The sequence below is a fragment of the Camelus ferus genome, chromosome 7 (assembly GCF_009834535.1).
Source record: "Camelus ferus isolate YT-003-E chromosome 7, BCGSAC_Cfer_1.0, whole genome shotgun sequence".
NCBI classification, from domain to species: domain Eukaryota; kingdom Metazoa; phylum Chordata; class Mammalia; order Artiodactyla; family Camelidae; genus Camelus; species Camelus ferus.
This window is the reverse complement of record NC_045702.1, coordinates 5,853,246-5,912,089: the sequence shown is the minus strand read 5'-3', so window position 1 is coordinate 5,912,089 and position 58,844 is coordinate 5,853,246. Positions and strand designations below refer to the sequence as shown.

The 58,844-nt window shown below is 46.0% G+C and overlaps 3 protein-coding genes, 1 non-coding gene and 1 pseudogene across 11 annotated transcripts; 3 read left to right on the top strand and 2 right to left on the bottom strand.

Moving 5' to 3' along the window:
* Positions 1-1,401: 1,401 nt before the first annotated feature.
* On the top strand, positions 1,402-8,950 carry LOC116664787 (zinc finger and SCAN domain-containing protein 2-like). Of its 8 annotated transcripts, none has more exons than XM_032483174.1 (3): positions 1,402-1,545; positions 5,767-6,668; positions 8,225-8,950. In XM_032483174.1, exon 2 carries the CDS (start codon positions 5,795-5,797, stop codon positions 6,404-6,406), a length of 612 nt encoding a protein of 203 aa, XP_032339065.1. In that variant the 5' UTR covers positions 1,402-1,545; positions 5,767-5,794; the 3' UTR covers positions 6,407-6,668; positions 8,225-8,950. The 8 variants fall into 8 exon arrangements, with proteins under 8 accessions (XP_032339065.1, XP_032339069.1, XP_032339068.1 ...); XM_032483178.1 differs by having other exon boundaries at positions 1,415-1,437; XM_032483177.1 differs by lacking the exon at positions 1,402-1,545 and adding an exon at positions 3,169-3,469.
* A 14,246-nt stretch (positions 8,951-23,196) lies between these two features.
* Positions 23,197-37,015, top strand: GIMAP8 (GTPase, IMAP family member 8). The gene is given in 6 exon segments (XM_014564642.2): positions 23,197-23,469; positions 25,903-26,563; positions 29,973-30,018; positions 32,238-32,368; positions 32,370-32,853; positions 34,973-37,015. Coding segments are annotated over 6 exon segments (2,079 nt in total). The 5' UTR covers positions 23,197-23,398; the 3' UTR covers positions 35,659-37,015.
* A 1,277-nt stretch (positions 37,016-38,292) lies between these two features.
* LOC116665084 lies at positions 38,293-40,156 on the bottom strand (annotated as a pseudogene).
* A 6,560-nt stretch (positions 40,157-46,716) lies between these two features.
* Positions 46,717-46,823, top strand: LOC116665140. The gene has a single exon (XR_004321703.1). It is a non-coding gene; the product is annotated as a U6 spliceosomal RNA (small nuclear RNA).
* Positions 46,824-52,909: 6,086 nt separating this feature from the next.
* LOC102507905 (GTPase IMAP family member 1) lies at positions 52,910-58,059 on the bottom strand. Its single transcript, XM_032483166.1, is given in 4 exon segments — positions 52,910-53,945; positions 53,947-54,161; positions 55,165-55,213; positions 57,954-58,059. Coding segments are annotated over 3 exon segments (912 nt in total). The 5' UTR covers positions 55,208-55,213; positions 57,954-58,059; the 3' UTR covers positions 52,910-53,291.
* Positions 58,060-58,844: the final 785 nt, after the last annotated feature.

Genomic DNA, 58,844 nt, shown 5'->3' with positions numbered 1-58,844 from the left:
ACCTGAGTTTTTAATTTTCTTTGATTCCAATTAATTTAAATTTAAAGAGCCACATGTGACTGTTGGACAGTATAGCCCTAGGAATAATGCTCCTGTTGAGAGGAAGCAGAAATATTGTCTCTCATCCTCTCCCCTCACCCAAATCCAGAAAGAGCTTTTGTTGTTGTTGTTGGGAATAGTGGATAGAGTCAGTTGTGGGGCTAAATTCTGGCTTTGCCATGTAAGCTGTGGGACCTTGGGCAGGTAAGCTATATAAAGCATGTCGTATAGTACCTGGCGCACACAGCAAGTGCTCAATAAATGATAGCTATTGCTGTTATTTTAATAAACTCTATGTGTGGCTACTTGCACAGCATTTGTAGAAATGGAAGTTGTATGATGGAAAGAGAAGAAAAGGGTTTTCCTCAAACAGAGCTCAGTTGCCATAAGAAATTAACTAGTGTCCAGCACACTGCCAGTTTAGGGGCTGAATTGATGTCCTAGGTCACATCTTGGGTTTTAATTTCAAGGAAAAGAACTTTGGAGCAGGTGAGATTTTGTGCCTAGAGCCCATCTCCATCTGGGTCTCTGCACTGCCTCCCAGCCCTCAAAGCTGTGGCTGAGGCTGTAGCTTACATGCAACCCCTCATTCCTGACATGAGGTCAGCACACAGGCTCTAGGGTGTAATTTGCAAATGTGCATTCATTCATTTAGCAGACTTTGAGGGCCTGTTATATGCGGAGCACTTGGGATACAGAGATACTGAAAACAGTCCCTATACTTTGAAACTCACAACCTGATGGGAAAACAAAGGTGAGCTAAATTGTGATTTGAATTCGGCATAGTTGCCTTGGAGAGGAAGATTAGGGATCACTGTCCAATCTGGGGTGTGGGAGGAGCTAGTAGGGGGCGGCAAGTTTGCCCAGCTGAGTGCAGAAGCCCCAGGGATGCGGATGGAGGAGGGGGAGGATAACCAGGCTGGTCTCTGCGAGGCAGCACATGGGTCCACGGGAGCCCATGGGGATCATTTGTCCAGCTGGTGTGCCCAGGGTTGGGGAGGGAATACAGGGCGCTGGACAGGACTAGGCTGAGCTAGACATGCCTCTACCGAGAAGGGGACCACGGGCCAGCTGTTCTCCAGGAGCCCCGGCTGTGAGCAGCCCACGCCTTTGTTAGGGTCCACAGTCCAGATGTCACATGAGCCTTGTGGAGTGGTGGGGATCGCCAGGCCAGTCCTCGGCCCCGCCTGTACTAAGAAGCATGGTCACGTTTGCAGAATGTTTCCCTACTGTCTTTCTATTGTGCTCACCAAAGCATGTGCAAACAGCAGGGGGAGCTGCGTGCGGGGGTGTACGTGTATGAAACCAGAGAAACGAAATGACTCAGCAGAAATCAGGCAGAAGCAGAGCAGAGGACGGACACCTCCCGGAGCCCTTGGCATTCCGCCTGAGGTTTAGGTGATATTGTCTGCCTCCCGCCCCCTCTCCCCAGCTGTGCTCCTTTCCTTTCTATCTTGGCACAGCTTCCCTAGAAAATGCTGCTGAAAATATGGATGATATCCTCAGGTATATTATTGATTTTGCTTTTGAGAAAATCTGGTCACTTATGAAGTGTCCTCATTTCTCCTGCAGCCTGACAGGTGACAGGCTGCAAAAGGTGACAACTTTTGCAACAGGGGCTGGAGAGCCAGGAGGTGTGGCTGTTCTATGAACAAAGCTCCAGGGGCCTGGGTGGAGTGTGGGTGTGGATTATCAATGGTTAGGGGGCTCTTTTGTCAATATGGTGGGAACTTGACACTTGGCCCTGGGGTCAGCATCTATCCTGGTGGAGTCATTTCTTTGGGCTTTCCAGAATCCCCCAATTACCTCTATTTGAAATACCAATCTCCTTGGGCTGTCTCTCTCATGAAACTCCACATACCTCAGTGAGGTGCTACAGGAGAAGCATGGATGGTGTTAGGGGTGGGGGTGGGTCCTCAGGAGGCTGAGTGTGACCCAGGGTGGACCTGCTGGGATGAGCTGGTCCACGGAGTGAGCTGTGAAAGCTAGTAGGCTTGACCTTCAGGTCTGGTATCAGGAGTAAGGGATTGGTTTTACTCCTAAGTGAATCCCATGGATTCTTCATTTCCTAGGCTCTGAAAGGCACCCTGGGCACCTGCAGGGTTGCAGGGGTCACCTCATGAGGCTGGGAGGCTTCTGTCTCCCAGAGCCCCTCATCAAGGGTAGCATCACCCTCACAGCTACATCCATTGTCTGCTCTAAGAAGCCCAGTCTGGACCTTTTGGAAATCCAGCTGCTTCACCCACCTGGCAGCTGCAGAGGGGCCATGGAGGAAAAGGCTAGCTGATGTTCCTCTGGTACTTTTAATTAAAAAAAATCACTTTCCCTCTCAGCCTGTTTCTTTACCTATAATATGTAAATTGGGAGGCACTTTCTCACTCTGGATGAGATTATTACTTCTGATCCCAGTCTGCACACCCTGTTTCCCAGTAGAGGTACCAGAGTGATGCCAGGGGACAGTGAGCTGGGTCCTGGGCCTACTTTCCACCTGGGCTCAGCCACTTAGAGCTGTGGGTCTTGGGGGGATGCCGCTCTGTGTTTCAATTTTATTTACTTTCCCATCTATAAAATGGGATAGTAACACCTGTGTAACTTAGAAGCACATGGTTATTGGAAGGCTCCCACGAGATAATATGGGAAGGGGCTTTGTAATAAGAGAAGTAATGTACAAGGAAGGAGTATTACTAAATAACATTTGGAAACTGGAATTCAGCCCAGCCAGGTCCTCACCAGCTGCTCCCCCTTAGTGTTATAAGTGGCTCTTTCATAGGACATCTTTGGCTGGACTGTAATGTGCTCACTTCTGAGGAGGAGGGTATAGTTTTCTCTTCTATTTCCCTAGTCATCCTAATGGCATAACCCAGGCTTCACCAAAGCCCGCCTATCGGTGTGGCGAAGCCATCGGCTTGGGTAGTTCTGATTCTGCTCCTTTGACTGCCATCTCCCATCGATAAAACCCCTGCTCAGAAAGGCCCCGCAGGTTGCGTTCCTGCATTCACCCCTTTTTCTTTTGCAAAGAAAGGCTTTGTATCTCCAGCGCCCCCAGACCCTGTTTTCTAGGCGCCGGGGATCAGTCTGTGGCTTGACTAGGGTAGTCCTACCGTAGGATGAGGGAGGTGAGGATGAGGATCTAACTGCTGAATCGGGGCCTCAGGGAATCCTGAAACGGGAATGGCTGGGGCAGGGGGCCCTGGTGGAGTCGGGGTGACCCGCCGGGCGGGGCGTTCGGCCCCCAGCTGGGCCCCCGCCGGGCCCCCGCCTGGTTCGCTCTCTTGCCCATGCAAGCTCAGTGCTCGCAGCCCTCCTCGTTCCGCCAGCCAGGTTGTTGGCGAGTTAGACCTCCCAGCCTCACGGGGCTGCTGTGAGGCTGCGGCGACGTTGGCGACTGCGGCGCTGCGGCGGCGACGGAGGGCTGGGGAGGCGGCGCCAAGTGAGTCCCGGGCCGGGCCGGGGCTGGGGCCGCGGCGGGAGATTACCGTATTTATCGAGGCCAGTGCTGGACCCTTGGGGGCGGGTCACTGCGGGCGCGCTACCGTATTTGCCTGGAGCCGCGCAGGCCCTTTCCGGGAGTAGGGAGCATCAAGACTTAGTTACGTATTTATCCAGGGTTGCATGGTTCCCCCGGGGCGCTGCGGGAGTGGGAGGGTGGATTGCATTAATTCCCTACAGGAGCCGGGGCTTGCACTGGAATGAAGTGGGTTGCTGCAGCTGGGTGGGAGGCCTACATATTTTCCTGAGGGTGGGGCTGCGACGCAGAGTTTACCATATTTCTCCGGGGTCGCTCCGGTCCCAGGAGTTGGCAAGGTTGTGCTCGGAGGTCGGCTGGGTGGGGGTCAGCTCTTTTGATTTAAGCCGCTGTTTGACTAGAACAGCGGTGCGGGAGGCTGGCCGTCTTTATCGGGGTTGGGGAGAAGGGGCTCGGGAGGCGCTGCGGAGAGTTACCGTATTTGCGTTGGGCAGAGCAGACTCTAGAGGAAAGAGCCACTGCTGGAGGCCGGAGGAACAGGGGCGCAGCCTGAGCTGTGAGTGTGGGATGGGATAGAGGAACTTGGGGGAGAGAAGGGGGCCATGGCTTGGACCCTCTCGGCGGGCGGGGCTTTGGTCAGGGGTGTAGCTAGGAGAGTGGGGGAAGCCGCCCAGAGACAAGGCCAGGCTGAGATTGGCCAAGAGGACTGTGATGATCTGTCTTTGCAGATGTCCGTGCAGCTGCCTGGGGAAAGACTTGTGGGTGGGGTCTATTGCAAGTAGTACTTGTCCCCTTTCCCAGGGTGAGTGGTGTTCTGTCCTGGCCTGAGGGTAGGGGGAGATGGGGGAGGGGTATCTCTGGGACCCCACTCTGCAGATAGGTCCACTGAGGTTGTGATAAGCAGTGAGATCTGGAAGTGTGGAGAAGGCCTGCATGGATGTCCAGGGGAACCGCCAGCAAGCTTCCCTGATGAAGGTGGGGAATGCAGGGCAGTGGCCAGCTCAGCCCGGAGGAGCAGGCCTCACTGCTCTGGAGGAGAGGAGCCTGGGTTTTTTGGAGTCATGAAGGGTGGTGGCCGCTGACAGTGCCTTACAGGAGCAGTGGCCCTTGGGGTATTGATGGCTCTGTGGTGGTGGCCAGGATGGTGGTGGTGGTCTTGTGTGTGTATGTGTGTGTATGTGTGTATGTGTGTGTGTGTGTGTGTGTTTTGAGGGGAGCTTAGCTGAGCAGTTAGTCCATTTAGAAGAGCTTTTGACAGTGAGTCAGGAAAACTTAGGGCCTTGTCCTGGTTCACCTTGCTGTGCGACCTTGGGCAAGTAAGTTGACCTCACTGAGTCTCAGTTGCTCCATCTATAAAGTGGGGTTCAATAAGCCTGCCCCTTCCTCAGGGCCATTGTGAGGACAGTGGGAAACAATTTAAGAGGAACACAGAGCCCTGGGGAAGAGGATCCTGGGGAGAATCAGCGTGAATGGGATGGAACTGAACTTGGTGGGGTGTTGTTGAGCTCCGAGTGTTCCTCAGCCTTGGGCCGCGCTCTGCTGTGGGGATGCCAAGAGGAATCAAGCTGAGACCAGCCCCCTGGGAGCTCACACTCTGGTTCAGTGACTTGCAAACCTTTTACAGGCATGCCTCATTTTTATAAACAAAGAGCGGCTGCCTTTAATGTTTAACTGAGGTTACTTTCAAGTTTACAGGGCTTTTGTTTTGTTTCTTCTTTTAAGCTTTGCAAAAATATCTTTAAACCACTGTTGACCCCACCCTTCCCTCCATATTGAAGAGGCACTCCCCCCTCCCCACCTTGAGAATCTGGCTGGAGAGATAAGACATATCCAGGTTCAGGATAACAAGGAGCCCCTGAATGTTATCCATCGGCATTTCTTCATTGCCTTGGGTGGCAGGCTCAGTGTTTGATGTGGGGCATAAAAGAGGCAGCTTTGTCCTTAAGGCGCTCACAGGGCAGGGAAACAGAGGTGACATGACTGCCCAGCATGCTGTGTGAAGAGTGAGGGTCAAAGGGTTGGGCCACGTGGCTCAGGAGGGGCTGGAGGGGTCACTTGAGAAAGGCCTGAAGGAGGGGTAGGATGTGATTAAGGGGTAGAGGAGAAAGAAGGGCATTCCAGGAGGGGAACCTGGCTTGAATAGGACCGTGAGTGGCCGATGCTGGAAGTTGTGGGAGGCCAGTGGAATGTCCTTCCTGATGCTGTGGGCTAGCTGACCCTCAGGTGCCCCCTGACTCCTCTCTCTGCTTCTGCCTTCCCAGGGGCTGGTGATTGCAGCCAGAAGTGCCCATGACCGAGCTGGCGTCCTCCGGGGACGGGTCCCCTGCTGGGGACGGGGAGGAGGGTCTGGGGGACGATCGAGGCCTGGTCATCCACCACCCCGCGGAGGAGCAGCCGCACCGCTGCCCGCTGTGCGGCCAGACCTTCTCGCAGCAGCCCAGCCTGGTGCGGCACCAGAAGGCGCACGCCGGGGCGGGCCGCGCGGCCGCCTTCGTGTGTCCCGAGTGCGGCAAGGCCTTCAGCGTCAAGCACAACCTCGAGGTGCACCAGCGCACCCACACGGGCGAGCGGCCCTTCCCCTGCCCCGAGTGCGGCCGCTGCTTCAGCCTCAAGCAGAACCTGCTCACGCACCAGCGCATCCACAGCGGCGAGAAGCCGCACCAGTGCGCTCAGTGCGGCCGCTGCTTCCGGGAGCCGCGCTTCCTGCTCAACCACCAGCGCACCCACGCGCGCATGCCCGCGCCGCACCCGCGCCGCCCCGGCGTCTTCGGGGAGCGCAGGCCCTACTTCTGCTCCCGCTGCGGCAAGAGCTTCGCGCGCGAGGGCTCGCTCAAGACCCACCAGCGCAGCCACGGCCACGGGCCCGAGGGCCAGGCGGCCCATTTAGGCCGCGTGCTCTGACGCGCGCAAGGCCCGCCACTGGCTGTTTCCTGCCGCAGAGCCTCATCCGTGACCCTTGGAGATGGCGCTGGGCTGCGGCCCCCTCTCTGGATGGGATGTTGGGAGACGAGGAGGGCTGGCTTGGGGTATCGAAGGAGTGGACCGCTGCCTGGCTTGGGCCGCCTCTTTCTGCTCCTCCCCCAGGACCCTCCGGCTGGGTGCACACAGCTGCTTTGGGCCCCTGCGTTGGTTTTCCTCCTCAGGCCCACCCAGCTTAGAGCAGGTGAGACCTAGGGCAGGCCAGAGCCCCTCTCAGGCTTGTTTGGGGCCAGGTGGAGACAGGTGAGGGAGGTGGGGCATACTGGGCTCATATGTCTAGACTAGCTTCTTACTAGATCCTCATTCCCAGAATGTCAGAGTTGAAAGCGACCTGGAGAGGGTACTCTCCACAATCCCCAGGCCCACCCCCAGCCCCCAGGGTCTCCTGGCGCCAGTACCTACTATTTGGTACCCTTGAGAAGTCCTTTCACTTCATGACTCAGTTTGCTTATCTGTAAGTTGGGGCAAACGATGAGGGAATTCTCCTCCCTGGGACATTGTGAGGATTGTAACTGCTGTTACCAGGTGAGAGAGTGACGTCATTTACTGAGTGCTCCTGTGTGCTGGGCTGTGTGCTGGGTCGGGCTCTCCGGAGGAGCACAGACACAGGCCCTGCCTGTCCCCTGAAGTACCACACAGGATATTGTAGGGGACTGACTGCGAAGCACTCTGGGAGGCAGGGAGGTGACTGGCATCACCCAAGGCAGTCTGATGGTTTGAACTGGGTCCTGGGAGAGCAAGGGTGTGAAAGGTTCCCGAGAGGGATGTCCGAACATGGAGGCCCATATTTGCTGTACAGAGGACTCAGTGGCAGCGAGAGGACACCAAGATGTGTAATGGGAGGAATGCAGTGGTCTCAAGGGCAACTGGGAGCATGGTGAGGGGAGATGCAAATAGGACTGGCAGGAGCCTTGAGGGTCCTGGGGTCATCTGGGCAAGAGAAGGTGAGTCCCCCCCCAGCAAGAGGTTTGGCCAAGGTCGTGCAGTGAGAAAGGGGAGAGCCAGGACCTGTCCCCCAGGGCCTCAGATAACTAATTTGATACTTGGAGGCATGGGCTACTCAGCCATTTGGCAGATGAGGAAACTGAGGCTTACCCAAGCTGGCCCTGAACCACAGTTAGACCTAGCAGTACAGCAGTACAAGCCTGGGCCTCATTTGGGGTTCTGGACCCTTCGTCTCTACTGTACTGCCTTAAGAGAGGTTCTTACAGGGGGGAAAATGAAACTTCCAGGATGCAGGAATGTGACCAGGACCATACAGTAGGAGCCTGGGCAGGTGCATTGCTGGGGGCTGTGCATGCCAAAGGGGACATGGCATCCTCAGTGGTGGGTTGGGATGAAGGAAGCTGGGGCCTCGGAGAGGACTGGCTCTCACAGAGCCTTAGCTCCACACCCTGAGAGCCATGAGGCTTCTCAGGGATTAGCTGTCCTCTGCCTGCCACCCCAGGTGGCTGTTGCAATGTGAACTAGTACTTAGTGGTGGAGATTAAGAGATTAAATAGGGACCTGGGACATCTGGAGCCAGTCACCAAATGTCCTGAACCCACGTTGTCTCATTGGTAAATGGGATTAGTAATCCTTGAGTACTTGGTAGGAGCTGAGAGGACTGGCTCAAAGGCCTGGACAGGTGCAGAGTGGCCCATGACTGCTCCCTCCTGGCTCCAGGGGGTGGCTGAGGGGTGGGTGGGCAGGGCCATGTCCTGCTTCAGACCTGACCTTGGTCTCTGTCTCTGTGAACAGATGTGGAGTGGGCAGGACCTCTGGGCAGTGTGCAAGACACATCTGGCACAGAGACTAGGAATGGGGCCCTGGGCCTGCATCCCAGCATGAGGACGCATCCCCTAAGAAGACGTACCTCAGGAGGTGATGGCAGAGGGACCGATGGAGCCTGGAGTTGGAGGCAGGTTCTGTGCTCTGATGGAAAAACTCCCCGAACCTGTTGGGAGTCACGGCGGGAGAAGAGCTTGTCCTGGCTGCCTGGCCCTGAACCTCCACTCTCATGGGGCAGCAGGGACGGTGTCTGGGTGGGAGCCCACTTCTCTGCTCCCTCCTGGCCCACCAGAGACAGGAAGGGAGCGGCCTAAGAGAACACAGCAAGCGGTTGCACACCTGGCTCCAGAAGCCAGACCTTCCGCCAGGAGTGAACCAGACCTGCGAGGCGTCACTTTGCTGTCAGAACCATGGTTCTCAACACTTTGGGGGTCCTGAAGCCCTTTGAAAAGATGACAAAGGTTATGAACCTTCTCCCCAGGAGGACACACATACTCCCGTAGACGCCAGAAGCAGGTCCAGGAGCTCCTGGACTCCAGGCTGAGATCCTCGGCCCTGGGACCGACGCGGCACCCTTTCCTTACCTAACCCAGAGCCCCAGGTCCCGGCCTCAGTACAAGTAGCATTTCTTTCCCCTCCTTCCTCACACCCATCTTCCTTCCCCTTGTTCAGGAATAAAGAATTCTGAGGAGGGGCTTCTTTTAGTCACTTTCTTCTGGACCTAACAAACAGTGCCTCAGTTCTCTGGAGTTCCCTTCCCTTCCCCAGATGTGGCTGGAGGCTCCATGGGCCAGGCTGGTCTTCTCTGCTTTGAGGCTGCTTGCTCTGGCTACCTGGCTGCTGGCTCATCACGACGTGCACAGGCCTGGGAGGGGGGAGTAGAGTGTCCCCGCTGGTGCCCACGGGCTCCAGCAGGGAGAGGCTGGCGGACGAGTTCTGTGTGTTCTGGAGTCCACAGCACATTAAAGGGAGGGCAGATGCCAGGCCAGTAGCAGGGCGGGGGCTCCTCTGGACTTCACACCTGAGCAGGTTGGCCTGGAGCTCACCGGCCTCCCTAAAGTGGACCACCCATCAGAAGAGGTGTGACCGACCGGGGCTGGGCTAGGTTTTTGATGACACTATGACTTCATGAGGTGGGTTATGGGTAGTGAAATCCTTGCGGGTGGGGAGAGGCCTTTAATGAAATGTAGGTCAAATCCCATCCAAGTGAGGGCTGGGGGCGTGGAGGAAATGTGTCGGGGGTCCTGGCGCTGAGCTGGGTTTTGGTCAGGGATGCCGGGAGGCCGCCATGGGTTCCTGCCCGGGGGTCTTGCTTGTCCTGGCTCTGCTGTAGTTTGTAGGGGGTTCTTAGTTAACAGCTGGCTCTGGGGGAGGTCAGGAGGAGGAGGCCCTGCACTCCTGGAGCTTCCCTTGCCTGGATCCTTGGCCCATCTGCAGGGACCCTGACAGATGGCCCTTTTCTGCTGACTGTCAGCTCCCTGCCTGTCACTGTGCCATCCTCCATCGGGCCTCTGCCTCCCCTGGGGTTGCTCTGAAATGTCCCATTCTCCCACCTTGCTAAGCCCTCTTCTCCACCAGGACTACCTTCCTGAACCACCTGGCCCACCTTCCTCCTTGCTCTGAGCAGTACCTGTGTTAACACATTGTCTCACCCCCAAGTGTGCAGTCTTTGATTCCAGTTTCCCATGTGTGTGTGTGAAATCTCCAACTAGACTGTGAACTCCCTGAAGGCAAGGGATGTGTCATTTCCTCTCGAAGCCCTTCAGGGTCTAGCACAGGGCTGGGCTCATAGCACTCAGGAAATAGATGTCACTGGCTGATGGGTCAAGTGCTGGAGGCTGTGAGCTGGGAAGTGATGGGAGGTGTGAGCGGGGAGAGGGTCTGTGAAGTTTGCTAGTGAGTGCATTTTACTGGGCTGTGGCCTGGCTCTCCTGGGCAATAATGGCCACAGGGGCCTCAGGTCCTTTACTTGGGGTAGTGGGACAGGAGAGACCCCCCCCCCCCCACGGCTCCATGGGAGTGTGTGTGACGGACATCCAGGCTGGATATCTCCATACGTCGCTGACACCTGCTGGAGCTGACTGAGGGGAATACATGTTCTATCGATGTAGGCTGGTGTGAGGAATGGTCCTTTGGGAATGAGCTGGGAGCAGAGAGGGGGCCTCCAGCTCTGCCTCCATCATTTCTTGAGGAGTTCTGGTCAAGGCACCATAGCTCAAAAGTCCCAGCAATGAAGTAGCTTAGGCTCCCCCATCTGGGTGAGGACTGCTACTTGGATTTGGATATTGGATGGGAGGCCCCTTGGAGTAGCCCCAACTGCTTGCTCAGCCCAGGGTGAGGTGGGCCTGCTGAGAACCTGCATGGTGATGCCCGCAGTCCCTGGGAGCTGGGCCGCTCTGAGTGTCGGAGTCTGACTGGTGATGCTCTGATGCCGGCCCACCCCCACGCACAGGCCCCGGCTGGTCCCGCATTGCTCCTATCTCTGGTCTTCTCTGTGACACAAGGAAAATGTCGTGCTCCTCCTACCTTGTAGGTCGTGAGAATCACACAAGCACATGTATAAGCCGCGTGCACTCAGCACAGCCCAGAAGCAGGGTTGTCACCATCACTGTCCCGTGGTGTCTCCTGCCAGACGGGAACCTGCAGCAGACACTTTTTTCATGGAGTCTTCTGGTGCAGAAAGTGCTGGAGAGGGGAGTGATGCCAGGCCAGCCACCAGGCTGCTGAGACTGGGATGAGCTTTTTACCTCCTATTCCTGGTGAGGGGCTGGGCCTGGTCATGGCCAAGGCTCACTCCAGAACCTTCCTTCTGTGTTGCGCTCTGTGACTCAGATTTGGGGCTGCATCAGTCTCTCTCAGTCGAGGAGGGTCCTGAGCAGTAGTAACTCAAAGACAGGGACTCTGAATTGAATCAGGCAGGACTCTTGTTCAACTCAAATCCACTAACACCAGAAAGGGGAAGGGCGGGCTCGGTAACTGACAAGGGCAGGGACTTGCTGGTGATGCCTGGGACCCAGCCCACCTCCGGCTCTGCTCTCCCGACTGCGAATCTCTCTGCAGCCCCAGCGAACAGGCTGGTGGCCTCATTGCATGAATGTTGGTTTTGATTGGCTTCATGCTCTGGGTAGAGTGCTGGTGTTGGAACAAAAATACCCTTTCTGGAGCTTCTTTCTGTTCCTTATTTCCTCCCCCTGGTTGGTTTATATTTAAGATCATTTCTCCCTGATGCCTGGAGAGGGTTCTAAAATGGGACTGCTCTCCTGGCCATCATTGGAGCCTATTCAGGAAATCTTGCAATATGAGAAAATTAAGAAACAAAGCCAGTGAATACAACAGCCCCACATACTGGGCAACTTTCAAAAAACCTAGATATCACTGATAGAGCGTATTCTACAATAAAACTGAAATAAAGGCACAGCCCCGAGACACTGCAGGTTCAGCTTCAGACCACTGCAAGAAGGCAAGTACCACAACAAGGCAAGTCACACGAATTTGTCTGTTTCCCAGTGCATATGAAAGCTCTATTTGCGCTATACTGTAGTCTATTAAGTGCAATAACATTCTGTCTAAAAAAATCTACACACCTTAATTATAAAAATACTTCATTGTAAGATTCTAACCTTCATATGAGCCTTAATAAGTTGTAGTAGTAACATCAAAGATCACTGATCACAGGTCACTGTAGCAAATATAATAATAAGGAAAACATTTAAAATATCATGAAAATTACTAAAATGTGACACAGAAACATGATGTCAGCCAATGCTATTGGAAAAATGACACAACTAGACTTGCTCGATGCCAGGTTGCCACAAACCTTCAGTTTGTAAAAAATGCATTATCTGTGAAGCGCAATAAATAAGGTCTGACTATAAATTAACAAAAAATAACCAGTGCTTCTATATGTTCAGGATTTTTTTTTTTTTTTGATGGAGGTACTGGGGATTGAATCCAAGACCTCGTGCATGCTAAGCATACCCTCTACCACTGAGCTATACCCCTTCCCCCAAGAATTTTAAAACACAGTTATTAATTTACAAATCACAGAAGAAACTGTAATGGAAATTATAAGATATTTATGGCTGAATGACTATGAAAACACTACCTTTCAAACCTTGTGCCATACAACTATAATAGTAATTAGAGGGAGATTTTACCCTTAACTGTATTTATTAGAAGAGAAGACATTTTGAAAATCAAAAAGTCAAGAGTTTAAAAAGTTAGAAAAAGAACAACAGAATATGCCCAGAGGAGAAAAATAATAAGAAAGATAAAAGCTAATGGAGTAGAAAACAAAAACACGTTAGAGAGACTCAGTAAAACCAAAACTGGCTCTTTGAAAAAATAAATAAAATAGACAAACCACTGGCAGAAAAAGAAAGGAAGCACATGGCAACAATATTAGAAATGGAAAGGGGGTTATTAACTATAGACACAGAAATTTTAAAAAATCATAAAAGAATAATACTATGAACAATTTATGATAATTTTGCATTTACGTGAAATGAATAATTTTTTAGAAAATCAAAAATTACCAAAAGAGACTTAAAACAATCTGAACATACCTATAGGCATTTGCATAACTACATCAGCAGTCAAATATAACCCTCATTCCCCTGGATTACTTAAGATCGAGGCCCAGATAGCTTTAACTGGGAAAGTTTGTCAACCTTTAGTGACAGTATAGCTCTTCATGTACAGACAGTTCCAGAGAATAGTGGGGAAACACTCAGAACTCTTTAAATGAGGCTGGTAAAACCTTGCAAATGAAACCAGACAAGGACAGGATAACGAAGGAAAATTTTAGAACCAATCTCACCTATGACTATAATTGCAAAATTCAAAAACAAAATATTAGCAAATCAAATCCAGAAATATATTTTAAAAGGTACCATGACCAAATTTAAGGATGGTTCGACATCAGAAAAATCTATTAAAGAAATACATGACTTCAGTAGATCAATGGAGGAAAGACATGATCATCATTAGCGTTTTTACTGTCTTCAGATGTACACCAAGGAGTGGAACTGCTAGGTCATATGGTAGTTCTATTTTTTTTCTGAGGAACCTCCATCCAGTTTTCCACAGTGGCTGCACCAATTTACATTCCCACCAAAGAGCACAAGGGTTCCCTTTTCTCTACATCCTTGTCAACATTTGTTATTTGTGGTCTTCTCAAGTCTTCCTAATGTTTTAAAAACTCACACTTTCGTGGGTAGGCCTTTGCCCTTGTTCCCTCTTCCTGGAATATTCCGGAATATTCTTCTCCCAGACCTTCCCAGGGCTCTCTTGTCACTGAGGTGTCAGGGTAGCTGTCATCTTTTCATGGGGACTAAACACTCTATCTCAATAACTCCCCATCTGTTCTTTTTCATATCAGCCAGCTTCATTTTCTCTCTAGCACTGACCTCAAACATGACCTTGGTCATTTATTTGTTTGCTTTTTCATCATCTTCCCCCTTCAGATGTAAGCACCAAGGGCAGGGGACTACATCCATCCACTGACCAATTGGGCCATTACTGGGGCATATTCAGGAAATTTTACAATATAGAAAATGATACCTATTGTTTCAAATGTAATGAAACGTTTTTGAGACTACATGTAACATTAGCAAAGTGATACGTTGATACGTTGGCCTCTGTAGACATTTCACTGAAGATTTGCTGAGTTCAGTATTTCAGTTTTCTTTTGGTATTTCGGAATGAAAATAGTCTTCAGCATTTTCATAATCCTACAAACCCTGTAAGCCCTAGGAGTCCTGCCTGTGATGTCGAATGGAAAACGGGCCTGTTCGGGGGGGATTATGTAGTTTGTTTCCCTTTTCATCTATGCATCCAATCAATAGAATTTGTTTCATTTTAAGGTGCAAGTTGTGTGAGGTTCTTTCTTTGGTTGACTATGTGGCACGAAATAGACAGTCTATAAAGGCTGCACCAGTATTTCGTTACTCCACTTTTCTAATGGAAATGTGGCGCCCTCTAGTGTACATTTGGAGAAATGATATTGAGTGAATCGGACTTTGTAACAGTTCTCTAAGGCCACTTTTTTGTTAGAATGCACAAGCCAGAGACCATGTAGTTGGTCGATAAGTATCTGCTGAACGAATAAATAGAACCATGAGGCTTTCCAGAGTGCCCATGGAAGTGAGTCAAAAAAAAAAAAAAAAAAAAAAAAAAAAGCAGAGTTGTAAAGTAAATTGTCCCCTTAGAGATAAAGTGAAGGGGAGAAGAGAAAAATTGGAGGTAATGAAATTCAACATATGTTTCTTTTCTGGGTTTCAAGAGGGGATAAGAAGAAAATAGAGTGACTTTCCAAAGAGAAGGAGCCAAAAGCCAGCCATGGAAGTTTGCTCACAAAAGTCTAAGACATTTTAAAAAGGAGGAGGCCCCAAATCAGGAGATAACACCAGCTCTGCCGGCTGGCTGAGTGGACCACAGGATGAGAGAGAGAAGCACGTGATCAGAGTGAGAAAAACAGCAACCAGCTGAAAAGTTATGGGCTGTTTTCATCTGTAAATAACTCTTTACAACGTAGATGTTATTGGGGAAATTTGAACACATTGCATGTTTGGCAATACAGAATTCTAATTTTTCTTAGTTATAATTAGATTATCGTGTTTCCATTCATTAAAGGATCTTTAACGTTCAGAGATTTGTAGGGAATGAAATGCTTTCTGGGATTTGCTTCAAAATTGCCTGGGGGATGGGTGTGAGAAGGCGCAGATCGAAATAAAACAATATTGACTGTGTGTGGATAATTTGAAGCTGGGTGAGAGGGAACTGGGGGCTCAATGACACCCTCCTCTCCACCATTGCTGCGTGTTGGAAAACTTCCATAATAACAAGTTGAAGTATGTTTGTACCTAATCCTTCTAGCCTTTTGAAAGTTCCCTTCTTAATACTCCTGAAAAAGCTAAAGTGTTGGGGGGAGAGGAAATGTTTGAAGCTGATTTAAAGTCTTGGTTTTGAGCCATTTCCTTTTGTCCGAGAGGGCAGGGTGGCTGAGACATGGGAGGGGCCAAAAGGATGCTTTGCTTAATTTACATATGGGATGATTTCCATATGTTCGTCCCTTCAAGATGGGGAAAGATGTTCTAATGAGGATAATTCAGCTAGATAACTTTGTGGTTGGATTGACTTAAGGATACATTAACTGGAAATTTTGAAACGTTTTCCAGATGCTACTGAGTAAATAAGGTTGCATCAAAGACTTTGCTGTCCATCGGATATTTGAGTACGAACCAACTTTCAACCTCTAGCAAGGCAATTCTAAACTGGAATGCTTTGAGGGTTTTTGTTGTTGTGTTTGAACTAAATGTTTTTAAAAGGAAAAATGGCATAAATAATTTTTGAGAGAATCCCAACTCTTTAGAGTGATTATGATCCTCTTCTGATCTCTTGGGAAGGTGTGCAGTAACTCCGGGGTACTAAGAGGACAGGTGGGGGTGCTGAGCCCCTGCCAGTATTTCAGAGATTGATGCCAGCTGTAACAGAATTCTCCAAGTTAAGCTAAATTCTGCTCTTTTGAATTCTGGGGAGTCATTTCTGTCAAATTCTGTCATTTAGACAAATTCTGAGGCACACTAGACATGACTAGGGATTGTATCAAGAAGTGAGACTACTGTCAACATCCAGTAGAGACAGGTTCTGGGCTCCACGCTCTAAGCCTTCTTTCTGGTTGGGAGGGTTGGGATGGGGGTTGCCATGGGAATGGTAGAAGCAGCTACCTGGATTGCACTAGGGCTTCTGCTAACATTCTAGCTCGTCATGATTCAGAAATGGCTGTATTAGGAAGAGCATGGATCTTGGTGTTAAAACTGGGTTAGAATCCCAGCTCTGCCGCTTCCAGCTGTGATCCTGGGGAAACCGGTTCCTACAGGAATTGTCCGGTCGTCTGCACCATGAAGCTTCCCCAAAGTAAGGCGCCGTTACTGGCTGTTACTTGTTGAGGGAACGTCCCCTTCTTTCCAAAGCTCTTCCTTCAGTGCCCCGTTCCAGGCTGCACCCCTCGATCCTTGTCCCAGCCTGGCAGACAATCCCCCCGCTGCTACCTGCTTCCCACCTGGCAGGTGGCTGAGGTGCATGATGGGGGGAGTCAGGGGGACCCTCGAGTGGGGAGGAGCATGGCTCGCCTGGGGGTCTGAACCTGGTTAGGAGTAGGAAAGAGGAATTGGCAGTGGGTAGAGATTTCCAGGACTTCTCAAAGGCCCCAGTAAACCCTCCAGAACTTCCACTTGGGGCTGGAAGAATAAAGTGAGCAGTTTCTGTTTCTCTAATTTGGGGAGTTTTAGAAATTGCCGTGAGGACTCCAGACATTTCTTTGCTTCCACAATGAATAGAACCAAGGCGAGTTTTCTTCATATTGGACTTGACGTATGAAATCCTCCTGCCGGTGCCACCTTCCAGCTGTTAGGCCCCTCCCCCATCGGGTGGGGTGCTGAGTCTGAAATGCCCCCTGTCTTGTCTTTCCCTTCGAGATCCTGCAGTCCCACCTGGTGAGACCCGGATCCTCCCTTCTGTCTGGGTTTGTCCTGGGGCCAGATGAGACCTGAGGAAGCCTGTGTGCTGCAGTGGGCTCTGTGCTGTCCAGAAACCAGGGAGCTGAGGAAGTATGGCTGGGCTCTGGATCCACAGGTCCTCCAGCTGGAGGGAAGGGCGATGCCCTTGCTGGAGGCCAAGGGGTCACTTGTGGAGAAAGCCCAGAGCTGCAGGAAGAGGCCGGACACCTGCTCCACTGTTGCCAGCTGGGACCCTGCAGGTTTCTCTGTACCTCCCCAGGCATGCTCCCTCTTTCTAAAAGCAAGATAATAAAACCTACTTCCTGTTTTCACTGATGCAGATTGTGATAACATGATGGTGATTTCTAGGAGAGTTGCCAAGACCTTCTGGTGAACAACTAACGCCAGGCACTCCGTGTGGTCCTGGGGAAGCTGCAGGAACATGGGATGTCAGGGTGCCTGGGTTACAATTTGTTAGGTCTCTGGAATGCATGTAATCAAATACAGAAAACATTGTGACCAGGAGTCAGGGGACCTGAGTGTCACACCTTTGCAGTGAACTTTATTTTTTAAAATAGAAGGGAAACTTTTTAATTTTTTCTAGCTTTACTGGTAAATTATTGACATATTACAAATGTAAGTTGGAGGGGAGGGTATAGCTCAGGTGGTAGAGCGAGTGCTTAGCATGCATGAGGTTCTGGGCTCAATCCCTAGTACCTCCATTTAAAAAATTAAGTAAATAAACCAAATTACACCCCCCCAAAAAAAACCTAAAGAGAAACCAAATGTAGGTTTAAGGTATATGATCAGATGATTTGATAACTGCATATTTCGCAAAATGATGACCACAATGAGGTTAGTTAACACCCCCATCCGCCACCTCTCAGATGATTTGATAACTGCATATGTTGCAAAATGATGACCACAATGAGATTAGTTAACACCCCATCCCCCACCTCTCTGAGTGTGTGAAGATAACATTTATGATCTACTCTCTCAATGACCTTCAAGTAGACAATGTGGTTAACCTCATTTTCTGCTTCTCAGAAAGTGCAGACTCAGTCCCCGGCGCCAAAGAGAGAGGCTTGTGGGCATCCCAAGGCCACTGTCTGCAAGCGAGGCTTTTGGGGACATTTTTGTTTAGCTCAAAAGTTCTTTTGAATGTTGAAGTATTCTTCATTATCTATCCGGACTTATCTAAAATGCTCTGGAAGGTGGGCCATGGCTGGGCTGTGGTCCGTCTGAGCCCGGGGACTGGCCTTCAGCCCACGAAGCAGAAGCACCTGGGTTTGAAACCCAAGAAGCAGTGGCCTCTGAGGTCCCTTCTGGCTCCTGGTTTCTCACTTGTGCTGGGGCCCCCCTGTTGTTCCAGGGACACTCATGTTGCCTTATTCTGCTTATTAAAAATCCTGCTCTTGCCTCCTGCCGCCAGCGGCCCAGGTGGCAGGGCCAGACGCCCTTCTGATCATATTGAGGTGGTTGGTAGAAAAGTCCTGCAGGTGCGGTGGTGACACCTGCGGAGGGAGCGGCTGTCCTGCGTATTCACAGTCTGGCCTCCCTCCCTGACTCCCCTGGGCCAGGGGATCGCAGCCTGGAGACACGCCTCTTCCCAAGGTGATTGTGAGTCTAGACTTTGCAGGAAAAGGGGCGCGAGAGGACGGCCATGTCCCAGGTCTCGGGCAAGTGCTTGGGACGCGCCCCATCAAGTGAGGGGCCTTGGCTTCGCCCAGGAAAGAATTCAGGAGCAAGCCGAAGCAGAGTGAAGGTAGATTTATTCAGGAAGATACACGCTCCGTAGACAGAGTGTGGGTCATCTCAGAGGGTGAGAGAGAGAGAGAGGGAGAGGGAGAGGGAGAGGCTGCTGGGTGTGGGGTGAGTTTTTATGGGCTGGGTGATTCATACACTAACAAGTGGGAGGATTGTTCCGACTCCTTTGGGGAAGGGGCCGGGATTCCCAGGAACTGGGCCGCCTCTCGCTTTTCTGCATGTCATGGTCAGCCTCGGAACTGTCACAGCGCCTGTGGGGGTGCCGTTTACCATGCTCATGTTTACGATGAGCAGATAAAGAGGCTCAAGGTCTACCGGAAGTTGAATTTTCCACCATCTTGGGCCTAGTTGGGTTTTAACCATTTTAACAAGTTTTTGTCCCATCTTCAGTTGCTGCGTCTTTCCTTTAATGGCTGTGCCCTGTGGCCTGCCTTCCTTCCTGTCTCAGATACCTACATGGGCCACAGGAGAAAGTAGATGGTCGCTGGAGGGGGCAGTGGGGTAAGAGGATATTCTTTTTGAAAGATGGGAGAAAGCCAGCAAGGTGGCCTGCTGATGGCAGTGGTCCAGGAGAGAGGGGGAAGCCTTGCTGGAGGGAAGTCTTTGAGCAGCCGGTGAGAGGACGGGGTTTGGTGGGCGGTCAGAGGAGCCGGGCTTGGCGGGGGTTCTCGCAGGACATTCATCAGGACGGGAAGGAGGGCGGGGTCTGAGGGCACCGCCTGGGCCGGGTGGGGATTTGGAGGTTCTCATCCCACCTTTTCTGTTTTTTAGAGGAAGAGGAAGCAAGGGACTGAATGGGCTTGGGGGCGGGACTTAGAAGAGAGGAGAAGGTAGGAGAGTTGACGGGGGCGGGGTGGGGGCGTGAATGAGCTACGACGCAGAGGGACGATGCCCGTTAGAGGACAGGAATCTTCGGTGTATAGTGACCCCAGCGGCAGGGTTGCGCGTCTCCGATGGGGGCGCAGCCGCGCAGACGCAGACGTGCTGCTGATGGACAAAGACGCGGCCCGGGCCACCCGGGACAGGGCCACTGTGAGCCCTGCGGGTTCTCCTCTCCGTGCTGACTTCAGACTGGTCTGTTCCTGACTCTTGACCTCCCTTCCTTCGGAGCATTTCCTTTCAAAAACTTGTCATTGCAAATTCTTTCTCTGCCCCTTTGAGACGTAACTCTTTTTAAACGCCTCCTGCCAGCTTTACAACCCAGAACTGTCTGTCTCCAGGACGTGGGAGCCGTCCCTTTGAAATGTAACTACCAAGGGAGACAGCGTCCCATCTCCCTTCTTCCCGGGAGGGTCAGAGCCTGACTTTGATGGGCTCCAATGAGCAAATACACGTGGCCTCATCACACTGACAGCCATCCCTAATGTCCTCCAGTACTTTTCCAGCAGCTCACTCTGGACCCCTAACACCCCTCCTGATGGTTCTGAATCTTAGTCCTGGCCTCTCTCCGCTGTCATCAGAGCCCTGAACAGAGTCGTCCCTGCCTGGTTGCCTGTGTCCGGTGCAGTCAGTTTGGACATCTCCCCAGGCTTGGGCTTCTGGTGCGCACGCCCAGGGAGGCTAGGAGGCGTGGGCGCTCATCTTCCAGGGTGGCCACCTGCCCTCTGGGAAAAACATGTCTCACAGGTCCAGGCTTTTGCTTTGGCCTGATAGCTCCTTACTGCCTTATTGCTTCTTGGATGTTTTTGAGAAGTCTTAAACATCTTTATCCTGTTTAGTTTTAGTTCTTTTCAGTGGAAGGGTTGGCGTGAAAAAACTCAGGAAACAGAATTCAGTTATGACCTTTGTCGCTTTCTCTGCCTGCCCTGCCTTTAGTGCCTCAGACTCAGTGTCCCCAAGATGAGGTGCCCATCTGCCCCCGAAAACCCCAGCCTCTCACAGGCCGGTCTCCACAAAGGCCACTAGGAAGTGCTATGATCCCAGACATCCCACAGCCGGTCAGCCTGGGGTGACCAGTAGCCTTTGCGTGAATGAGACGATGGTGCCTCTTCTTCGAGTTAAGTGTTTATAAATAGGCATATTATTTCTTAATTATAAATATTGTAACCAGCAAGGGGCTCTGTTTGAATATGACATTTAATTCCATCAGAAAACTGTCAAAACAGACAAATTTAGTTACAAGACATTTTTACTGCCATCTGCCAAAATTGTAGTAAACACACATGTCCAATCTTTGAAATAAAACAACATATAATTTTTTTTTCAAAATAAGAAATGTCTGTGCTGTGAGTAGCCCTCCCTTTGATGTGGTGACTTGAACAATGGTACCAGCAGCCCTGAATTCATCTTTTTCCCCCTGTGCTATTTCTGTCTCCTCAATCTATCATAAACCTGTTCCTTTTTACACCGTCCATTTTCGCTGTCACTGTTTTAGTTCCTGTCGTTATTTCAGCCTGGACTACTGCAATTGCTTCTAACTGGTCCTCCAGCCTGAGCCCATTTCCCTCACGAGCCCAAGCTGCTCTCGTCGCCCTGAGCACTTGTGGCATTCGCCACTGTCCCTCTGCCTGAGTGTCCTTCCCAGGGAACTTTCAACAGGCCCTTCAGGACTGTGGGTGGGTCTGAGCTCCCCTGCGGGACCTCTGCCTCCACTGTGCCTGATAATCGTCTCCTCTGTTACGGAACCGGCTGCAGTAAACACTGGGTTTATGGGCTTGTTTATAACTGCTTCCCACTTGGTTGTTTCTCCATTTTGCAGGGTTGACAGGCTTTCTCTTTGCTCACATGGCCCCCTGAACACGTCTCCCTTGCAATGCGTGTATATTTTCCATAACCATAGGTTTAGTCTCTTTTCCTGTCATTTGACTGACCAACTTGGGTCAGAGACGTGTCTGGAGAGTCTTTGAGCCTCTGTGTCTAATGTAGTGCCTGGTAGCTTCCTCTTTGCTCGCGTAACTTGTGCCTTCCCGGCTTATTCGACTTCTAGAAGTCCTGCTCCCTGGGAGTGTCTGGGAGCAGGAGGTGGGGAGGGGTGTCTACCTGCGGAGTCCCCGCCTGGGCACCCCCAACCCAGTGGTTTAGTTGCCCTTGTTATTACCCACAGAGCCACTAGGGGGCAGAGAAGCCCCATCCTTCCCCAGATCAGGGCCCAACCAGTATCAGCCGCCTTCCCCACAGAAATCAATTCTCCAAAAGCTAATGTGCCCAGTAATCATTTTGCAAAATGGTTGACTCAGCGAATAACTGACTTGGTAAATCATGGAGGGGACATCCGAAGCTTGGGTTTTACTCAGAGTGCCCCCCAAGTGTCACATTTCATTTAAGAAGGAGCAAGCTTTTACTGAACTCAGCTGACTGTCTTTTCTGTTTTGGGGAAATGATATCCCACCAGGCCTGTGACTCTGTCCTGAGCTGACCTCCGCTTCTCGGAGTGACGCAGCTGGGATGATTGGCCGAGCTGTAGGCTTCGTCTGATTTAATGAGTTGATTTTATGTGAACTGACCAAGGGCTCAGGTCGGGATTCTTCCTGGACCAGGTCCTCCTTACTAAGAGGGGTAAGTGGTGTGGGGGATGGGAGATGCTTTGTCAGTTTCCCCTCCAAGGTGTAGCCGTGTCACCCCAGCCCTTGGTGGCAGTGCCAGCAGCTTCCGGACAGGCTGAACGTGAAGACCAGCCCAGAGGGGAGGGGGACCCCGAGGGATAGAGCCACCCCTCAAAGCCTGAGTCAGGGTCCCCACTGATCCTCCTTCCTCAAGGTCTCTGGAAGGTTCAGCACCATCTCTGACAGTTCAAAGACCCAGCCTGATGTGACAGTGGGAGCTCAGGGGCATCGAATCAGGGCCTCTGCATCCTGATTAAATGTCCCCTTACATGGAGGACGTTATGCTAAGCAGAAAAAAGCCAGTCATGAAAGGACGAACACTGTTTGACCCCAGTGGTATGAAGTGTCTAACATGGTCAAAATCACAGAAACAGAAGGCAGAGGTGGTTGCCAGGGGCTGCGGGTGGGGGACTCGGAGCTAATGGGCCACAGAGCGTCAGGCTGCCAGATGGAAAAGTTTTGGAACTCTGTGCACAGCAATGTGACGGGACTTGACGCTGTTGAACTGTGCACTTAAAAATGGCTGAGATGGTAAATTCAATGTTATGTGTGTATTTTTAACCACAGCAAAATAAAATAAGGTCTTTCTCAGCAATGGACGTCCTTCTCTCACAGGGAGCTTTTAATGCTTGTGCCTCACAAATAGGGTTTGGTTTTATGAGCTCTTGGAGAGCACAGAGTCCTAGCATCTCAGATGTTTTACTGGCTCCGGGAAAGAGCTCTTCAGCCTGGGAAGCAGCATTGGTCCAGGGCCCTGAGTTACTCCCACGGGGTTTCAGGAAGGGCACGTGAGGAGTTGTTGCAGGAAACTGTTTAAGGCTGCTTCAGGGCAGATGGAGCTCGGGGAGTTAGTGGGAGAAGGTAGACAATGTCTTCATGTTTTAACCCTAGTCTTGGGAAAGGGTCGGGCTGAGCAGTGGATGCGGAGAGCTGCTGGGAGACGAAACACCTGCTCCAGGCCCTCCCTGCAGAGCCTCGCTCAAAGCCTTGAAAGGTGCCAGATTGTTCTGGGGGCAGGAAGGAATGTGCACGTCCTCCTGTGCCCTTGGCACAGCGATCCTCTGGAGGGATCCTCCTGGAGGTCGGCCTGGGGCCCCTCAGCGGCGCCTCTACCCCCACTTCCCACCAGCCTTGCAAGGCGCCCGGGGGAGGGTGGAGGAGCTGTGGTCCCTCCCGCGTCCACCGGCAGGCTCAGAAGCTCAGCCTCTTCCTTCTCAGAAACCCCGCTTGTCAGGAAGATCCCCACCCTGCGAGGCTGGCCCTGCCCCTGGGTTCCTCTCCCTGGGAGGCTCTTCCACCCTCTGAGGGCTCCCTCAGCTGCTCCCACCCAGCCAGGAATGGAGGAGGGATGGAGGCAGGAGGAATGTGGAGGTTCTGGGACAGTGACAGGCCAGGGGACAGGCCCAAGGTACGTGTGCATGGTTGTGGGTTCTGTGCCTCCATTGGCAGGGGGATGAGGGTGAGAAAGGGGGCCGACCCAGGGTGGGGAGACAGCCACCTGGGAGGCTCGATTTCAGGGGCTCCGACACAGTCCTCCTGATCTAGCACAGGTCCCCCCAGCCTGGGAGGGGGTGCTCCCCGGGAGGGAGCACAGAGGCTCACGCCCCTGGGTGTTGTCCCTACAGGCAGCCTTCCTAGGAAGAGGTGTGTCTAGGAGGAGCTGCCTCCCAGGCCTAGGGCTGTGATGAAGGCCTGGAAGAGAAACAAGTGTGGGGTGGTCCACTCCTTAGGAATCCCCTGACTTCAGGACTGCCACAGAGCAGCCCCCAGGGACTGCCTGCCTCCTTGAGAAGCAGGCGATGGGGAAGCTGGCAGTCTGGACACCGATCTTTCACAGTCACTTCCCTCATCATTCAACCCTTGCACAGTTAGGATTCCGTTAACTGAGCATTGAAAGTGGTCAGTGTTTGCCCAAATCCCTCTTTCTGATTTTTACCTACATTTAAGCTGCCTGGACTCTCACGCATGAACTCCTTTCCTTCCTCCTGCTGGACTGAGTTGTCTCCAGGCTGGGCTCTGGAAGCTTCTCTGACCCCCTTTTTCTGTGCACATGAACTGCCCCCGATGTGGGACAAACCTCTACCTCACTAGAAGCTTTGCGTGGATGCCTGAAGCCACATCCCCCTTCAGTTACCTCCTGAGATGGAGGCTGCTGTAAGGTTTCAACTGGAGTTTTGGAGAAAGCTTTTTTCTTTCTTTTTCTCTCTATTGCTCTTCTGGGGTCTCCAGAGCAGTCTGGGAAACGATGAGGGAAATGTGGGTCATCGAGGTGAGAGGGAGGGAGGGGGTAGTTTTGGTTCCCTTTTGTCCTTAAAAGTATTTTCTGAACCCTTGATAAAAAATGGTACAGGCTGGGCAACTGTGTGCATGTATGGAGAGACAGAGAGAGAGTTATTCCTGGTTCAATATGGCGTCGTTGGCTGGAAGGACTAAGAGACTTACCCACATCATCATACTCTGATGGGAAACCTTACAAAACAATGTTTACTTGGAAATAAATTCCTTTTTCCTTCGAGCTGCTGGAGGTCTCTGTTTCCTTTAGCTTGTTTACCCACTGGTGTCTTTAAAAAAAAATAATGTATAAAAATAAACCATTTCACTGGCTTGGGAAGCAATGTAAAGTTGCTTCTCTTTTATCATTCAAAATGACATCACTTCAGTCTCCCTCTCCACTTTTAAAAACATTTTTTCTTCCTTTCCTCACATCCACCACTCTTACCACCATTCATTTATTGAGCATATACTATATGCCAGACATAATATTAGGGCTGAGGGACACCAGACAAGACGGGCATGGTCTCTGCTCCTGTGGCCTCGTTGCCCCTTGATATTTGCTGCAACTCCAGCTATCACATTTAAATTTCATGCAAGAAGAAGAGGGAAGGAGTGAGAACAGGAGCTCTTGACTTGAGTCTGCCTCCACCATCAAGAAATGGATAGCCTTCCCAGGAGGCCCCAGCAAGCATTGCCTCGATTGTCATCAGGGAGAAGTGGGTCACACGGACACTCTTCATTGGAAGGGAAGCTGGGAGAGAGAGTGTATTAGTTTCCTATTGTTGCTGTTATAAATTGCCACAAACTTAGTAGCTAAAACCCCACAGATTTATTCTTCTACAGTGCTGGAGGCCAGAAGTCCTCAAATCAAGGTGTTGGGCAGGGCTGTGATCCCTCTGGGGCTCCATGGAGAATCCACTTCCTTGCCTTTTCCAGCTTCTAGAGACGCCTACTTTCTCCTTGGCTTGTGGCCCTTTCCTCCACCTTCAAGGCCAGCAGTGTAACATCTTCAAGCTTCTCTCAGTCTCTGACCTCTGATTCTGTCCTCACATCTCCTTTTTCTCACTCTGACTTTCTTACCTCCCCCTCATAAGACCCTCTTATAATGTGATTATCTTGGGCTCACCTGAATGATCCAAGATTCTCTATCTTAAGATCCTTAGTTACATTGGCAAAGCCCTTTTACCATGTCAGGTAACGTAGTCACAGATTACGAGGATTGGCACGTGGACATCTTGGGTAGGGGGAGCATTATTCTGTCCATCGCCGAGAGTGTCCAGATTTCCTCCAGCATGTAGAGTGAATGATGTGTATAGAGAAGGGGGAGGTGTTTGTTTAGGTAACAGCATTTGACATTTTACCAACATAGGTTTATTTCAGAGGCAAGAGCCCAGAGAAGAATCTGGGAAACAGAATTCCTTTTTCTAGTCTAGTGTGAGTCTAGGATTTCAGGAGCCCAAATCCCCGGGGAAAAACTTAAGTCAGAAAGAGAAGGTACTTTCTTGCTATTCTTCTATCCATTCTGCTTGTGAGTTGAACATTGACATGTTGCTTTCTGTCCCAGCAGAACCAGCGGAAGCCTGTGTCAGGAGAACGAGGCAGAGCAGGGCTGCTCCAGGTTGGAAATGAGGCTTCTTCTCTTAGGGAAGCATGGCGCAGGCAAAAGTGCCACGGGAAACACTATTCTGGGCAGAGCCGTGTTCATCTCCAAGTTCAGTGAGCAGATGGTGACTCAGAGCTGCCAGAGAGAGCGTGGGGCCGTAAGGGGGTGTGAGGTAGTGGTCATCGACACCCCTGACTTTTTCTCCCCAACAGTTTGTGCCAAAGATAAGGAATACAACATTGAGCACTGCTTGGAGCTCTCCGCTCCCAGCCTCCACGCCCTGCTTCTGGTAATTCCCATCGGCCATTACAAGATTGAGGACGAAGAAACAGCCAGGGGCATCCAGGAGGTGTTCGGAGCTGAAGCCAGCAAGCACAGCATTATCGTCTTCACTCGTGAGGATGACTTAGGGGATGACTTGCTGGAAGATTTCATTGAAAGTGATGAGTGTCTTAGACAGCTGGTTCAAAACTGTGGTGGTGGATACTGCGCTTTCAACAACAAGGCGAGTGAGGACAAACAGGAGGGCCAGGTGGGGAAGCTCCTCTTCATGGTCAAGAGTTTGGTGTCTAAGAACCAAGGACCATACCGGGTGAACTTCAGAAGTGAAGACATTGGATTCCAGGTGAGAATTCTTGTTAAGGTCTCTAAGGATCTCTGTGTTAGAGTGAGTAGAATGAAGGCACAAATAAGTGAAATGTTGCGAAGACTTTGTTTAAAGAGATTTATCCATAAGGTGGAAGGATGAGGCTACTTTGAGTGTTATCCTTTGGATTTTGGCCTTTACTGGCAAATTAATGGATACATTTAAGTCCTTCTTTAAGTTTACTCCTCATCGTGTTGGATACACAAATGACTCTCTTCCCTTGGCTTCAGTAAAACTACCCTCTTCTTGTGGTTTCCTCCTCTCCTGGCTACTCCGATTGCTGATTCCTCCTCTAGTGACCTCTAAACACTGGTATCTTCAGGGCTTGGTTCTAGCCCTTGCTCCATTCTCCATACTCTCCTCTACAGTTTTATGGCTTTGAGCTCCATCTATTGCTAACAGTTTCCAAATGAGTAACTCTGGGTCTCTTGTCTGAGCTCTGACTCCTTTATCCATCCAATTGCCCCTTGACATCGTTCTCTTAAAGGATCTCAAAATGAACATGGCCAGACTTTTGATTTACCCTCTTAAATCTGAAAGACTTCCCTTTTCCTCTCAACTCTGCCATGCCTGTCCTGCTCACCACGCTCTTCTAACTGAAGCCCAGAGTCAGCTTTGATACCACTGCCAGCTTGCATCTGATTTCCAGGAAATCATCGTCTTGTGTGATCAAGGCACCTGGAATCCACTTGCTTCTCTCAGTGTCCACCACCACCACTGGGTCCAGGTCAGCCTCTTTTCTTGCCTGCACTCTTTTACAAATAATCTGCTAACAACTTTCCCCTCACTCATTCTTATGCCTTCCCCCACCCCCAACCATCCATTTCACACACGTAGCCCAAGCGACAATTTAGTTAATTTAAAAACATGAATGGAAAATATATTTGTAACTAAGGAAGATACAAAAATGCAAGCTTTGCTTCCGAGGAGCTGACACTTCAATTGGAGTCACTTGTGCACGAGTTACAGCGCTTACTGATTCAGTGTAGGTAAGCGAATGCTGGTATAGAGAATTCTGTAAAGGTAAGCGGCGGAGAATGTAAAGCAAGGAAAAAGCCAGCGTGGGGGCAGTTTTGGTCAGAGTGATCCTTCTTAGAGCTGATGAATATTAAGCCCAAACAGGATGGAAGTAAGAGGTAAATCAGTATTTATTGATTCCAGATGTGTATGTGATCTGATTGACTTCACAGCACTCTCCAGACAGATGTTCTGCAAGATGAGGACACTGATGTTCAGGAGAACCTGAGTCACTTTCTCTGTTATCTTCTGGCCTGAACTCTCTATCTCCTCTATGACCATCTCCCCCTCCCTTGGAGGCTGCTGCATGGAACAAAGATATCAGCAGAGAGAAGGGGACAGGATGAGTTTTCTACAGTGTAACCTGAACACCACACCCTTTCACTGAAAATGCTTCCGTGATTTCCCACTGATCTAAAAGTCAGGTTCACACTCCTTGACCTGACCTGGTCCCTCACCCTCTGCCTGACTCTCTAGGTGCTGGTCTCACCAGCTTTCCCTTTGGCTCATTTCCACACTAGAGCTTCAAACCAGCGACTTTCTCTGCCTTGACACTTCCCCTCTTCCGACCCACCTCACACCAGGTCTGCTTTAGTTGTCCATCTGCCTCAGCTTAAGTGCACATCCTTAGAGAGTCCTCCTGATCGTCCCCTGGAATGAGACGTCCCCCTTTCTCATGGTGCTCCTCACATGGTCATCATTCTAGCAAGGGATTCTTGTGCATATATTTGCAGTGCTCTCCTTCCCAAAATGCCCCAGGGACAGAACTCATATCTGTTTGGTTGACCACTGTATCTTAGTTACCTCTTCTGTAAAACAGAGATAATAACACGTATTTCAGCGATTGTTGTGACAATTAATGAAATGCTTACAAAGTTGTTTGCAAATCCTTGAAACTTGGTAAATGTTTAATAATTATTAGCTATTGTTATCATGATTATTGAAGTGTCTGAGGTTCAAATAAATTGTAGGGACATTAAGGACTTTAACAATCCAGGGACTGAGCAAGATTCCCACTTTTGGGGATTCTATCACTAAGAAATAAAAGTATTTATATATATAAAGATATATGGATGAGAACCTTTATCTCTGCATATTTTGAAATAGTAAAACCAGAAATAATCTAAAGGTCTATCAATACAGGAGTGGTTGCATTAGTTGTTTATGTCCATACCGTGGAACTAACTATTTACTAAAACAAAGAAAGTAGATCTATGTATATTCACATGCACAGATGTACAGGACATATTATTAAGCAGATTGCAGAACAAAAAACTTAGTAAATCTCTCTATATGTTCATATACACTTGTATGTATTTGTATAAACATAGAAAAACACAGAAGGATGTGTATCAGTTGACAACCATTACTTCTCTGGTGGATTGGAGAGATGGCAAAATGACTAATTTTTAGTTCATATAGATTTGCAATGCAACAATTTTGCGTTTTAAAAACACAAAAGAATTTGATCTGGGCTATATAAGGTGAAAGAAGTCTAATAATTAAACCTGAATGGAGAGGAGCCAGGGAGAGAGATGACCGAAGATATCAGGTGTTTTGGGTAAGGCCAGGTAAGAAGAAGCTCCTTGGCTAGATGCAGATGTAACAAAGATAAAGTTAAAGTGTAGGAAGCTTCGAAGAAAAGCAGGTTCTTTAAGATTGCATATTACTGCTTTCACCTTCTCTATGGATTTCATGCCAGTTGTGGGAGTGAGTGCAAGGCTTCACTACAGTGGGTGAAAAGGACGTTAATTATGTGCTTGACTCTCCATCCTTCATTGTTTTCATTTGCCCACCTGCCTGGGGAAGGTTCCAGATTTTACTGGATCTCACATGAGAAGAAGCTTCATTTCTATACAGGGGATGTAATTAGGGAAGAAGACATTGGAGATGCATGGGGAACTTGATTTCCAATCTTCTCCCTTCCCCTGTCCCTGAAATGCACAGCACAGTCATCACTTGACCAGTTTCTTCTTCCAGGGAGTCCAGAAACTCTTCTTAAGCCTCTAGATTTTTCTCCAGGAATAGCAGAAACTCTGGGAGACTTTGGAAAGAATTACTATGATTATATATATGAGCAAGTAAAGTTAGAAAGAGCTTCAGGAATGATGCCTTGGTTAGACAGCATTTGTGGGGCTCCTCTGAGAGAACAAAACCCATCTTCTCACTTCTGTTGTAGCAGCAGTGGGGTCTCAAGATCAGCTTCATGATGGACAGGCCTGCACAGGACAGCAGGGACCATGACCCTGACCCTGATCTGACCACATCCTAATCATCAAATTACTCTGAATCATATACTCGTGTCTCCTTTACTTTGTGAAAAGATGAGATTTGAGATCTTTGTGCATCACTTTCCCCCTTTATTTTTTAGGATTGTGTGAATGAAGCCTCATCTCAGAGGGAGGGCAGTCCACACGGTAGGATGATCCTTAAAAATGTTACACTCGTATCTGTATAATTTTTTAATGCATTGTGCATCAAAATGAAGTGGAAAAGTGATCTAGATAATGCATCCTGGAGTCAGGTTGGTACCCACAGTCTGTCCCCTGGGGAACTCCTAACACTTGTGAGTAGGTGCAGCACCAGCAGTGATTCTGGACATGATGCGGGTGTCTCTGGTCTTCTTTGAAATGTTACGGATCTGGGCTTGCCTCTCAGGGCTTCCTTCCTTCTTCCTTCTTTCCTTCCTTCCTTCCTTCCTTCCTCTCTTCCTCTTTCTCTCTTTCTCTCTTTCTTTCTTTCTTTCTTTCTTTCCTATTAAGGTATAGTCAATTTACAATGTTGTGTCAATTTCTCTTGGCTTCTTTCTTGATTCAGCCTCTTCTTCCCAGCCTTGGATCCAGCACTACCCAATTTTGGACTCCTACTGGGAAAGCAGAAATCATCCCCTTCATGGATAAGACTAAACAGAATAACACTTGCAGAGTTCAGTGCTGGAGCTCAGTATCCACATGCTGATTGCCATTAGTGATGCATCCTGCACAACTCAATATGAACAGATCTACCGCATTCTGCTCAGTAGGCATAATTTGGTCCCAGGTTTGGACATACATGACTAAGTCAACCATCACTTTGTTGATGGACTTTCAGGTGATTTCTGGACCAGTTCTGTGCAAGAACTGAATTTTAGCAGTGAATAAGATAGATGAGATCTCTGTCCTTGTGGAACTTCCCAAAATAATAACTAAATTTATAATTATAATTTAAATAATGAGAATAACTTCACCTGACATTATATGCTATAAAATGTATATTGTATATAATATAATATAAAGTATTCAATCCTCATAGGATATAATACGTAATCAAAACAACCCCACAATATATTCCTTGTAACAACCTTGTAAAGGAGGTGTTATTTTCATTATTCTCATTTTGCAGATGAGTAAACTTAACCAGAAATAGGTGAATTCAGACAGCAGCAGGGAGTTAAAATTCTGTCCATGCCCTTCAGCCAAGACCCCAAGGAACATGCCTGTTACTGAGCAAAATTGGGTTCACTGACTGGTGGCAGTGAGGGAATATAGTGCATCGTGGGGGCCAGGGAGTGCCTCAGAATGAGGGTGTTGGAAAGGACTTTTGTAGGATGTGGGTCTGTGTGGGGTGATTTGGGGGAAAGTAGTAATTTTGCAATGGCAGTATAACAAGGCCGCTGCGCCACTAGCATTTCAGCTTCTTTCTTTAAATGCTGTGTTGGTTCCTCCTCCCAGACTTGCAGCTTGGACACTAAATGTCGCCCACCCCGGGAGCACCCTGGATGAATCAGGCTCAGTGGCTATCCCTGTAGTCGCTGACTCTGTCATTTGCTCAGCATGTGGGTCTGGTATTGACCTGGGATCATGGGAGAAGTGGTGGGGACAGGGTATATGTGGAGAGACAGTTTTGTGGTGCAGGTTTTTACAGTAATTTACTGCGGTATAATTTACATGGAGTGAAATGCACATATCTGAAGTATGCAGCTCGGTGGCTTTTCACATAACTACACATATGTGACCATCATCTGATAGAGATGTGAAACATTTCCATCACCTTAGATGTTTACTGTCCCTCCCCAAAGGGAACCACTCTCCAGACTTCTATCAACATGGATTAATTCTGCATGTTCTTGAACTTTAGATGATGACATTATGCAGCATGTGGTTTTGTGTCTGGCTTCTTTCACTTTGCAGGTTTTGGAGAACCATCCAGGCTACACATCAGCACTTCACTTTTTCTTAATTTGCTGAGTTGTATTCTACTTTATGAATATACCACTAAGATGCATCTTAAACTCATTCTCCCCAGTTGTGCCTTAGCCCATAGACTTCATGCCCCAGTAGTTACCTTTGGGAGAAAATGAGAGGAATCCTGAGGCTTAAGCCCAGTGAAGGCTCAGTTTAACATTTTCATGTTCCTGGAAAATCTCAAGCCCTTTACATATCTCTTAGGTTGTTCATGGCACTTTTCATGGCTTTCACTTTGATGGGTAACTTCTGAATAGGATTAGAGTTCTGCTGCCCATCTCTGTAAAAACTGACAAGAGATTTTTTAAATCTCAAAAGAGATTATGAGAAATCATAACACCTGTCTGCTTTAAACATGTCCCCATCTCTGTATGGAACTACAAGAAGAAACTGAATCTATCCTTTTGTTCCAGGGTCAAAGGGAGAGCAGCAGGGGACCACAGGATGTGATCCAAACCCTGAGCCTTCAGCCCTGAAGGTCCTGCTGGTGGGGAAGCACGGTGTGGGAAAAAGTACAGCCGGAAACAGCCTTCTCGGGGAGCAGGTCCTTTAAGACCAAATACAGTGAACAGCCAGTAACCCAGACATTTGAGACTAAGAACAGAGACTGGAGAGGGAGGAAAGTTTTGATCATTGATACTCCAGACTTCTCATCTACAAAGAATGTTGACTTAGTGCTTTTGAGAAACATCTTTCCAGGTCCCCATGCCTTCCTCCTGGTGACCCCACTGGGCTCTTTCACTGAGAAAGATCACGAGGTGCTGAACACCATCGAAAGAGTTTTTGGAGAAAAATTTCCTGCATACATGACCATTCTCCTCACCAGGAAAGAAGATCTAGATAGTCAGGATGTAGAAACATTCTTAAAAACCCAAAGTAAAACCCTCTGGGATCTCATCCAGAAATGTGAAAACCGATACCACATCTTCAGCTACAGAGCAACCGGAGAAGAGGTGGATGAGCTCCTGCAAGGAATTGTGAACATGGTGCAGCAGAACAGAGGCATGTTTTGCACCTTCAGAGGGAGAGGTAAACAATGTAGAGAAAACCTTTTATGCATACTTAAAATAAATATAAGTATACAAGAACTTTATTTTCTGAAGGGCACCAAGATCAAAATGATGGGTCCCTTCTATTGACCAACTCTTTTCTCTTTCTCCCTTCTTTCTCAAATTTTACTAAATTTATATGCCTTTTCATGCACTGTCATTAATTATCTCATGACTCTTCTCCCATCTCTTCAACTGAATGCTGAGCATCTTGAGGGAAGGAGTTGGCCTTTTCCAGCCTCTTGTCTTCCCTGCAGTGTATCCGTTGCCCAGGGCTCAGCACTCAGTGTTGTTGATGAGATAGTCCTGGATCATTGGTTTTCTCTTCTCTCCCTCCTTCCCTCTCCTCTCCTTCCACTCCCTGTGCTTCTTCCTTCCCCTCTCGCCCTTTCTTGACCTCTTTGTTCACTCTCTTGGTTCTTCACTCTTGTCTCTGTTGGAGAGCAGGGCACCATTTTGACTGGACAAGGACAGGGAGCCTGAATGCTCATGATGGTCATGCCTCGCATGGCAGTTATTAGATCAGCCACATTACCCTGTCTACTGCATAAGCCTGAGTCCCTATCCACTCAGTGCTACATGTTCTATTGACCTGAGCTGAAATTCTTCCAGCCCAGCACTAACCCAGTTCTCTTCTCCTTCAAACACCTTCACCCGGAAATAACATCAGACCAAAAGTAGCATATCTGCTTGTTGCACCCTTTCACATTCTTAAGAGGGGTGCCAGGTACTGGGGAGCCTCTTAAAGAAGCATGGACATGTGGAGATGTCAGGAGGGGCTGTGTGGAGGAAGCCCAAATTGAAATAGGCTTTGGAGAATGGGTGGAGTTTGGGTGACTGAGCAGAAATCTCCAGGGGGTACACTAGCAACTGGAAGCAAGGAGGCAGAACGGAGGATGCCACTTGTTAAGGGACAGAGGTGCATGGTCTTGATGGAGGTGAAGGGTTCACACCCTGAGATGTGGGATAGGGAGGTTAGACCAGATTATAGAGGTACCTGAGAACCACACCCTCTGAGGGCATGGAAGCAGGGACTGAAGTACATGACAAAGATGAAGGTGTCATAAGATTAATCTATTTTTTATCCTATACGTACAACTATGAAATTGTGGGTTCAGGATAAGCAATTCAACAATTTCTCCTGGAAGGAAGAGCATGGGGTGGGATGGGCTTGCCTCTCTTTTTGAGGTGGGTATTGTAACTTGGTAAAGAATTCACAATCGAGAACTCTGAGACCTGAATGGAAGAGTGAGCTCACAGCACAAGTGCAAAGTCAGAAGAAAACCCCCAGTAATACAGATTGTAAGAGCCTGGGCATCTGTCATTTCATTTAAAGGGACTTTTATTATCCATTATTGACCCCACACAGCACAGTGTTAGTGGATGTTCATTATTATAACCAAGGAGTGCCTTTTGACTCATTGATGAAAAAAACAATTAAGATTAATGTGGCATGTCTGTCTATATCTGAATCACTTTGCTCTACACCCGAAACACTGTAAATCAACCATACTTCAATAAAAAAGATTAAAGTGGTTTTAATGAGAAATGAATTTTAGCATGGTCCAATCGAAGGCACTGGTAACCCATTAATGATATATGTAGTTGCTTTTTCATGAAAAGTCAATTCTATGGAATAATTTTTCAAATACATCAAGGAGATTTTGCTACAGTGAGCATTAGTTGGCAACAGGAAAATATAGCAGGAACAGAAGACAGAGATGAGGTGTGTGGACTAAGCAGGTGAAGAGTAACAAAGCCCCTGGCACTCTTGGGGTGTCAGGGATCCAGAGAAGGTACCAGGAAAAGAGAGCAGAGCAAACTCAGAGAGAGGAGCAGTGCTGTGTTGGTGGGTGAGCGCTGAGCAGAGACTGTGGTCTGCACCATGCTTCTGAGTTCACAGACTGTGTGGTTTCGACAAACTGTTCAAGTGCTTGGGGATGGAGCTGCCAGGTGAGGGGGGCGGTGCGGAGAGGGGGCCACTGGGGACTTGATGCTCTCTGAGTGTCCTCTGTGTAATAAATGGCAGTAGTCTTGAGATGAAAGTTGTACCCAGATCAGCCCATGGTCATGAATCTTTCCTGCTTTCCTTTCAACAGAGCAACTGAAGATTATCCTCGTGGGGAAGAGCGGGACTGGGAAGAGTGCGAGTGGAAATACCATCCTCGGGAGGCCTGTGTTCCTCTCTCAGCTGAAAGCACAGCCAGTCACCAGGAAGTGCCAGGGTGTCAGTATGACATGGGACGGGCAGGATGTTGTGGTTGTGGACACTCCCTCACTCTGCCTGATGTCTGGAGCTGAAGGGGATCCACCCGAGCTAGAGGAGGAGACCAAACACTGTTTGTCCTACTATGAAGAAGGCAGTACGGTCCTGGTCCTGGTAGTACAGCTGGGACGCATCACTCAAGAGGACAAAAAGGCATTGGTGGATCTGCAGGCCATCTTTGGAGCAGAAGTTATGAAATACACAATTGTGCTGTTCACACGGAAGGAAGACCTAGGAGCTGAGAAGCTTGAAGATTATGTCAATAACACAGATAACAAATATCTTAGGAGCTTAATTAAAAAATGTAACAAGGTATATTGTGCTTTTAATAATAAAGAAACTGGCCAAGCCAGGGAAGACCAGGCAAGACATCTTTTGTTAAAGGCCAGGGACCTGATAAGGTGCTGTGGAGAAGATGTGGACACCTATGCCTCGTGGAGTACACAAAAAATAATGAAAACATTCAGGAATACCCCACTCCCCAAGTTACTAAATAGTTTAAAAGATAAGTTTCAGTAGGAAGCTGAAATGCCTGGGGTCTTTTTAAGTTAGCGATACCCTCAGGCGGCAGCATGGGGGCATGGAAGGACTGGCGGGATGGGAGGGTGGCTCATGACTCTGAAGGCTTGGGAGGTAAATGCATCTCACCTTGTGATGCTTCAGCTCTTTGTGGGTAAATAAATTTTCAGGCTAGGGCAAGTAGCAGGGGATAATTAATAAAGGAGAAAGAAGAAATAGGGTGGAGAAATCTGGAAAAATGCTTTCAGAGCTGAGGCTGATATTAAGGGTCAGAATCAAGTCACGAGGATCACTGCACCTGTGTAGGTAGATTGGCATCAGGACAGACACTGGGACTAAGGCCAGGACCAGCCTGGGGTTAGAACACAGATAGTCATCTAAGAACCACAGGGTCCAGATACGAGTGGAAGACCATGTCCAGCCAACTCCTGGGCATGGCAGGACAGAGAAGCGGGATTCCTGTGGGGCTCTGTTGCCCAGCACTGCTTTACAGACGTCCTGAGCTCCCTGTATTCCCTGCAGCAGCACTCAGGGCCTTCCTTTCCTCATATGGTGGCTAATCCTTACTTCTTTCCTTGTTCTAAGGTTGAATGGAAAGTGAACCCAGTCTACCCTCCTTTGCTGTCCCTGAGGAAATGAACATGAATCTGTGAGGTTTCAAAAGATTTTATTGCTAATCATCACAGTGAAATAGACTAAAACAAAAATTAGAAGCATGGTAAAATTGCCAAGATTAGAGAATCTTGCAAAGTTTAAAATTCTAGATTTCCTCTAGGAAAGGTTATTTAAAACCCCTTTACATTTCTCTCTCCCTCTCTTTCTCTCTCTCATCCCTGAGGCTTAGGAATTATGTTAAAGCTCAAAGAACTCAAATAATAATGGCTTAAACACATTAAGGGTTTATTGTGTCTCATGTCAAAAAGTCCTAGGAGTAGGCAGTCTGGACCAGTGTCACATCAATGGTCCAGCTTCTTTCTTCCCCTGCTCATCTGATGCAGCCTCCATCCATACTTAAGGGTGCCTCTTGGTTCCAAGATGGTGGTGTCCTACTCAAGGCTGAGCTGGTTATATTGAGAGCTGCATGATGAAGGTGATACCTGAGATGAGAACCGTGGAATCTTCTCCCACGTAGGGTCAGATGTGTTCAATATTAACTGCTTTTAGGACAGGATCTATGTTATCTGCTTTTTTAAAATTTCAAAGTATCTGGTTACTGCAAGATTAATCATTTGTAAGAGCATGGACTGTCACTGCTATTACTTTTGTACTCCACATAACCCTTAATATGATAAATTCTGGAAAGTGTGTGTAAATATTTTCAGTGCAGTGAAATAATAAAGATGAATTATTTTATGAATTCATGTCCTCCTTCAGATTCCTATTTTGCTGACTTGGGGAAAGAGCATGGAGAGGCAATGAAGATGTTTAGATACTTTGACTCTGGCGAAGTTTTTGCATCTTTGGTGCCTGAAGACCTTTAAAATGGGTGACAGTCACTTCACTAGGCTGCTGAGGAATCTTCCACTGTGGGAATTTCACTACAGCAAGTTACAAATAAATGTAACCAGCATTAGAGCCAGGTACATGGAAGGAATAAGAACTGTGCCTCTGTAACCAAGCAGGACCCTATTGTCATCGTTGGTGACCATCTGATATCTGTAATGGTGTTTGCAACTGCTTAACTGTATAATGGTTTAAAGGGTTTTTCTCATGCTCTTGCTGACCAGATTTGGGCTGGAAAGAAGGGAGGCTTGGGTGATCCACCCAACTCCCTTGTGGTGCTGGTGCTGTGTGCAGGGATCATGCTCAGTGCAGGTAGATTAGCTTTTGCCCCCAGCACCCTCCTCTTGACCCCTCGTAGTTTCCTTGTTTCCTGTTGTTCGAGCTGTGGGCCTCAGCCCACAGCAGGAGGTCTCAGGCCCCAGCCTGCTTGAAAGGCTAAAAGCATTTATCAGCCTGAATTTAGGCTGCACAAGTTTCTACAGCTCTTTTCCGTGGAGCCCCTTCCTATGCCTCCTTTGTTCTAGGTATAAGAGTACTGAGAGATTCCCAAAGCCAGAGGTGAACTTCGTACCACAGCAGAGGGAAGGAGACCACTGCATCTGCAAAAATGAAAAACTTTGTAACAACTTGTTACCCTGTATCCAATCTCTATGGAAACTAGCTCTGCCCCTTGAACTCTTGAATTTTACTATAAAACCCCTTGCTTTCTCTCCCCAGCAGGCTCACAGTCTTAGAGATATTTGCCCACTGTGACCACCTTTGCCTGGCAAAGAAATAAAGCTGCCTTTCCTGCTTTATCCAAAACTCTGTCCTTGAATCTCAATTCAGTAAGTGGGATATAGAGGCCGTGTTTCAGCAACAGCTCTTTCCAGAGCTTTCCTTCAGCTTGAAGGCAGGAACAAATCCCAGAGTGCTACCCATGACTGAGCAGGTGACACTGGAACTGCATGGGGTGGGGAATGTGTGGACTAAGCAATGTGACATACTTGCCAGAGGAGAGAAGAGAGAGAGAAGGCAGGAAGAACACTGGGAGAAATAATGGCTACAGATTTCCAATATAGATGGAATTAAGTGTGGGCAAAAGAATGCTCAGGGTACTCCATCAGGTTTCACAAGAAGATATGTTTGTGCTTAGTTCTGGTATCCACCTTGTTTTATATGAATATTTGAAAGACTCAAGTCTAAATCTTCTAGCTCCAGGAGAAGGTCTGTCTCTTTTTGAATTTTCTCCAACAGTTTTTTGCTACCTGTTATTTCAAGTTGTTTGATTGCTTTCAGTTTCTTCTCTAGGTTCTTGATTTTTTCCCCCTCTATTTCAGGGTCTCATGATGTTGAGTGAGAGAAGGTATTTCCTGACGTTCTTCCTGTTTTGCAGCTTTTGGCCTCATTCTCCCTTTATTTTTTAGGGGCTGTTTATGATAATGGCTTGCTATTTTGCCCTTGTGGTTTCATGTTCTGGGGTGGTTTCTCATGCAGCTTGAGAACAGTGACTTGTTTGTTTCTTATGGCTGGATTTCTAAAAGTCATTCCAATACTGGCTCCTCACTGCGTTCTTCATTTAAAACTCCTTTGTAAGTTACTGATTTCACTGGAAATACTACATCCAAAAATTTCTGCTAAGAAAATAGTCGTATTTCTGCATTTGATGGCAGGTTATACTTGTACAGAAAAAAGCTAGTATAATGCAATTGTGTATACCTTAACACCCAACCTGGCAGCAGTTACCCATGTAGCAGTTACATTGTGTTTCTCCTCACCTGGGCACCCAACAAAGTATGAAAGTAGAGGCCACTGGTTTGGAATTAACTCTGTTTTTAACATCCTACCCTGCCCTTTGTCTCCTTGATTTCCAAACCCATACAGTACTAATATGGCTGTATGAAAGCTTCAACAGACTGCATTACAAGAACCAGTTTCAAAGTAAAATTTACAATCACAGAGCATGTAGCAATAAGCAAATTGTTGCTTTGACAAGAGTTTGGCTAGAAGCCCAAACATCGTAAGTGGGGGCATTTTTTGGTAGTTACTCTATAGCACTTTCTTCACTTGTTGCAACGTAGAAGAATGTTTGTTAGCCACAGCTGGAAACTTCTGTTTGGCCAACATCCTCCTAGCTGTTATCAGCACAGCGCTGTCTTTTAGATTTTATAGCTCTGAATTTTTATTGGCCTTAGACACTTTTGTTGCTGAAGTTTCATGATGTCCATCAAAGCAAGGTACAGATTTACTCTAATAAAATAAGGTGCACCCTTGTTTTCAGGAATGCACACGTGTATGGTTGAGGTCCTGAGGATAATACAAAGCATTGATCTTTTTTTTTTTTTTTTGCCAATTAAATTTCTATGTAATATATAACCAAATAGTCATGATTTATAACATTTCTGACATTTTATTATCTCTCAAGAATCTGTTGGTTGACTGGGCTTGCTTGATGGTTCTGTTCCATCGATGCTGCCTGGAATTGCAGTCATCTGGGATCTTAATGGAGCTGCAGTGTATGAGATGCATCACTCACGTGGCTGGTAATGGTGCTGGCTGTGAGCTGAGAGCTCAGCTGGGACTGTCACTCCAGTGCCCACATGTGTGTGGTCTTCTCACACAGTTTGAGCTGCTAGCATGGTGGCTGGGTTCTGAGAGGACTGTTCAAAGAACAGCTTTCCAAGAACCCCCTCATTTTTTCAGGGAGAATCTCTTGCTCCTCAATTTCCAAAGGAGAGAATACATACTTAAATTCTACTCACTGGGAAGAGACTAGTATTCACTCCTTCCTATAGAAGGAGGAATAATTCGGGAGAAAAAAACTGGGGAAAGCCTGATATCCACTGTTTCCAGACATTGTGTTACTGAATCCAAACTCATTCTGCTCACTGCATGACAGGTGAGCAATAAATTGGGAGATAAGGTGTTGGGGCAAAGAATAACGTCTTTATTTGGAAAGCCATCAGCTTGAGAAGATGGGAAAATGAAGTCCTTGAGAACCTCTTACCCACCTCATAATTCAGGCTCCTTTTATACTAAAATGGGGAGATGGTGTGGTTGGTTGTTGCAAAGTTCTTGGTGTTGGAATCCTTTGTTCTTGAAGCTGTCCACATAGGTCAAGTTATGATGTTCCTGTAAACCTCCAACAAGACAAATGCTACTCTCTGTTCTGCGACTTTTTTATCTCTATATGAATAGAAAAGTGTTATACACTAGAGTCAGAGTCTTGAGAATGAGCTATTGTGTATATTTCAGGCTATAGGCAATGTTCTTTTACAAAAATTTCAGAAGAAGCATGACTCGGCACAGGAAACAGAGCACAGAGTTAGAGCTAAAGGAACAGATCTAATATGGAGTCAGTTTTGTTCTTCTCTATTACAGTTAGACTAGAGTTTCTTTGCCCCAAACCAGGAAACAGGTTCCATGTACCCTCTCTTGAGTCCCTCATCTCCCTGTGCCCATGTGTAACCTGCCTGGGGCTCCCTGTTTCCATGCTCTAAGTTGACCAGAGAAGATCTGTTTCTGGCAGACTCAGGCAAGTCTTTCCTCTTCAGGCTTACTTTTCTTGGTCTCACGTGGTATGGGTTTTAGCTGGGTACCACTCTGGGCCCAGCCATCTTCTGTTCAGGGAGAAGATTTGGGAAGCACCATTTTGACCTTTGATTCCTGCTGCATTTCTTCACCCCATCTGACTAGGGGGCTGTGTGCCTTGGATGAAAATGTGATCGTTTGCCTAATTGACCACTTTTTAAAACACAAAATTTATTTATTTAATATATTCATCACAAGGGTTCAACCAGAGACTTAAATTAAAAAACGGAAACAAAAACAAAAATGACACTGTTACTGACCCGGGTCCTTGGACACTTTAATCAATAGAAATTGATAAGAGACCAGATGAGACATTCAAGCAAGGCTTTATTGGGACTCTTGCTGCAGCATGGGGGAGGGAAAACAAGAAACAGGTGCCCCTTGCTCGCTCTCTGAGGAGGGAGGGCTGTTTCCTTAAATGGGGTGGGTCAGGCTGGAGGGGTGGCTTACTGCCCACCCACTTGGTGCTGTGTGCAGGGATCATGCGTGGTACCCTGCTCTTCCTCCCTCCTAGCACCTCAGGAGTGGCAGCTGGTTTGTGAACTTTTAGTATCTTACTGTTCATAATTTTCTTGGCTGCACTTGCATGCAGTTATCTTTTAGCCCCTTATAGTTTCTTTGTATTCTGTTGCTCAAGGAGATGTTTGTTTAATTGTAAATGCAAGCACTCTGGTAAAGAGTCCCAGGTCCTTGCTTATCTCAAAAGCACAGTTTAAGATACAGTCCTATACAGAAATCAAGGAAAGGACAGACCATCTAAGGAAAAAATAAAAAGACAGCTGGGTCAAGGATCTTAACTGGAGACCTACTTTGAGTTGGTTTCTTGTGGGTACTTCTTAAAGGCTGTGATGTTGAGCACCTTTTCAGGTACCTGTTTGCCATTTGTATCTCTTTTTTAGAAAAATATCTATTCTAGCCTACTGATCATTTTTTAAAAACATTTTTTATTGATTTATAATCATTTTACAATGTTGTGTCAAATTCCAGTGTAGAGCACAATTTTTCAGTTCTACATGAACATATATATATTCATTGTCACATTTTTTTCTCTGTGAGCTACCATAAGATCTTGTATATATTTCCCTGTGTTATACAGTATAATCTTGTTTATCTATTCCACAATTTTGAAATCCCACCTATCCCTTCCCACCCTCCACCACCTTGGCAACCACAAGTTTGTTTTCTATGTCTATGAGTCTGTTTCTGTTTTGTATTTATGCTTTGTTTGTTTGTTTTTGTTTTTGTTTTAGATTCCACATATGAGTGATCTCATATGGTATTTTTCATTCTCTTTCTAGCTTACTTCACTTAAAATGATGTTCTCCAGGAGCATCCATGTTGCTGCAAATGGCGTTATGTTGTCGGTTTTTATGGCTGAGCAGTATTCCATTGTATAAATAAATATACCACCTCTTCTTTATCCAGTCATCTGTTGATGGACATTTAGGCTGTTTTCATGTCTTGAATATTGTAAATAGTGCTTCTATGAACATTGGGGTGCAGGTGTCATCCTGAAGTAGGGTTCCTTCTGGATATACGCCTAAGAGCGGGATTCCTGGGTCATATGGTAAGTTTATTCCTAGTCTTTTGAGGAATCTCCACACTGTTTTCCATAGTGGCTGCACCAAACTGCATTCCCACCAGCAGTGTAGGAGGGTTCCCCTTTCTCCACAGCCTCTCCAGCATTTGTCATTTGTGGATTTTTGAATGATGTTAATTGGATTGTTTTTTGTTTATTGCTATTGATTTATATGAGTTCCTTACATATTTTGGATATTACCCCCTAATCAGATAGATGGTTTTCAAATATTTTCTCCATTTCTGTAGGTTGTGAACTGATAGTTTTCTGTAGCCGTATGCTTGGTTTCCCTCTCCCCCAACCCCCTACTTTTGTCTCCAGCGCTATGCTGGAAACTTCTTTTCTGGACTCCTGGACTTCCACAAAGGCTCTCTCATCTGTGGTTTTTTTTTTTTTTTACCTTTTGTTTATTGAGTTATAGTCATTTTACTATGTTGTGTCAAATTCCAGTGTAGAGCACAATTTTTTGGTTATACATGAACATATATATATTCGCTGTCACATTTTTTTTTTTCGCTGTGAGCTATCACAAGATCTTGTATGTTTTTCCCTGTGCTATACAGTATAATCTTGTTTATCTATTCTACATATGCCTGTCAGTATCTACAAATTTTGAAATCCCATTCTGTCCCTTCCCACCCCCTGCCCTCTGTGGGTTATCTTCTAATTCAGTGTTATTCACACATATGTTATACCATTCTGTATTTTCACTGATGAAGTATGAAGGCACCTGTTTGTTTCATACTTTTGGGTTTTAAAAGCCTAATAGGAGATAAATCATATATAAGAATAGTTTAATATGAATTTCTTTCCATATGAGTATCATTAAACATATTCTCATATGTTTAATACGTTTGTTTTTCTCTTGATTCTCTTTATATCTTTTGTCCACTTTTTACAATGGATTGTTGGTCTTTTACCTTTCTATTTCCTAGGAAATCTACATGTTACAGACTAGTCATTTGTCTATTATATGAGTTACAAATATTTTCTAGTTTGTCATTCAAATTTTACTTTTTTTTTAATGTTGATGTGTATCACTGCTATATAGGCAAATTAATCAATAAAGTTATCTGCGTTTTCTGGCTTTTGAATGATGGTTAGAAAGACCTTCCACATGCATGGATTACACATAGTGGAATATTTTTCTGTTTTCTTCTAGGACTTTTAAAATTTATTTTTTGCTAACATTTAAATAATTTATTCATTTGTAATTTATCCTGGTGTTTATCAAGCATTTATCCTGTCTTTCCTGCTTCAACTGAACTTCAGGTTACTAAATACATGAAGAGGGAAAGAAAATCCTAATAGAAATATTCTAGCTACTTAATGGAAAAGAAATGTTAGAATACAATATCACCATTTTAAAATACCTATTAAATCTTCCATCATGATGATCTGTGATCAGTGATCTTTGAGGTTATCATTGTAACTGTTTTGAGGTGCCACAAACTGTACCATATAGGACAGTGAACTTAATTGATAAATGTGTATGTTCTCTCTTGGGGGCTCCCTATGCCTCCAGACACAATAGTATTGAAATTAGGCCAATAATCACCCTATAGTGGCCTCTAAGTGTCCAAATGAAAAGAATAGTCACATGCCTCTCACTTTAAATCAAAAGCTAGAATTGATTAAGTTTAGTAAGGAAGGCATGTCAAACAAGACAGGCTGAAACCTAGGCCTCTTGTGCCAAACATTTAGCCAAGTTGTGAATGCAAAGGAAACGTTCTGGAAAGAAATTAAAAATGCTACTCTAGTGAACACAGAATGACAAGAAAGCAAAACAGCCTTATTGCTGACATAGAGAAAGTTTTAGTGGCCACAACACCCCTTTAAGCCAAAGTGTTAATCCAGAGCAAGGTCCTAAGTCTCTTTAATTCTATAAAAGCTGAGAGAGGTGAGGAAGCTATAGAAGAAATTTTAAAGCTAGCATAGGTTTGCTCATGAGGTTTGAGGAAGGAAGGCATCTCCATAACATAGAAGTGCTGATGTAGAAGCTGCAGCAAGTTATCCAGAAGATCTCACTAAGATAATGAATGAAAGTGGCTACGCTAAACAACAGGTTTCCTACGGAGGCAAAACAGCCTTATCTTGGAAGAAGATGCCATCTAGGACTTTCATAGCTAGAGAGAAGCCAATGTCTGGCTTCAAAACTCCAAAGGATAGGCTGATTCTCTTGTTAGGGGCTAATGCAGCTGGCGACTTTAAGTTGAAGCCAATGCTCATTTACCATTCTGAAAATCCCTAGGGTTCTTAACAACTATGCTAAATCTACTCTTCCTGTGCTCTAGAAATGGAACAGCAAAACCTGGATGGCACCACATCTGCTTTCAACATGGTTTACTGAATGTTTTAAACCCACTGTTGAGACCTCTTGCTCAGAAAAAAAAAAAATCCCTTTCAGAATATTACTGCTCATTAACAATTCACCTGGTCAAGAGCTCTGATGGAGATAATACAACGAGATTAATATCGTTCTCATGCCTGCTAACACACATTTGTTCTGCAGCCCAAGGGTTAAAGAGTAATGTTGACTTTCAAGTCTCGTTATTTAGGAAATACATTTCATAAGGCTATAGCTGCCGTAGATAGTGATTCCTTTGATGGATCTGGGCAAAGCCAATTGAAAAAACCTAGAAAACCATTACAGATGCCATTAAGAATATTCGTGATCCATAGGAAGAAGTCAAAATATCAACATTAACAGGAGTTTGAACGAAGTTGATTCCAACCTTCATGGGTGACTTTGAGGGGTTTAAGACTTTAGCAGAGAAAGTAATTGCAGATGTGGCGGAAACAGCAAGAGAACTAGAATTAGAAGTAGAGCCTGTGACTCTACTTCAGAGATGTGACTGAATTGCTGCAACCTCATGATAAAACTTTAAGAGGTGAGAAGTTGCTTCTTAAAGATGAGCGAAGAAAGTGATTTCTTGAGATAGAATCTGCTTCTGGTGGAGATGCTGTGAAGATTGTTGAAACAACAATAAAGGATTTAGAATATTACATAAACTTAATTGATAAAGTAACAGCAGGGTTTGAGGAGACTGACTCCAATTTTGAAAGAAGTTCTATGATGGGTAAAATGCTATCAAACAGCATTGCATGCTACAGAGAAATTGTTCGTGAAAGGAAGAGGTCAACTGATGGGGCAAACTTCATTTTTGTCTTACCTTAAGGAATTGCCACAGCCACCCCAAACCTTAGCAACCATCACCTTGAATTCTCAGCAGTTATTGACACCAAAGCAAGACCCTCCACCAGCAAAAAGATTATGACATGCTGAAGGCTCAGAAGATGATTAGCAGTGATGCAATTTTAAATTAAGGTTTGCATGTTGTTTTTTTAACCAGAATACTATTGCATACTTAACAGACTAAACATAACTTTACATGCACTTGGAAACCAAAAAATTCATGTGACTGACTTTTGATACTCACTTTATTAGGATGGTCTGGAACCAAACCTGCAATGTCTCTGAGGTGTGCTTGTGCAATAAAAACTGTTTCCAAACATAGAACAACAAGCTGCTCTGGACAGATCTCTAAGATGGGTCAAGCAGATGGAAAATAGAAGTAGATGACAAGTGGGATCTCCACAAAAGAATGAGAGACCAAAAATAGTAGATAATTTGAGAAATATAACAGATTCTTTTTATCATTAACTTTTTCCCCCAAAAGATAGTTGGCTCTTGAAGGCAAAACTAGAACAATATATTGTTAAGTTAACATTTTATGTAAATGTAAAATGTACGATAACAATGATGCAGAAAATGGGAGGGAGGAAGTAAAAGAGAATGCTCTGTAGAGCATTCAGCATATGTGAAGTGATATAATATTCTCTGAAGGTAGGAGGTGATAAGTTAATGGTGAATATTGTAAGTTGTAGAGCAACCACTAAGAAAATAAAATGAGGTCTACCAAATAAAGTGGAAATAAAATGAGAATTTAAAAATTCACTGGGAAAAAAAAAGCAGAGAAAAAGGAAAAAAAAAAAAGAACAGATGGGACAAATAGAAATAAATAGCAAGATGATGAATTTAAACAAAACCATATCAATAAACATATTAGATGTATACATGGTCTAAATTCTTCAAGTGTAAGACAGATTGAATTAAAGAGCAAGACCTACCCGCATGCTGTCTAAAGGAAATCCCACTTTAACTATAAGGACACAGATAGGTTAAAGTAGAAGAACTGAAGAAGATGTACCACGCATAGATTAAGCATATGAAACCTGCAGCAGCTATAATAATATCAGACAGAGTGGATTCAGAACAGTACCATCTCTACACCAGGGATACAGGAGGACCCTTCATCATGGTATATAGGTTAATTCATCAGCAAGACACAATAATGCTAAGTGTGATGCTCTTCAGAAGTAACTGAGCTTCAAAAAACCCCAGAGTGCTCTCTTTGGCAGCACATGTACTAAAATTGGAATGATACAGAGAAGATTAGCACAGCCCCTGTGCAAAGATGACATGCAAATTCGTGAAGCATTCCATATTTTTTGACAAAAAAAAAAAAACCCAACAAAGACCTACTGTATAGCATAGGGAACTATATTCAATTTCTTGTAATGAGCTGTAATGGAAAAGAATCTGAAAAAAAAATGTGTATGTATATGTATAACTGAATCCTTTTGCTGTGCACCTGAAACTAACATTGTATGTTGAGTATACTTCAATAAAAAATAAGAATTAAAAAAACTCAGAGAACTTCAAAATTCAAGAAGTAAAAGCTGATAGAAATAGAGAAATACACAAACCCAAATTATAGCTGGGGATTTCAACACTCCTTTGTCAATAATGTATGCTATTTCCTTTTTTTCCCCCTTAAGATTAAGCACAGAAAAGGGAAGAGGAATTGTGTTTCACAATTCAGATTTCTTCCCATCAAACTCTGACTTGTGGTTTCATTTCCCCATTTCCAACAATCTCATCCTTTAGAAGGTGGGGTGTGGCTGAAGAGGTGCATGAAGGGTCAGGAGGAGATGAATTCTAAGACTTAGGTCATGTTCCAGACCCTGCACAGGAGGTAGCTTGGTATTTGCCATCTAAGATTTCTGGGCCTCAGTTTTCTCTTTTGTCAAAAAAGATAATAGTAGTCTCTTCTGCAGTGGTGTTCCCAGTGTCCCACAAGGCTGGTTCTTGGCATAGCCTGGAAGATATCTACTCTGACCAGGCAGCTGCTTTCAGAATTTTCACCAACATTAGATGCAACTGATCATGCCTGTAGGGTTAGCTATGCCATAAGTGGTGGGCAGAGGCTGGCCAAAGATGAGTAGAGATCGATCTTGCCCATTCTTGAGCAAAATCATCCACATTCAAAATGGAAAAGAAGTGGGTGAGTGGTGAGACCAGGAGACAGACATGGAATAGGGAAAATCATATCTTCCATTCTCTTCAACAACAAAGGCTTTGGAAATGAGTAGAAAAAAAGGGGGAAATGATCATTTACCTCTTCCTTTTCCATCCTTCACTGACAATGTTATGAGTGTTTTCCAAAGTCCCTTTTCAGACTTAGAATTCAACACTAGAGGGCCATCAGGAAGGTCTTTTCTCAGGTTTTGATGATCCTTTAAGGAGTCATGACGCTGCTGATAAGGCAGTGAAGAACATAATTCTGTTACCGTTCTGTTATCAATTTCTAGTTTGATTCCATTGTGGTTAGAGAACCATAATGGTTTTAAGCTTGTCAAGGTTTGTTTCATAACCCAGGATACAATCTATTTTGATGTACATTCCATGTGCACTTGAAAAGAGTGTGACTTCTGCAGTTGCATGGTAGAATGTTCTATAAATATCAATTCCATCCTTTGATTGATGGTGTTATTAGACTCCTCTATATCCTTGCTCATTTACTATGTGGTTGTTTTATCAACTGTTGGGAGAGAGGGGTGTGAAGTCACTGAGTGTAATTGTGGATTTATCTATTTATCCTTTCAGTTCTTTTAGTTTTTGCTTCACAAATTTTGCATCTCTGTTTTTAGGGAAAACACATTTAGGATTGCTTTATCTTCTTGGTGGATTGAACTTTAAGCACTATGTAATGTCCAATGTCCCTCTGTATCTGGTAATTTTCTTAGTTCTAAGTCTATTTTATTTGATATTAATGTAGCCATTTCTTCTTTCCTTTGCATGGTTAATCTTATCCCATCCTTTTATTTTCAACTTGTTTCTACCATATTATTTGAAATGATTTTCTTGCAGGCAGTATATAGTTGGATCATGTGTTTTAATATACACACCAATCTCTGTCTTTTAATTAGTTTATTTAGATCCCTTACATTTAATATAATTATTGATATGTTACAGCATAAGTCAGCCATTTCATTTTGTGTTTTTTTCTTTGTTATTTCTGTTTTCATTTTTCTATTATCCCTGCTACCTGTGTGTTACTTGAACAATTTTTAGAATTCTATTTTGATTTATATATAGTGTTTTTTAAAATTTACCTTTATATATAGTTTTTAAATGGTTATTCTCGGTATTGTAATAGGTGTACATAACTTATCACAGTCCACCTATGTTATTATGTTACCAGTTTGAATAAAGTAGACAAATTTTACTTCCCTGTACATCCCCTTAACCTCCCCTGTTTACAATATAATTGTCTTAAATTTATTTCCTCTACATAAATTTAGAACCAAATCAGTTAGTGTCATAATATTTTCCTCAACCATCAAACATAATTTAGAAAACTCAAGATGTGAAGGAAAATCTATTTACCCATATTTTTGCTACTTTCTTCCTTTCAGGTACTCCAAGTTTCCTTCTTTTAATTCTTTCCTTTGTGTTCCAGAGCTTCCCTTAGTCATTCTTTTAGAGTAGATCTCCTAGTGATAAATACCCTTGATTAACTTTCCTTTATCTGAGAATACCTTGATTGCCCTCTAATTCTTTTATTCTTTTTGTTTTTGTTTTTGTTTTTAATGGAGGTGCTGGGGATTGAACCCAAAACCTTGTGCATGCTAAGCATGTGCTCTGCCACTGAGCTATTCCCACTCCCTTTGCCCTTCCATTCTTGAAGGAAATTTTCTCTGGCTACAGATTTCTGGGGTGACAGCTCTTTCTTTCAACACTTGAAAAATATTGTGTCACTTCCTTCTGATTTCCATGATTTCTGATAAAAAAAATCTGGAGATGATCCTGTAACACCACGGAGGTCGAGCATGATGTACCTCTTAAGAGTCTGCCAATTCTATCTTCCCTGTCTAAAGAGTAGTAGGATCCAGGCATCTCACTCCCCATTCCACTATGTATTTAGGGTTAGGGAGTAAAAGTCTTCTGGTGTTTCTGAGTTTGTCTTTCCATATCAGCCACTCCATGATTACCCTTCATTTGAATGTCACTCAGCTCTACAGTGAGCCTCAGTTTGCTTTGGTTTTGGTCAGCAGCTGGCCTCCAGGACTAATGTCCTCCCTAGGTCATTGCTGCCACCACCATGCCATCCTCAGAGGAGAGCGATGTGGGGGCAGCTTGCCTCTTACTGCCCTGCTTACCCACACTTATGTAAGACTTGCCACTGCATCTCCCTGGATGGAAGCAATATGTAATTATTTTGTGTTGACCAGGGTTAAGAAGAGAGAATCACAACAGGAAAGATATAGTAGTTTCCCAGGGCTGCTGTAACAAAGTACCACAAACTGGGTGGCTTATAATAACAGACATTTACCCTCTCACAGTTCTGGAGGCTAGAAGTCCAAAATAAAGGTGTTAACAGGGCCATGCTCCCTCTGAAGACTGTAGGGGAGGAACTTTCCCTGTCTCTTCCAGCTTCTAGTGGCCGCAGGTGTTCCTTGGCTTGTAGCAGCATCACTCCAATCTCTGCCTCTGTCTTCTCATGACTGTCTTCCCTCTGCAAGTGTCTGTGTCCAGTTTCCCTCTTCTAATAAGGATACCAGTTGTAATGAATTAAAGCTCATCCTAATGGTCTTATCTTAACAACCAAATCTATAAAAACCTTGTTTCCAAATAAGGTCACATTCATAGGTACTGGGGGTTAGAACTTCAATATCTTTTTTTAGGGAACACAATTCAAGGCCTACGAGGGGAGAAAGGCTTAAAAAGTGAAACTGAATATAAATGTTAACAGAGAACAAGAACTGAAGCTAAAACCCTCTTAAGGACACTCTCCTTAGCCCACTCCAGTTTCTGGACATTTCATGTAAATGGAATCATATTTATGTGGCCTTTGTATCTGCCTTCTTTCACTCAGCCTAATGCTTTCATTCACACTGTGGCATGTATCAGTGGTCCATTCCTTTTCATGGCTAAGTAATATTCCATTGTATGAATACACCATATTTTGTTAATCCGTATGTCAGTTGATTTGGGTTGTTTCCATTCTTTTGGCTATTATGAATAATGCTGCTTTACCATTCATGTAGAAGTTTTTGTATGAGCATAAGTTTTCAATTCTTTTGGATATATACCTAGGAAGTGGAAATACTGAGTCATATGGTAACTCTAACTTTAACTTTTTGAAGGAAATGCCAAACTGTTTCCCACAGAAGGTGTGCCATTTACATTCTCACCAGCAATGTTTAAGGGTTCAATTTCTCCACATCCTTATCAGTATTCATCTTTTCTTTTTGTTTTTTAAATTATAACCATCCCAGTGAGTATGAAGTGGTATCTTATTTTGGTTTTGATTTGAATTTCCCTAATAACTAATGATGTTCAGCATCTTTTTATGTGTTTATTGGCCATTTGAGTACCTTACTTGAAGAAATTCCTATTCAAATATTTTGGTCATTTAAAATTAGGTTATTTGTCTTTTTACTAGAGAGTTGTAAGAGTTCTTCATATATTCTGGATATTAGATCTTTATCAGATATATGGGTTGCAAGTATCTTCTCCCACTCTGTAGGTTGTCTTTTCACTTTTTTGATAGTGTTCTTTGATGGGCAAAATTTTTTAATTTTGATGAAATACAATTTATCTATTTTTCTTTGGTTGTTTGTGTCTTTGGTGTCATATATTAGAAACTATTGCCCAATCCATGTCCATGAAGATTGACACTTGTGTTTTCTTTCAAGGGTTTTGTGGTTTTAACACCTATACTTAGGTCTGTGATCCATTTTGGGTTATTATTCTTATATAATGCTCGATGAGGATCCAAACTCATTATTTTGCTTGTGGAAATCCAGTTGTCCCAGCTCTTTCTGTTGTTTTTATCTAGTTATCTGTTTCAGATACTCTTCATGGCATCATTATCCTTTTGTGTCTATCTTGTATATATGCAGCCCCCAACACACTGCCTATAATGCCCTCTCCTCCCCAGTGTACACTGGGTTCCAGCCTTAGTGGGATGTATATTGAACTAGGCAATTGTCTTCCCTCTGGGATCCCTGGCATGTCCCACCCCACATTCCTATCAGCTCAATCACAGTCACTTAGGAACTTCCTAGGCTTCATTCCTCCCCAAAGGAAGAGCAAGAATTGAATGTTTCTCATTATTTGGGTCACGGGTTAAAACCTTTCATTGCTCACCCCTAACACTTTGTCATTCTATTTTCACATTTATTTTCACCAGTGACCCTCCCTTTTCTCAGCAGAGTGACAATGGCAGGGGTTTTGTTTGTTTACTCCAAGAGTATATTGAAAAGTGAAGAAGACCCAAATCAGTATCTCATCTCAGGGCCTCTGCTGGCATCTGCACACAACCCCTTAAATCAAAATGACCTTTGTAGCTGAGGAAACTTCAGGTCTCAGCATTTGGCATTGGTGTTCCTGTAAGTGTTTGCAGTGGCGTCTATGCAGGGTTCGTGAGCCTCGCTTTCCAATATGTGCTCAGCTGTTGCAGACCATTTTCTCTTTTCACAGGTCTCTTTAGTGATCTGAGGTCATCAGTGACCCGAGAATCTCTGGCTGTGAAGGCAGTGGGCAGAGGATGCTGTAGGGAAGAGATCTGGAATTACACAGCTGTATCAGAGATGAGCTTGTGTTTGCGTGTGAAGACGGTGGGGACAAAGCAAGTGTAGGTGGAGAGATAGGGAGGCACAGTTAGGACTGACAACACAGGCTAACCGGCTCATTTTTCCTGGGCTGGAGAGCTGGTTCTCCCAGATAGGACATAGGACAGAAGGAGATGACTCTATACCCTATCATTATATCACTGGTTCTCAGCCCACAAAGACCTATTTATCCTTTATTTTGAGATTGAAATAAAAGAAAAATCTCTAAACCTCTTAAATTGTTTTGATTTATCCCTGAATTGAAAAGCATGTCCTAACTTACCCTGTGACTGTGTAAGCCACTGAGAAAACTTCTCCTGGGAAGGAGACATTCTGCAGACTTTTCTCAATGGCCCCTAGGAAGTCAAGTGTCTAGTGATGGTCTCCTGGAACTTGCAGAAGCATCCACATTCAAGCTGCCGAGGGGTGTGAATGGGGATGCACAAGGAGACATTCCCCTGCTGGTAAAGATGGGCAGGTCTGCTCCAATGTCTTCTCTCCTTACCGTCACACACTTGAGTGTGTAGGTGCATAGTTTTTATAGGTGGGGTTAGTAATGACAGTAGCATTTTGTTAAGTGGGCAGATAAGGCAGCTGAACAGACATCTACAGATATTAATTTCTTTTAACACAGTGTGATTGTCCAGGATATTTATTTATTCGATTCAGTTCAATTCAAACCAACAAGTCTGTACACAGGCTCTGCTCTGTGATGCTTCTGTCCTTGGTCCTGTGGGGAGTCTGGGAATGAGAGGACCGATGTTCCTCATCTGCTGTCAGGAGCAAAGACAATTCAATGCCAGGAGAGAATCAAAGGCAGTCTGAGGTCAGTGGCTGTTTGGCTTCAGGAAGGGACTGCCAGGTCACAATGGAAGGTTTCAGGTGGGAGATGGGACCTGGAAGGACTCTGAAGCTGGTAGATTAGGCGAGGTGAGAGAGGAAAGGAGAGGACATGGGCCCTGAAGGCGCAGAGCACCAGAGATGAATGTGATGATCAGTTAATGGGTCAAAGTCTTATCTACAGTCTCAGGACTGACCTTATCAAGTCATCAGGACGGTACCTGGAGATCTGCTGGTACAAGGCCACTGTGCCCAGCAGGATGGCCAAGCCGAGGCTCCACCTTATCCAGGGCCACTCCCACAGCCAGGCCAACAGCCAGAGTTTCTGCTGCTTCTGCACGCGGGTGGCCACTCTCTCTGCCACCTTGCGGAGCCTCTCCTCAGAGCAAGTGCCCCCCAGGGCCTGCGCCAGGCTGTACACATCATTGGTGTAGGGGGCGCCGCCGTGGTCCCTCACCAGGCCCTCCACCAGCCGCATCAGCTCCATCACCTGCGCCTCCCGCTCCGCGCCGGTGGCTCGGTTGTCGAAGGCACAGAATCGGCCCCCACACTCGGCCACCAGCTTCCTGAGCGCGCGGTTCTCCGTGTCACGCACATAATCTTGCAGCGAGTCCCCCGCCAGGTCCTCCTTGCGGGTGAAGACCACGATGGTGCGTGCCACGATGCCGTCTCCGAACAGCGCCTTCACCCCACTCCAGGCCTGCTGGTCCTGGGCGGTGAAGCGGCCCAGCTGGGTCACCAGCAGCAGGACATGAGGCCCGGGGGCCGAGAGCAGGTAGCAGCGGCCTCTCTCCCTGCACCCGGGGTCTGTCTGGGAGACTTCGGAGCTGAAAAAGGTCTGGGGTGTCAATGATCTCTATGTCCCACGTGGCCCACCTGCAGCTCCCCACCATGCAGGTTCTGGTCACCGCCGTGGGCCCGAGCCTGGAGACGAAGTGCTTCTGGCCCAGGATGCAGTTTCCCGTGGCGCTCTTCCCTGCCCCCGTCTTCCCAGCCAGGAGGAGCAGCAGCCTGGGCTCCTGCCCCGCCGCCTTGTCATCTTCTAAACCTGTGAGCACCAATTACCTGTGAGCTTCCGAACCTTACAGCAACATGTCCTGCCTGGTACCTGGTCTCCTGGGCCCCTTTTGAACAGAGGAGAGCAGAATGCCTTCAACTTGTGCTTTGTGGATCAGACCTTTACTGAGTGACCTGGTCCGAGATTTGTCAACTCTGGGGGATCTTTTTCCATCTATTTCTTCCCTCTTTGGCCTCACACATGCACCTGTAGGTGCTTGAGCACCTGGTGAACGTTTCTCTAGAGGACACCCCTCTATAATACAGGTCATTCCTCCATCTGACATTATCTGTCATCCACACTGTGCAGACCTGGTCCCTATTGGACCACTTCAGTGGCCTCTGCTATACTTTCCCAGATGCCCTCCCACTGAAGAAAGGCAGGAGGTACCCTGGGCTTGGCAGTGAGGGCTGTCTGGAGTCCGACATCCTGGGTTTGAATCACAGCCTCACCCTCTGCCAGTGATGTAACTTTGGGAAGCTGCTTAATCTGAGTGTTAAACGTCTTCTGCACAAATGGGATCAGTACTACAGAGCTGTCCTCATGGGGTTGTTGGGAGGATAAGATGAAACCATCTCTTCTTCCCTCTCCCTCTCTTTCCCTCCTCCTCCTCCTCTCCTCTCTCTTAAACCTGCTCCCTAGTAAGATACCTGTTTAACTCTCCACCCTTGTTCTCTAACACATTCTACCTGGTGAATCATGTTCCCTCCAGCACATGATTTGATGCCCTCTACATCCCCTTCTGTGGAGACCAGAGTAGGTTTATTCATTTTACTTTGGGAACAGAGGTGAAGATTAGTCAAAGAATTTAATGTCTCACAGCAAAGCAGGGGCAGAGATCTAGGTCCAACACCAAAGCCAGTGCTCTTCCTGTTTCATCCCAGCATCGAGAAACTTTTGGATTTCTCTCTGTTCAGTCTTAAGTTAGCTCATTTCCCTTATTACCCAGAGCTCACACTTGGGGGCAGATTCACTTTGTGAGATATGCTCTTACCATAGGCACTTTCTTCACCTCGTGCGGTCTTCTGTCTTCTCATGATTACCTGAAAGAGTCCCAAACACACTTTGTTGGTTCATTCATTCATTTGTTCACTCGTTTATTCATCAAATTGATGTAATTATGTACAATGTGTCAGGCAAAGTCTAAGGAGCTGGTGACGCCACAGTGAAGAGCTCATAGTTCCCGCCATCCCCTGAGTATCAGAATTTAGGGAAGACATTGGGAGAGCCTGGTCTGGGGTCAGAATGAAACTGTGGGGACATTTGGGAGTTTTTGGGTTCTGTCTTTCAGGGCCTCCAAATGCAAAGAACAAAGGGGAAATATGACTTATTTTATGTCAATGTGGAAACTTTATATATTAATTTTTTCCCAGTAATTCCAATTCTAGGTATGTAACTGGAGAAAAACCAAAACACCAATTCAAAAAGATACATGCAACCCAATGTTCATAACAGCATTATTTAAAATAGCCAAGATATGGAAGCAAACCAAGTGTTCTTCAATAGATGAATGGATAAAGATGTGGTATACATATAAAATGGAATATTACTCAGTTATAAAAAGGAATGAAATCTCTACATTTGCAACAACGTGGATGGACCTGGAGCGTCTTATGCTTAGTGAAATAAGTCAGAGACAGAAAGGCAAGTACTATATGTTTTCACTTATATGTGGAATCTAAAAAACAAAACAAACAAATAAATATAACAAAACAGAAACAGACTCACCAATACAGAGAAAAAATTAGTGGTTACCATTGGGGAGAGGGGTGGGGGGAAGGACAAGATAGAGGAAGAGGGTTAAGAGGTACAAATTACTAGGTATAAAGTAAACAAGATACAAAGATGCAATGCACAGGGAATATAGCTAATATTTTATATTAAATTTATATGGAGCATAATCTAAATATATAGACTCACTACGTTGTATACCTGAAACTAATATAATATTGTAAGTCAACTACACTTCAATTAAAAATAAGTAATGAACAAATAAGTCTAAATATGATCTGTGTGCTAGAGAAACTGGGATACTCCCCTCCAACTCCTATTGTTCTTATCTCCAAACCTGAAGCTTCTCAAAGTAAAGCGATTACACCAGTCAAACATCACTTAATATAATTAAACATTCTGTGGTCAAGTTTGCCTGATCACAAGAGCACCTGAACACAAGCGTACAGTCTCTACTTGGTCTCCTTCTCCAGCCTCATTTCCACCTAGTCCCCCACCCAATCAGCTACTTTACAAACAACAGATTTCAGGGCCTTTTCCAACCCACCTTGTACTTTCCCTCCTACGACCATTTGTCCCCTCTCTCATTTCTGCCTGAGTCCTGTCTGGGCCTCACCGAACATTTTAAATTCTACCTCCTCATGTCGTCCACCTGGTTCCCACAGCAACCTGTGTTCTCCCCCATTGGCACCACACACAAAGGAAATCAAAGGCAGAGGTTGGCTGAATAAACTGCCTTTGACCAAAGGACTCAGATGACAGATTTGCCTAGAACTCAATCCAAAGCTGTTCATATATTTGCAGTAACTCTCGTGTCACCTCACCAAAGCCTTCAGTAAAGTGCACCCCACGGGCAAATCACATAATGTGATTGGTTATTTTGTGTGTGAAAATCAACCAACTCCCTTAATTAACACCAGAGCAGAAATGGAGAAACAGCCACAAAATTCAGAGCAAAGAGCAAGAATTTAGCTAAAGCAAGCAAATTGTTGTAAAAGATGGAAATGATAAAGTGTGTTACTGAAAATCCATAGAACTCTCAGGTCGGCCCCTTGGAACTTCCCACAAAGTTTGGAATGGAATTTGACAAGTTCTTCTGATGTTCTTAACAGCTGAAATCTTGGGTTACAAAGGTGTCTAGTTATTGGAAAATGTAAAGCTTGTAGACTCCTTTGTCTTAAAACTCCAAGGGATCAAAGTTTATTTAGCTAGTCCAGCACTTCTTGAACCTGGCATCTTTTGGAATTACTTAGAGGATTATTTAAAATGTATATTTCTTAGAAAATTTTATTCATATATTTGTACTTAAAAAAAAAAGTACTCCTTGCACCAATTGATTCTAAGTCATTCAGCCCATAACCTGAGTTTTTCAGTCAGTTATCCTAATCCCACCCCTTCATTATACGGGAGAGATGAGGAAAGTAAGATGGCACAGCAGCCCCCAGAGTCCAGATCAGCTTGGACTGGGGAGCAGATGTTCAAGGACATGTGTAGGGCAAGGGATGAGGACCATGTTCAAAACCTTAGTTGTCTCCTGCAAGGCCTTACAGTGGATAGATAGCGCTAAGGACTGTGGAGTGTTTGGGGGGGGGGGTTCAGCTCAGATCTACACAGAACTTTCACTTTGTAACTTGTTCTGAAGTTAGATTGGTTTATGTGTCCCCAGCAATATCTTTTGTCTTTGCTGAATATGCATTTGGGAAGTGTTTATTGCCTTCTAAAGTGTGTATTGTTCTCTGCAGGAGTTCTAGCAAACACTTTTCTTATTTATCTGGGGTGGGTGGGTAGGGAAGGAGAGAGAATTTAGTCCCATACAAGAGTGTGTGCACTCCAGAGCTGCAGACAATGCTCACCACTTCTTCTAAACTTTCTCCACTTGAAACTCAGAGCATCTTTACAGACCTGGACGTGTGAAGTTACTCTTTCTAGGTCCTGCACCCCTTTCTCATACTCACTAAAATGTAGCTGCTTACTCAGCAAGCTTCATCCAGGCAGAGCTCTTCCTATTCCTCCCAGTTCCTACTCCCTGGCTGGCTCCTCCCTTGGGCTCACCTTTCCTGCAGAATTGGTGATGGGCTCTAACGCAGACTCCGGGGAGCTCCCAACCTGCTGCCTGTCCTTTGACAGTGGGTGCCGCAGCGGGCTGCTTCCTCCCAACACACGGAGGAAGTCACTTTGCCTCTCAGAGCTCAGGAAGCTCAGGGAGGGAGGGCCCAGTGGTGATGACTTAAAGAGACAGAAGCACTGACCAGTGAGGTAGTGGGTATATCGTGTTGTCACTGCAAACCCACCCGCTGCTTTGGGATATGGTAATGTTTTCCAAAGTTTCCTGTGACACCAGCATCTTGTCCCCAACAGGGGCTATAACCTTAGAGGAGAAGAGCATTTTAGGTTTCTGAGGCCTCTTTTCATTTCTGGTCTTTGACCAATAATCTAATGTCCAATTGCCTTTTGGTTTTTAGTCATTTTTCTCTAAAATGGCCTCTTGAGGGTCTCCTTCTGCAAGATAGGAATCCCTGACTGACATCAGTGTGGACAATGCCACCAAAGTGGTCCCAACTGCCAAGAACATCATATACAAAATCTTATCATTCTGAAAGAAAAGGAGGCTTTCCCAGCTATTAAAAATAGGACAACAGAGAGAAGATGGAAAATTTTTATATAGGGTTCAGTCCATCTATCTCTGTTGGTACCTCCAACTCAAGTTACTGTTTCTCCTCTCAGCAGGGTCATGGGAAGGATGAGTAAAATAGCTACTCATTGTGTGGAGAGAAGGATTTTGGTGATACTGTTCCCAACCAGGGTTCATGGACCCCTTAATCAGAAATTGATAAGAGGCCAGATGAGAAATTCAGGTAACTTACTGGGACTTGTGCTGCAGCCCGAGGGAGTGAAAACAGGTAACATGTTCCCTTGCTCGCTCCCTGAGTTGGGGTGAGCTGG

What these genes read in the sequence shown, in the direction of transcription:
- LOC116664787 (XM_032483174.1), top strand. Translation starts at nt 5,795, where the DNA reads ATGACCGAGCTGGCGTCCTCCGGGGACGGGTCCCCTGCTGGGGACGGG.